The 60,948-nt window shown below is 48.5% G+C and overlaps 5 non-coding genes across 5 annotated transcripts; all 5 read right to left on the reverse strand.

The window, feature by feature from the left end:
- Nucleotides 1-35,480: 35,480 nt before the first annotated feature.
- Nucleotides 35,481-35,553, reverse strand: trnar-ccu (transfer RNA arginine (anticodon CCU)). The gene has a single exon. It is a non-coding gene; the product is annotated as a tRNA-Arg (tRNA).
- A 4,472-nt stretch (nucleotides 35,554-40,025) lies between these two features.
- Nucleotides 40,026-40,098, reverse strand: trnar-ccu (transfer RNA arginine (anticodon CCU)). The gene has a single exon. It is a non-coding gene; the product is annotated as a tRNA-Arg (tRNA).
- A 14,154-nt stretch (nucleotides 40,099-54,252) lies between these two features.
- trnar-ccu (transfer RNA arginine (anticodon CCU)) lies at nucleotides 54,253-54,325 on the reverse strand. The gene has a single exon. It is a non-coding gene; the product is annotated as a tRNA-Arg (tRNA).
- Nucleotides 54,326-59,319: 4,994 nt separating this feature from the next.
- On the reverse strand, nucleotides 59,320-59,392 carry trnar-ccu (transfer RNA arginine (anticodon CCU)). Its single transcript has one exon. It is a non-coding gene; the product is annotated as a tRNA-Arg (tRNA).
- A 361-nt stretch (nucleotides 59,393-59,753) lies between these two features.
- On the reverse strand, nucleotides 59,754-59,826 carry trnar-ccu (transfer RNA arginine (anticodon CCU)). Its single transcript has one exon. It is a non-coding gene; the product is annotated as a tRNA-Arg (tRNA).
- Nucleotides 59,827-60,948: the final 1,122 nt, after the last annotated feature.

Genomic DNA, 60,948 nt, shown 5'->3' on the forward strand with positions numbered 1-60,948 from the left:
GATCAAAAAATGGATGAGGTATTTAATAAGTACTTTGCAATGAGTCGCTTTCGCTAAAGAGGATATCGGAGAGGAGGTGAATCCTGATGTGGGTTGAGAGCGAGATGAGTGATATTATGATGGATAAAAGGAAAATTTTAGATAAGTTAGTTACATTTATGGGGTTCAAACCCCCTTTAACAAAAGACATTTGAAGGAAAGGGTTAACTGTACCCCTTTTAAACAAAGACATTTGAAAACCTGCAAAGTAATGTGGTAAACTGTGTTCTCGCAAATCCTGTTTTTTCCCTCAATGACGTTGATGGTATTGGAGAAGTATGAATTTCAGGATCGAAAACATTGTACAGCGAATAGATATCTAGATTATTAAATAAATAAGCTAGATAGATAATATTGAGCTTAAAGCGTTGTCAGGCTATCAAAATACACAGGCTTTTGGAAGCACAAGCTTTTCAACACAACACTGTAAGAAAAGGCAACGTGAGCATACATCAAAGGCTTTGGATCGGGAAAGCAATGATAGGTATGAGAGGCCCATGCTTTTTCAGCCCTATCTGGTAATCTGTTCAAAAGAACTGGGATTTGTAAAACATCAAATAGTATTGCACCCAGCATATGGTCAAATGGGAGAAGGAATGGATTTGAAGCCATTGAAGCAATCAAAATTGGTGACTTATGGACCATTAAGAATGTCTGGGCGTAAAAATATAAGGGGCTATCTCTACATGAAAGGCCATAAACAGAGACAGTAAAGGGGCCTTTTAGCACAAGGTCAAGCACATGGTCTTTTCTACATCAAAGGGTCTCCAGTCACATGATCAAAGCCTAAACTGTCAATCATTGAAGTATGTTAATGATTGAGGCACAGCAACAGGGAGCGATTGGTCAAAAAGAACGACCCGTCCTAATTCTACGTCCTACAGGTAGAAAAACAATATAAAAAGATGACTGCGAGAACAGTCTCTTCTTCACCACACTGCAGTTGAACATCATGCAAGAAGAGGACCTTGAGTTCTGAAGAGCTGATCAACCTTCAGGCCTGATGAGCAAAAGCCTTGGTTTAAAAGTTGTATATGTATTGATGATTTGCCTGATGTGTATGAATTGTTAAATCATTATATAATGTTGTGAATTATTAAATATATAATGGGATTTTATAGAGGAAAGTCATATGTATGGTTTGATTTTGCTTCATGAATGCTTGTATGAATAACATTAAATAATTACTTTTGATTATTGAACCTACTCTGAGGGTGACTTTCATTGCTTGACTATTTGTCCAGTGTCCAAGAATCAGAGGAAATAAGGAATTCCCTACAGGTTAAAGGGAGACAAAGCACCAGGGCCAAACAGGAACAGGAGTAGGCCATTCAGCCCTTCAAGCCTGTTCCACCATTCAATTAGATGATGACTGATCTATATCTTAACTCCATTAACCTTCCTTGCTTCCATATCCCTTAATACCCTTGCTTAATAAAAATTGATCTTTCAGTTTTGAAATTTTCAATTGACCTAGCTTCATCAGCTTTTTGGAGGAGTGTTCCAGATTTCTGTTACCCTTTGTGTGAAGAACTGCTTCTTCACATCACCTCTGAACAGCTGAACTCTAATTTTAAGGTTATGCCCCTTTGTTCTGGACTTCCCCACAAAAGGAAATAGTTTCTATCTACCCTATCAAATCCTTTAATCATCCTAAACACCTCCAATATATCATCCCTTAAACTTCTATATTCGAGAGACTACAAGAATAGACTATTCAATCTGTCCTCATAATTTAACCCTTTTAGCCCCAGTATTCATTCTGGTGAATCTGCGCTGCACCCCCTCCAAGGCCAATACATCCTTTCTGAGGTGTAGTGTCCAGAACTGAACACAGTATTTACATGAGGTCTAACCAGAGCTTTATATAACTGTAACATAACTTCTACCCCTTTGTAATCCAGCCCCCTTGAGATAAAGGCCAACATTCCATTAGCCTTTTTAATTATTTTTTATACCTATCCAGTAGCTTTGTGATTTCTCAACTTGGACCCCAAATCTCTCTGCTCCTCCAGTTCCTAATTTCTCACCATTTCGAAAATACTGTGATCTATCTTTCTACGGTTTGGATGTTGGATAAGCTGAGTGACAACAGAGGCAATGAAAGGGTTTGAGAGGAGTGAAGAGATAGAGCTGGGTATCATCAGTGTAAATGCGGAACATGAGCACATATCTTTGGATGATATTACCAAGGGGCAGCATGTAGATGAGGAAGAATGGGCCATGGGTAGATTCTTGGGGGACTGCAGAGGTAACGGGGCAGGAAGAGAAGTCATTGCTGGAAATGATCTGGCTATCAGATAGATAAGAGTGGAACCAAGTGAACTGGACAAGGGAGGCAGAGAAGATTGCATGGTTGACCATGTCAAAGGTTGCAGAGGTCGAGGAGGGATAGTGCACTATGGTCAATTAGAGGATGTCTTTTTGATTAGAGCCAGTTCAGTGCTGTAGCAGGGGTGGAACTTCATTGGAGAGTTTCAAATATGGAGTTGTGGGGAATATGGATACGGACGGGAACATGCTGAAGGATTTTGGACGGGAAAGGGCGATTTGAGATGGGGTGGTAGTTTGTAAGGACAGAGGGGTCAAGGGTGAATTTTTGAAGGGTGATGACAGCACTTTAGAACCGGAGGAGGACAGAGCCTGGAGAGGGGAAACTATTTACAATATCAGCTAGCCTAGGTGCCAAGAAGATAAGTTGGGTAGTAAACAGTTTAGTGCAAATGGGGAAATAAGAGCAGGATGTAGGACTCAGACTGGGAATGAGGGGAGATTGGAAAGAAATTAGAAAAACTAATTTCAGGGCTAGGTGGGCAAGTGGAAAGGGGGCAAACAGCAGAGGCAGTGGAATGGATGGTCTTGATCTAAGTGACAAAAGTTCATAAGCTCCCTGCAATGTTTGTTGGAGGTTGAGGGTGCAGGGGGTGGGGAGGGCTTTAAGGCGAGTTGGTAGTGGAGAACAGAAGCTGGGTGATCCTAGAGTAGTGGGCAGTTTTTGCAGAGTAGAGTGAGGCCTGAGTTTTTTGTGGTTTAGCCAGATCTGGTGATGGATGGCTAAACCAGTTGTGTGCCCCTTGGACGTGAGGGAGCAAAGATGGGGGCAATACCAGGGAAATCATAGAAGAAACTATGTTTTGGATTGTAAGGAATTGCACGTGACTGAGTGTTTTTTCCTGGGGCAAACACAGGAGGAAGTGGAGTTGAAAGGAGTAGGAGAATATGGGTGTTGAGGGATATAAGGAAGTGGTCAGAGATGACCTTGTCTGTAATTGAGTCCATGGGGGTATAGCGGTCATGTGAGGTGACGAGATCAAGTGGGTGGCCATGAATATTAGTAGGAGAGTTTGTATGATGGAGAACCTGGGCAGGAGCAAGGGTTGGGAGGGCGGGGTAGCAGATGTGAGGCAAGGGCCTGTAGGGAATCCTTTCCAGCTTATGGACTTCTTTGTCACTTAGATCGAGACCATCCATTCCACTGCCTCTGCTGTTTGCCCCCTTTCCACTTGCCCACCTAGCCCTGAAATTAGTTTTTCTAATTTCTTTCCAATCTCCCCTCATTCCCAGTCTGAGGCACTATTCCTCCTCGACCTCTGCAGCCTTTGACATGGTCAACCATGCCATCTTCCTCTGATGTCTGAGCACTCAGTAATGCCAGTACTTCATCCCTGCCGCCACTGATCTCCAGCAGCTCTGAACAGTGCTCAAGTCAGTGCGAGATACAAAAAGGTGAAAGCCAATCATATGTGCCACAAGTGCCTGGAGATCAATGCTTACATTTGACAGGCAGGGGCTGAGCTTACCACCATCTCCTAGACATGATGCTGGTTGGAGAAGGAGCTCAGAGGGAGTGGGGAGTATTAATTGTGATCAAATAGTGTTAATTGTATTCAGATGGTAGGTATCAACTGGGGACTCTCTCCTCCTCTCTTATAGGAGAGCTTAGCTAGGGTGTGGTTTGTGTGTAAGGGGAATCTCTGAATAAAGGCTTGGCAACAACTAAAGACCAAGCTCTAGTATTCTATCCTTCACCACATGACTATCCAATTTTAACAGGGAGGCTCAAGACTACAGCTTGAACCTGGGACCAATAGGGATTCTTATCAGCTTAATTTCATTCGTTATAGGGAAAAGCACTTTTTAGGGAGGAGAAATATATTCACTTTAGCAGTCAATCACTTCTTGTCGTATGAGTTTTTAAACATTTGCAGTGTGCAGTCAGCCTCCAATGCACAGAGAATCAAGTTGAGAGCACAGACAACACACTGTCAGTTTTTAATGATAGGTATGACCTATACTAATGCAAAACAACTTTATAGCAGCTTCTCTTAAGGCTTCCAAATGTTGCATGCTGCTTTCTTTCATGTTCACTATATCCTTGTAATCCCCCTGAAGAACTCTTTCAAGCCCATGGACAGCCTGGAACACTGATTTCTCACTCTCATTCAACTCCTTCTGGAAGATCTCAAATGCTGTGTACTTGGAAGATCATCTTCAACTGACAGGCTGGAATCCATTCCTACTACTTTAACTGCTTTCTTTAATTTGTTGTGCACTACATTCTTCTGGAGAAGCATGCCAGATAACTTCTTACAATTGACCATGATCCATAATTTTCCCTTGGTGATTGCTGCTCCTCTCCCTCTGTGTAATTTGATTGCATGTTTGGCCACATCCACATACTCTGCAGCTTGCACTGAGCAGCAGTAAGCCAGTATAAACATAATGTCACCAACTGTCAGTATGTAGATGATGAAGAGGAGGGGCAAGGATAGAATGTGAGGACTCTAGAGGTAATGATGCAGGGTGAAGAGAAGCCATTGCTGGAAATGCTCTGGTTACAATCAGCTAGATGAGAGTGGACCGAAGTGATGACAATCCTACAAAGCTGGTCAATGGAGAAAAGATGTCCGATGTGGTGTGGTTGACAATGCAAAAAGCTAAGAGGGCAAGGAGGGATAAAGCGTCACGGTCATAGTCGCATACAGGATGTCATTTGTGACTTTAGTTAGGGTTGTTTTGGTGCTTTGGTAGGGATGCCAATCTGATTTGGAGAGATTGATGCATGGGAAGAGATGGAACCGGGGGCAGATGAGAGTTTTTTTGTTATATTACGATGATCTGGAATGCACTGCCTGATAGGATGGTGGAAGCAGATTCAATAGTAACTTTCAAAAGGGAATTGGATAAATAGGAAAGATTTGCAGGGCTATGGGGAAAGAGATGAGGAATATGACTAATTGGATACCTATTTCAAAGAGCCGGCATGGACAGGATGGGTCGAATGGCCTCCTTCAGTGCTGTAAGATTCCATGATAAGGTCAGAAACAGGGCTGTTCACTGCTCAGAGCTCAGCTCCAATCATTCATAAATCCTCAGATAATGAAGCAAGACCTGGACAACATCCAGGCTTGGGCTGATAAGTGGCAAGAAACATCCACGCCACGCAAGGACCATCTCTAACGAGAGTGCCTAACCACCTCCCCTTGACATTCGATGGCATTTTCATCAAGTCCCCCATCAACATTAACCAGGAACAACTGAACCAGCCACATAAATGCCATGGCAACTAGAGCAGGCAAATGGCTTGACTCCTGACACCCTAAAGCCTCTCAAGTCAGGAGTGTGATGGAATACTCTCCACTTGCCTGGATGGGTGCAGTTGCAACAACATTCAGCACCATACTTTCAGTGTTGCTGGGTCAAAATCCTGGAACTCCCTTCCTTACAGCAATGTAGGAGTACCTTCACCACAAGGACTCCAGCAGTTTAAAGTGGTCCACCACCTCAGGGCAACCAGGGATGGGCAATAAATGCCAGCCAGGTCAGCGATGCCCACATCCCAAGAACTAAAAATAAAAAACGGCATTGAAGGTGGGAGCGAAGGAGTGGTTGAGCAGATCGATGCCTGCAGAAGTATCAGTGAATGGAGGGCAAAATCTACTGTCTGAAATTCCCTCCCTAAACCTCTTTGCCTCTCTTCTTTTCTTTAAAAAGCTCCTCAAAACTCAGCACTTCTCCAACCCATTCCTCCCTGGATCAGCATCAGGTTTTCTTCACACCTATCTGTGAAGCAAATGGTATGGTAGCCTTTATTGCAAGGGGGTTGGAATATAAGAGTAAAGAGGTCTTGCTGCAATTATATAGGGCTGTGGTGAGACCATACCTGGAGTACTGTGGAACGAAGGTTCACTAGATTGATTCCTGGGATGAGAAGGTTGCCCTATGAGGAGACATTGAGTAGAATGGGCCTATATTCTCTGCAGTTTAGAAGAATGAGAGGTAATCTCACTGAAACATATAAAAATCTTAGAAGGTTTGGCAGGGTAGATGCTGAGAGGCTGTTTCTCCTGGCTGGAGAGTCTAAAACTAGAAGGCATAGCATCAATATAAGGAGTCAGCCATTTAGGAACAAGATGAGGGAAAATTTCTTCACTCAAAGGGTTGTGAATCTTTGCAATTCTCTACCCGTGGGCTATGTATGCTCAGTCGTTGAGTATATTCAAGGCTGAGATCGATAGATTTATGGACAACAAGGGAATCAGGGAATAGGGTGGGAAAGTGGAGTTGAGGTAGAAGATCATCCATGATCTTATTGAATGGCGGAGCAGGCTCGAGGGGCCTTATGCCCCACTCCTGCTATTTCTTATGTTCTTATCTAGAAGTAAGCACTTTGGGACATTTTTTACATTAAAAGGTGCCATATAAATGGGAGTTGTTGTTGCTGAGACGATAACGTAGTGGAACACCTGAGTCAACAGAAAGAGTCATAGGGTGAGCCAACTACAGCAATGCAATTACATAGGATTTTACAGCACAAAAGCAGGCCATTCAGTCCAACTGGTCTATGCCAGTGTTTATTTTCCACACAAGCCTCCACCCACTTTACTTCATCTCACACTAGCACCATAACCTTCTATTCATTTCTCCCTCATGTACTTATCTAGCTTCCTCTTGTTCTACTCACCTCAACTATTCCAGTTCTGACAAAGGGTCAACAACCTGAAACATTAACTGGTTCTTTCTCCACAGATACTGCCTGACTTGCTGAATATTTCCAGCATTTTCTGTTTTTATTCCATGTAGTGGTGAGTTGCACATCCTCACTTGACAGGTATTTGACTGGAACCTATATAACCAAGAACATAGCTTTGGTGGGAGACCATAGGACAGGGACTTGTTCAGAGGTACAATCTGCACCTCCTATGCCTCTCAGTGCTTTGGAAACCTGGACCATGTCCCCCTCAATGAGCTTCTCTCCAAATTAAAGCAAATTCTGCTCCCCCCAAAGCACTCCTCATAATTTAAATCCCTCGCCCACCCAACTCTCTGTGAGCCCTCTCCTAATGGACGGGGTAGGAGGGCGGGCCAGGCCTCGCTTTATTTCCCCATTCCCGCTCTTTTTTCACTCACGGTCGGAGGTGACTTCGACCCACAGCACCTGATGAACGTTACAACAGTTGAGCTCCGCCGCTTTAAAAAGCGCTTCATTCCCCCAAGGCTGAACGCTGTCAATGCCGGCGGCGACAGACACCGAGAATCCCTCCGTCTCAAGCCGGTACCTACAGCCAGCCCCCGGCCATCTCCCCACACACACACCCCCCCGACTCCTCCACCCTCACCAGCCCGCGTGCGAGGCCGTGCGCCGCCGCCAAAACGATCCAATCAGAACACAGCCTCGTGTCACGTGTTAAGCGGCCAATCACGCGACGCCTGTTGACTGCGCGAGACGGAAACCGCGTAACGCAGGCGCAGACCTTCTATTGCATAAAGCGGGAGCGGCGACAGGAGGAGGTTTCTAGAAACAGTGGGCGGCGACAGGAGGAGGTTTCTAGAAACAGTGAGTGGCGACAGGAGGAGGTTTCTAGAAACAGTGGGCGGCGACAGGAGGAGGTTTCTAGAAACAGTGGGCGGTGACAGGAGGAGGTTTCTAGAAACAGTGGGCGGCGACAGGAGGAGGTTTCTAGAAACAGTGGGCGGTGGCAGGAGGAGGTTTCTAGAAACAGTGAGTGGCGACAGGAGGAGGTTTCTAGAAACAGTGGGCGGCGGCAGGAGGAGGTTTCTAGAAACAGTGGGCGGCGGCAGGAGGAGGTTTCTAGAAACAGTGGGCGGCGGCAGGAGGAGGTTTCTAGAAACAGTGGGCGGCGACAGGCGGAGGTTTCTAGAAACAGTGGGCGGCGACAGGAGGAGGTTTCTAGAAACAGTGGGCGGCGACAGGAGGAGTTTTCTAGAAACAGTGGGCGGCGACAGGCGGAGGTTTCTAGAAACAGTGGGCGGCGGCGACGACAAGAGGAGGTTTCTAGAAACAGTGGGCGGCGACAAGTGGAGGTTTCTAGAAACAGTGGGCGGCGACAGGAGGAGGTTTCTAGAAACAGTGGGCGGCGACAGGAGGAGGTTTCTAGAAACAGTGGGCGGCGACAGGAGGAGGTTTCTAGAAACAGTGGGCGGCGACAAGAGGAGGTTTCTAGAAACAGTGGGCGGCGACAGGCGGAGGTTTCTAGAAACAGTGGGCGGCGGCGACAAGAGGAGGTTTCTAGAAACAGTGGGCGGCGACAAGTGGAGGTTTCTAGAAACAGTGGGCGGCGACAGGAGGAGGTTTCTAGAAACAGTGGGCGGCGACAAGTGGAAGTTTCTAGAAACAGTGGGCGGCGGCAGGAGGAGGTTTCTAGAAACAGTGAGTGGCGACAGGAGGAGGTTTCTAGAAACAGTGGGTGGCGACAGGAGGAGGTTTCTGGAAACAGTGGGCGGCGACAGGAGGAGGTTTCTAGAAACAGTGGGCGGCGACAAGTGGAGGTTTCTAGAAACAGTAGGCGGCGACAGGAGGAGGTTTCTAGAAACAGTGGGCGGCGGCAGGAGGAGGTTTCTAGAAACAGTGAGTGGCGACAGGAGGAGGTTTCTAGAAACAGTGGGCGGCGACAGGAGGAGGTTTCTGGAAACAGTGGGTGGCGACAGGAGGAGGTTTCTAGAAACAGTGGGCGGCGGCGACAGGAGGAGGTTTCTAGAAACAGTGGGTGGCGACAGGAGGAGGTTTCTAGAAACAGTGGGCGGCGGCGACAGGAGGAGGTTTCTAGAAACAGTGGGTGGCGGCGACAGGCGGAGGTTTCTAGAAACAGTGGGCAGTGACAAGAGGAGGTTTCTAGAAACAGTGGGCGGCGACAGGAGGAGGTTTCTAGAAACAGTGGGCGGCGACAGGAGGAGGTTTCTAGAAACAGTGGGCGGCGACAAGAGGAGGTTTCTAGAAACAGTGGGCGGCGACAAGAGGAGGTTTCTAGAAACAGTGGGCGGCGACAGGAGGAGGTTTCTAGAAACAGTGGGCGGCGACAGGAGGAGGTTTCTAGAAACAGTGGGCGGCGACAGGAGGAGGTTTCTAGAAACAGTGGGCGGCGACAGGAGGAGGTTTCTAGAAACAGTGGGCGGCGACAGGAGGAGGTTTCTAGAAACAGTGGGCGGCGACAAGAGGAGGTTTCTAGAAACAGTGGGCGGCGACAAGAGGAGGTTTCTAGAAACAGTGGGCGGCGACAAGAGGAGGTTTCTAGAAACAGTGGGCGGCGACAGGAGGAGGTTTCTAGAAACAGTGGGCGGCGACAGGAGGAGGTTTCTAGAAACAGTGGGCGGCGACAGGAGGAGGTTTCTAGAAACAGTGGGCGGCGACAAGAGGAGGTTTCTAGAAACAGTGGGCGGCGACAGGAGGAGGTTTCTAGAAACAGTGGGCGGCGACAGGAGGAGGTTTCTAGAAACAGTGGGCGGCGACAGGAGGAGGTTTCTAGAAACAGTGGGCGGCGACAAGAGGAGGTTTCTAGAAACAGTGGGCGGCGACAGGCGGAGGTTTCTAGAAACAGTGGGCGGCGACAGGAGGAGGTTTCTAGAAACAGTGGGCGGCGACAGGAGGAGGTTTCTAGAAACAGTGGGCGGCGACAGGAGGAGGTTTCTAGAAACAGTGGGCGGCGACAGGAGGAGGTTTCTAGAAACAGTGGGTGGTGACAAGAGGAGGTTTCTAGAAACAGTGGGTGGTGACAAGAGGAGGTTTCTAGAAACAGTGGGTGGTGACAAGAGGAGGTTTCTGGAAAGCGTGAGCAAATCCCGCCCGGGAGAGTGAAAGGGCCGAATATTGGTTCATCAGGCGGAGCCTGCCGTGAATGAGCGACGGACAGCGGGTTCTTCCTCAGTTGAGAGACAACAACTTGGGGACTGGATTGGGCCGCACAGCACGACTGGGAGAATGAAGAGAGGGGGGAGTCGTGCACTCAGCTGGAGGCCGTATCCACAGAGGGTCTTTGGGGAGCAATTCTCTTCCCTCAACTTCAGCGAGGACCAATGTATGAGGCGTCTTCGGCTCACAAAGGAGGTCGTGACTGAAATCTGTCAACAACTGCAGCCTCTTAGCAGGGCAAGGACAGCCTCTGACTCCTTTCAGGCTGCTGCTGGCGATATAAGCAACATCTCGCAGTTTGCAGCACACTGCAGAATATGGGAAATCACTGAGGCTCTCTATACAATGAGAAACACGTACATCTCATTCCCTCTTGCCAGAGACAAGCAAGAGGAGTGAGCAGGAAGTTTTGTACAGATTGTAGGCTTCCCCATGACGCAAGGTGTGATTGACTACATGCACAGTGCCTTGCGTGCGCCTCATCTGAACATAGCCATATTTATCAACAGAACAACAACTTGCATTTATATAGTGCCTTTAAAGTAGTTAAACGTCCCAAGATGTTTCACAGAAGCGTAATCGAACAAAATTTGACACCGAGCCACATAAGGAGGTATTAGGACAGGTGACCAAAAGCTTGGTCAAAGGGGTAGGTTTTAAAGAGCGTCTTATAGGAGGAGAGAGAGGGTCGGAGAGGTTTAAGGAGGACATTCAAGAGCTTAGGGCCTAGGCAGCTGAAGGCACATCCGGCAATGGAGCGATTAAAATCGGGGATGCACAAGAGGCAAGAATTGGAGGAGCGCGGAAATCTTGGAGGTTTGTCGGGCTGGAATAGGTTACAGAGATAGGGAGAGGCGAGGCCATGGAGGGATTTGAAAACAAGGATAAGAATTTTAAAATTGAGGTCTTCCAGGACCGGGAGCCAATGTAGGTCAGCGAGCACAGGGTAATGGGAGAACGGGACTTGGTGTGAGTTAGAATACGGCCAGCAGAATTTTTGATGAGCTCAAGTTTATGGAGGGTGGAAGATGGGAGGCCAGCCAGGAGAGCATTAGAATAGTCCAGTAACAAAGACATGGATGAGGGTTTCAGCAGCGGATGAGTTGAGGCAGGGGTGGAGACTGGCGATATTACGGAAGTGGAAGTAGGCGGTCTTGGTGATGGAGTGGATATGTGGTCGGAAGCTCATCTCGGTCAAACAGGAAGCCAAGGTTGTGAAATGTCTGGTTCAGCCTCAGATCGTGGCCAGGGAGAGGGTTGGAGTTGGTGGCTAGGGAACTGAGATTGCAGCAGGGACCGAAGACAAAGGCTCTGATCTTCCCAAAAGGAAGGGATCCACTCCCTCAATCTGCAGCTGGTGTGCGACCACAGGCAGCGTATCACGCAGGTGAACACCTGCTATCCCGCAGCAGCCGTGATCCTTGCATTCTGCGGCAGTCCTCTGTTCCACTTGTATTTGAACCAGCACGGCAAGTCAAAGGCTGACTACTGGGCGACAAGGGTTATCACTTCATGATATGGCTCATGATTCCGGTCAGAAACCAATGCACACATGCACAGCAGGCCTACAATGAGATCCATGCTGCCACAAAGAACATTATAGAACAGACCATCAGCATTCTCAAGCAATGCTTCCACTACCTGGACCGCTATGGAGGAGCCCTGCAGTACTCAGCTGAGTGGGTATCGAGATTTGCGGTAGTATGCTGCACAACTTGGCCATTATGAGGGGACAGCCCTTGCAACCACCTTTTGGACGAGAAGCTGAGGAGGAGGAGGTGGAGCAAGAGGAAGGGAGGCTACAAAAGCAGGCAGCCCCTTTCTGCCAGGGTTCTATGTGATCAGATTAGTCATGAGCGATGCCAGTTGAGTAACCTCAACTACGCTTCCTCATTCACCAACAGTCCCATACTCCACATCTTTCCCCTCTCACTGACCATCACATTGTCCTCTTTCTGATAACGCTTATTGGTTCCTCCCTCAGTTCACCGCGGAAACAAAAACCACCACCAAATGCAAAGTCAAATCCAAATTTATCAATTCAATCACTAAATAATACATACGAAATGAGACTATTCACCCATGTGCATTCCCTTAGTGCCTGTCTTCCATGTGCTTTCCACCTTTCCCCAGTGGCTGTAGCATGGGAGGTTGAAGGCTGCTGAGCTACAATTGACGACGACCTCGAGCAGCTCTGGGCCTAGAGGGCCTAGTTTCAGATGGCACCATCTCAGCCTGGGCTGCAGCAGTGTGAGTGGCTGGCTGACAGGCAACAGCAAGGGCACTGGTAGAGTGGCAGGAGTGGGAGCAGGAATGTCATCCTGAGAGAGGACAGCAGGTTTGTCTTCCATGGAGCCACTGCCACTCTCCCAGGGCAGCGCCTCAGCAATCCTGGTGATCAGTTGGAGGACAGATTGCCGGAGTGCTGCAATGGCCTGGGACCCCCGTTAAACAGCGGTACCCAGAGCCATGATGGCAGCAGTCAGAGCTTTGATGGAAACTGTCAGATTTGTCATCACCTGCTTTATCATGGTGGGTTCCACAGGTGTGCTGGTGAAGGTGATCACCTGTTCCATGTTGGAAAGGATGGGCTCCAAGATCTGTAAAGCCCTGCACAAAGTTGGAGGTTGACACCTCCCTGCTCCTTGACATTGTACACAGGCTTTCAGGTAGGCTTTTCAGTGCACCAAGTATTTGGTTGTGTACGCCTATCAGCGTTCTTCTGTAGCTTGGGCCATTGAAGTCTTCACCTGACTCCTCTGCAGCAAAACTAGTTGTGACTTTGTCCTTCAATGAGCTGGCACGTGTGGTGTCCTTTTCCTCCGCCCTGACTCCTGTGCACTTGTGCTCGGTGTCTCACCACGTGCAGATCCCTCCTCTATCCTATCCTCTAAAGTTCGCGCAGTGTCAGTCTCTGAGTAGGTGGCTGCAAGGATAAGATCAAGTGATGGTATGTCGCCATCATCACTATTTTCTTCCTCTGGCTGGAAAGGTTCCAGTTCTTGGGTATCTGAAAAAGGGACAAGGGTTGGCATTTGGTGAGGGGAGACGTCCGTTACACCATCTGCAGCTTGAGTCAGAAGAGATTGTGGGATGACGGAGAAGTTGGAACAGAGAAGCATGATTAGGTATGCAAAGACCCTCATCAGTGATCCCTCCAGCGCTGCCAGTGGCTACGACCTCAGCGATCAGCATTGTAGTCATCGTGGGCCTTAAAACATTCAGGTGCGCTTGTCCTCCTCCAGTTTCTTGCTGCTGCATAGAATCATAGAAATTTACAGCACAGAAGGAGGCCATTCAGCCCATCGTGTCCATGCCGGCCGAGAAAGAGCTATCCAGGATAATCCAACTTTCCAGCACTTTGTCCGTAGCCTTGTACGGTACGGCACTTCAAGTGCACATCCAAGTACTTTTTAAATGAGTTGAGTGTATCTGCCTCTACCACCCTTTCAGGCAGTGAGTTCCAGAACCCCACCACCCTCTGGGTGAAAAAAAATTCTCCTCAGCTCCCCTCTAATCCCTCTACCAATTACTTTAAATCTATGCCCCCTGTTTGTTTTTTTTATTCGTTCATGGGATGTGGGTGTCGCTGGCGAGGCCAGCATTTGTTACCAATTCCTAATTGCCCTTGAGAAGGTGGTGGTGAGCCGCCTTCTTAAACCACTGTAGACCGTGTGGTGAAGGTTCTCCCACGGTGCTGTTAGGAAGAGAGTTCCAGGATTTTGACCCAGTGACGGTGAAGGAACGGCGATATATTTCCAAGTCGGGATGGTGTGTGACTTGGAGGGGAACGTGCAGGTGGTGTTATTCCCATGTGCCTGCTGCCCTTGTCCTAGGTGGTAGAGGTTGCGGGTTTGGGAGGTGCTGTCGAAGAAGCCTTGCCGAGTTGTTGCAGTGCATCCTGTGGATGGTACACACTGCAGCCACGGTGTGTCGGTGGTGAAGGGAGTGAATGTTCAGGGTGGTGGATGGGATGCCAATCAAGCGGGCTGCTTTGTCCTGGATGGTGTCGAGATTCTTGAGTGTTGGTGGAGCTGCAGTCATCCAGGCAAATGGAGAGTATTCCATCACATTCCTGACTTGTGCTTTGTAGATGGTGGAAAGGCTTTGAGGAGTTAGGAGGTGAGTCACTCGCCAAAGAATACCCAGCCTCTGACCTGCTCTTGTAGCCACAGTATTTATGTGGTGACCCCCAAGATGTTGATGGTGGGGATTCGGCGATGGTAATGCCATTGAATGTCAAGTGGAGGCAGTTAGACTCTCTCTTGTTGGAGATAGTCATTGCCTGGCACTTGTCTGGCTCGAATGTTACTTGCCACTTATCAGCCCAAGCCTGGATGTTGTCCATGTCTTGCTGCATTCAGGCACGGACTACTTCATTATCTGAGGGGTTGCAAATGGAACTGAACACTGCAATCGTCAGCGAACATCCCCATTTCTGACCTTATGATGGAGGGAAGGTCATTAATTAAGCAGCTGAAGATGGTTGGGCCTAGCACACTGCCCTGAGGAACTCCTGCAGCAATGTCCTGGGGCTGAGATGATTGGCCTCCAACAACCACTACCATCTTCCTTTGTGCTAGGTATGACTCCAGCCACTGGAGAGTTTTCCCCTGATTCCCATTGACTTCAATTTTACTCGGGCTCCTTGATGCCACTCGGTCAAATGCTGCCTTGATGTCAAGGGCAGTCACTCTCATCTCCCCTCTGGAATTCAGCTCTTTTGTCCATGTTTGGACCAAGGCTGTAATGAGGTCTGGAGCCGAGTGGTCCTGTCGGAACCCAAACTGAGCATCGGTGAGCAAGTTATTGGTGAGTAAGTGCCGCTTGATAGCACTGTCGACAACACCTTCCATCACTTTGCTGATGATTGAGAGTAGGCTGATGGGGCGGTATTGGTCGGATTGGATTTGTCCTGCTTTTTGTGGACAGGACATACCTGGGCAATTTTCCACATTGTTGGGTAGATGCCAATGTTGTAGCTGTACTGGAACAGCTTGGCTAGAGGCGCAGCTAGTTCTGGAGCCCAAGTCTTCAGCACTACAGCCGGGATGTTGTCAGGGCCCATGGCCTTTGCTGTATCCAGTGCACTCAGCCGTTTCTTGATATCATGTGGAGTGAATCGAATTGGCTGAAGACTGGCTTCCGTGATGGTGGGGATATCAGGAGGAGGCCGAGATGGATCATCCACTCGGCACATCTGGCTGAAGATGGTTGCAAACACTTCAGCCTTTTCTTTTGCACTCACTCACTACTTGGTCTATAAACTCAGGTCAGTCAACTTCAACTACTCCAATTTAGTTCAGACCCAAAAACAGAGGGACTCAATATCTCAGAACAACACCTATATATATATATATATAAAATTAGGGCAGCACGTGCTTACAAATACCCAGTAGATTACAAGTCATCTTCCTCTCTTGTCCTTTGTTCGGCTTGCCTTTGTAGATAACTGTAATATCTACTGAATATAACTGAGGAAAAGTTAGTTTTTGCAGTTAAAGCAACCATTGAAATACTTGTATAGCCCTAATGTTAACTAAGATAAGGACTGTAAAAGGTTAATGCTGCCAACTGGAAAGGGGCGGAGCCAGTGCACTGAAAAGGAAAGGTAACGAGCTCCGAAGATGGGCACCAAGGGTGATTCTTATTTATTTCTGTTAACTGTTAGGTACAAATGGAATTGAGTTGTTTGGTAAATTTGTTTTTTGTTTTGGATTTGGTGTTTATATTTGTAGTGAAGTGAGGGCAAGACCCAATAGGCTGGACTGAAGAAGGATAATCGGATGGTGGTAATAAGGACCATGATGATGAGGGTTGTGGGACTGTTGGGGTATTGGGGATAGTTCACGTTAAGCGTTCTTCAATAGCTCCTCCTCTTCATGCTGCTCGACCTCCTGCTTCTGCTGCAATTCTTGCTGCCCAGCTGGTGGTAAGGCTGGTCCCTCAGGACGGCAAAGTTGTGGAGCTTGCAGCAGACGACCACAAGTCTGGATACTCGCTCAAGGCTGTACCGCAAAACTCCTCGCTGACGGTCCAATTGTGGAAGCGTTTCTTGAGCACGCTGACTGTCTCTGCTCGATTATGTTTCTGGTGGCAGCATGGCTCTCGTTGTAGGCCTGCTCTGTAGCCGTGCCCTTGTTCCTAACAGGAGTTATGAGCCAAGTCTGAAGGGGAGAGCCCTTATCGCCCAGTAGCCAATCTGTGACCAGATGGTTGGAAGAAAGGCAGCACGGAGGACTGGCGAAGGATAAATGAGTCCTGACTGCTTCCAGGAAACTGGACACAGACCTGCATGATATGCTGCCAATGGTCGCAAACCAGCTGGACATTCAGGGAGTGGAATCACTTACGATTGATGAAGATGCTTGGCTGATGATGGGGGGTACATGGTGGGTGCCGTCCATGACACCTTGCACCTTGAGGAAGCCTGCCATGCAGGTGAAGCCTAGTGCTCGCTCGTCCTGCTTCAGTTTGTCCATGGGGAACGTGATGTAGATGTTCCTCCTAGTGTAGAGAACCTCGGTGACCTCCCTGATACAGCAGTGGACTGCAAACTATGAGCTGTCGCTGATGTCATCTACTGCAGCCTGGAGAGACCCTGTGGCATAAAAGTTAAGGGCCACGGTGCCCTTGTCAGCCACAGGCAGTGCTGTCCATGCCCTGGTATGAGGCTCAAGTTCCGGCTACAGCAGGTGACGTAGCTCGGTGACAGCCTCCTTGGTGAAGCGAAGGGATCCCAGACATTGCTGCTTCGAGGAGTTCAGGTCGGAGAAGTGCTCCTGAAGACCCACTGTGGGCATGGCCTCCTGCGCAGTGCCCCCCTCCTCGATCTTGTCCCAGCCGCTCTTGCTCTTTCGTGTCTTCCTTGTTGCTCCCCCTTCTCATCCAGTCCCAAAGGCAGCCCTACCTGACCACCCATGACTGCAGTCAAACTGTTTATAAGGCAGCCCAAAGCAGTGTAGCACCAGCAAAATCATCACCACAGCAGTCAGTCAGAAAACAGGCCAAAAAACACTTCGAATTTGACCAGCCTTGAATGACAAGCCAGCAACTGACCTGTATGTAGTGGGTGACTCCTTTAAATAGCGTTGCTGAAGGGTCCTTCCTACCTCTTGCGTCACAAGTTGCTGGGCGAATTTATCACATGGCCAGTCAAGCGCTGGGCAGCCGACTATCAGAAACGGGCCTCTAACAAGCATAGGACCCTAATTTGAATATTTGATTAATTGCTTTAAATGGACGCCCAGGGAGCAGCCCGATCCAATTTGGCGGGCAGCGCACTTCTGGCTTGTAATGAGTGCACGCACCCTGCCTGCCATTTTGGATGCTTAGGTGCCCGTTTTGCTTCTGGTAAACAGATGTGACGTCATTGAATTTTAGGCCTTCCTGTTCTGGTTGGCTGAGCTACACACTGGCTTAACAGCTGCACCTGGCATAGTATCATAGTATGGTACAGCACAGAAGGAGGCCATTCAGCCCATCTTGCCTGTGCCATCTCTTTGAAAGAGCTAACCAATTAGTCCCACTCCACTATTCTTTCCCTGTAGCCTTGCAAATTTTTTCTCTACTATATTATACAATTTATTTCTACAGCTGCATTCCTATTTGTTCAAGGATAATTGCCTTGTGAAGCATATCTCTATTCTGTTAATTTTTAACGACATCGTCAAAAAAACTTGTCAGAACGGTTATGTTTTAGTTACAGCATAGCAACAGCTAGTTTTTGTATAGTGACTGAACTGTCTCCTGGGTTTCTCCCATTTGAAAAACAAGAGTGTTTCCGAATTAGTCCTCGAGAAATCAGTTGAGACAAAACAGGGTACGTTGCTTAGTCTTAATTTTATCTCATGGTAATTTAATGTTGAAATAAGTGGGTGGCTTTTTTGTCTGAATATTACATTGTATTTTGTGAATCTTACTCTTGGCTCAATTTTCAGTTCTCATCAGGCTCAAGATTCAGGAGGGTCCTAAGGGTGTAGAATATACAGCTGCTGATAACCATGGCTAACAGAACTCAGGAGGCAAGTACGCATGACTGCGATGGACATTGAGTGAAATTACATTGAATTTACAGCACAGAATCAGGCCATTCAGCCCAACTGGTCTAAGCCGGTGTTTATGCTTTACATGAGCCTCCTCCCACCTTACTTCATCTCATCCTATTAGCATATTCTTCTGTTCCTTCCTCCCTCATGTACTTATCTAGCTTCCTCTTAAATGCATTTATGCTATTTGCCTCAACCACTCCATATGGTAGCAAGTTCCACATTCTCACCGCTCTCTGAATAAAGAAGTTTCTCCTGAATTCCTTATTGCATTTATTAGTGACCGTCTTATATGTCTGACCCATAGTTTTGGACTCCCCACAAGTGGAAACATCTTCTCTACGCCTACCCTATCAAACCCTTTCATAATTTTAAAGACCTCTAATGGGTCACCCCTCAGTCTTCTCTTTTCTAGAGAAAAGAGCCCCAGCCTGTTCAATCTTCCCTGATAGTTGTACCCTCTCAGTTCTGATATCTTCCTTGTAAATGTTTTTGCACCTTCTCCAGTGCCTCTATATCCTTTTTGTAATATGGAGACCAGAACTGTGCACAGAAATATTAATATCTGGTTCTGTGTACAACATCTGTTATAATTTATTTGTTGAATTCTCCCATTTCAGTCCACAGAATCTTACAGTACAGAGATCGGCCCATTGTGCTTGTACCAGCTCTTTGAAAGAGCTACCTAATAATTAGTCCCACTCCCCTGCTCTTTCCCCATAGCCCTACAAATTTGTTGTTTTCAGGCATATATCCAATTCCCTTTTGAAAGTTACTATTGAATCTGCTTCCACCACCCTTTCAGGCAGTGCATTCCAGATCATAACAACTGGCTGCATACAAAAAATTCCCCATATCTCCGCCTCTGGTTCTTTTGCCAATTTTCTTAAAGCTGTGTCCTCTGGTTACTGACCCTCGTGCCAGCAGAAACACTTTCTCCCTGTCTAGTCTGTCAAAACTCCTCATATTTTGAACACCTCTATTAAATCTCCCTATATCATTCTCTGCTCCAAGGAGAAGAATCCCAATTTCTCCAGTCTCTCCACATAACTGAAGTCCCTTATCCCTGGTACCATTCTGGTAAATTTCTTCTGCACCCTCTCCAAGGCCTTGACTTCCTAAAGTGTGGTGCCCAGAAATGGACACAATACTCCAGCTGAAGCCTAACCAGTGATTTATAAGATTTAGCATAACTTCTTTGCTTTTGTACTCTATCCCTCTGTTAATAAAGCTCAGGATCCCATTTGCTTTTTTAACAGCCATCTCAACTTGTCCTGCCACCTTCAAAGATTTGTGTACATACACTCCCAGGTCTCTCAGTTCCTGTACCCCCTTTAAAATTGTACCATTTAGTTTATATTGCCTCTCCTCATTCTTCTTTCCAAAATGCATAATTTCACACGTCTCTGCGTTAAATTTCATCTGCCATGTGTCTGCCCATTTCATCGCTCTGTCTTTGTCCTTCTGAAGTCTGCTATTGTTCTCCTCACTATTTACTACATTTCTGAGTTTTGTGTCATCTGCAAACTTTGAAATTATGCCCTCCATACCCAAGTCCAGGTCATTACTATAAGCAAAAAGAGCAGTGGTCCTAATATTGACCCCTGAGGAACACCACTGTATACTTCCCTCCAGTCTGATAAACAATCGTTCATCACTACTCTCTGCTTTCCGTTAATCAGCAAATTTCATATCCAGGTGCCACTGTCCCTTTAATGGGCTTTGCTATTATGTGGCTCTTTATTAAACTCCTTCTGAAAGTCCATGTACACAACATCACCGGCATTACCTTCATCAACCCTCTCTGTTCAGATGTTAACTAGAGGGTAAATTCCGCATTCGCAATGTTGAACTGCACTCAAAGGGAATACAGGTTGGAGAATTTCAGTCCAATCTCTGACCCGCACTCCCCCCGAGCACCGTTCAATGCTGCGAGTCTGGTATCATGGAATTTATCTGCAGATATCGTTCTGGGAAAAGAGGAATATCAGGGATATGGCGATAAGGTGGGGAAAGGGGGTTGAGATCAACCAAGAACAAGGGCTTATTGGGGAAAATTCCCTCTTGTTTCTGTAACATTCTATGTTCATAGTATTGCAGTTTATCCATTCCCACTATTGTGACAGTAAGATGTGCCCTCTCTTAATATATAGTCTATGGGTTGACCTGTATTAGTCCAGTATTAACACTTGCCTCTGAGTCAGAAGATTGTGGTCTAGAAATAGTTTGCAGGCCGGCGGATTGGGCGCAGGAATTGATCCATGGCTGGAGCAGTGATTGGGAGAGAGGGAGGGGGCAGTGATCGGGGGGTGGGATGGGGGGCAGTGATCGGGAGAGGGAGAGGGAGGGGGCAGTGATCAGGGGGTGAGAGGGAGCAGTGATTGGGAGAGGGAGGGGGCAGTGATCAGGGGGTGGGATGGGGGGCAGTGATCGGGAGAGAGGGGGCAGTGATCAGGGGGTGAGAGGGAGCAGTGATCGGGAGATGAGAGGGGGCAGTGATCAGGGGGTGAGAGGGAGCAGTGATCGGGGGAGGGAGGGGGCAGTGATCAGGGGGTGAGAGGGAGCAGTGATCAGGGGGAGAGAGTGAGCAGTGATCGGGAGAGAGGGGGCAGTGATCAGGAGAGGGAGGGGGGACAGTAATCGGGAGCGGGAGAGGGAGAGGGAGGGGGGCAGTGATCAGGGTGTGAGAGGGAGCAGTGATCGGGGGAGGGAGGGGGCAGTGATCGGGAGAGGGAGAGGGAGAGGGAGGGGGGCAGTGATCAAGGGGTGAGAGGGAGGGGGGCAGTAATCGGGAGAGGGAGGGGGGCAGTGATCAGGGGGTGAGAGGGAACAGTGATCGGGAGAGGGGGAGGGGGCAACGATCGGGAGAGGGAGGGGGGCAGTGATCAGGGGGTGAGAGGGAGCAGTGATCGGGGGAGGGAGGGGGCAGTGATCGGGAGAGGGAGGGGGCAGTGATCAAGGGGGGAGAGGGAGGGGGGCAGTAATTGGGAGAGGGAGGGGGGCAGTGATCAGGGGGTGAGAGGGAACAGTGATCGGGAGAGGGGGAGGGGGCAACGATCGGGAGAGGGAAGGGGGCAGTGATCAGGGGGTGAGAGGGAGCAGTGATCGGGAGAGGAAGGGGGCAACGATCAGTAGAGAGAGGGGGCAGCGAGCGGGAGAGGGAGAGGGGCAGCGATCGGTAGACGGAGGTGGCAGTGATCGGTAGAGGGAGGGGGCAGTGATCAGGGGGTGAGAGGGAGCAGTGATCGGGAGAGGAAGGGGGCAACGATCAGTAGAGAGAGGGGGCAGCGAGCGGGAGAGGGAGAGGGGCAGCGATCGGTAGACGGAGGTGGCAGTGATCGGGAGGGAGAGGGAGGGGGCAGTGATCGGGAGAGGGAGGGGGCAACGATCTGGAGAGGGAGGGAGGGGGCAACGATCTGGAGAGGAAAGGGGCAGCGATCGAGAGTGGGAGGGGGCAGCGATCGGGAGAGGGAGGGGGAAACGATCTGGAGAGCGAGGAGGCAGTGATCGGGAGAGGGAGGGGGCAACGATCTGGAGAGGGAGGGGGCAGTGATCTGTAGAGGAAGGAGGCTGCGATCTGGAGAGGGAGGGGGGCAGCGATCGGGAGAGGGAGGGGGGCAGCGATCGGGAGAGGGAGGGGGGCAGCGATCGGGAGAGGGAGGGGGGCAGCGATCGGGAGAGGGAGGGGGGCAGCGATCGGGAGAGGGAGGGGGGCAGCGATCGGGAGAGGGAGGGGGGCAGCGATCGGGAGAGGGAGGGGGGCAGCGATCGGGAGAGGGAGGGGGGCAGCGATCGGGAGAGGGAGGGGGGCAGCGATCGGGAGAGGGAGGGGGGCAGCGATCGGGAGAGGGAGGGGGGCAGCGATCGGGAGAGGGAGGGGGGCAGCGATCGGGAGAGGGAGGGGGGCAGCGATCGGGAGAGGGAGGGGGGCAGCGATCGGGAGAGGGAGGGGGGCAGCGATCGGGAGAGGGAGGGGGGCAGCGATCGGGAGAGGGTGGGGGGCAGCGATCGGGAGAGGGAGGGGGGCAGCGATCGGGGGTGAGAGGGGGGCAGCGATCGGGGGTGAGAGGGGGGCAGCGATCGGGGGTGAGAGGGGGGCAGCGATCAGGGGGTGAGAGGGAGCAGTGTTCGGGAGAGGGAGGGGGGCAGCGATCAGGGGGTGAGAGGGAGCAGTGTTCGGGAGGGGGGCAGCGATCTGGAGAGGGAGGGGGGCAGCGATCTGGAGAGGGAGGGGGGCAGCGATCTGGAGAGGGAGGGGGGCAGCGATCTGGAGAGGGAGGGGGGCAGCGATCGGGGGTGAGAGGGGGGCAGCGATCGGGGGTGAGAGGGGGGCAGCGATCGGGGGTGAGAGGGGGGCAGCGATCGGGGGTGAGAGGGGGGCAGCGATCAGGGGGTGAGAGGGAGCAGTGTTCGGGAGAGGGAGGGGGGCAGCGATCAGGGGGTGAGAGGGAGCAGTGATCTGGAGAGGGAGAGGGAGGGGGGCAGCGATCGGGGTGAGAGGGAGCAGTGTTCGGGAGGGGGCAGCGATCGGGAGAGGGAGGGGGGCAGCGATCGGGAGAGGGAGGGGGGCAGCGATCGGGAGAGGGAGGGGGGCAGCGATCGGGAGAGGGAGGGGGGCAGCGATCGGGAGACGGAGGGGGGCAGCGATCGGGAGAGGGAGGGGGGCAGCGATCGGGAGAGGGAGGGGGGCAGCGATCGGGAGAGGGAGGGGGGCAGCGATCGGGAGAGGGAGGGGGGCAGCGATCGGGAGAGGGAGGGGGGCAGCGATCGGGAGAGGGAGGGGGGCAGCGATCGGGGGTGAGAGGGGGGCAGCGATCGGGGGTGAGAGGGGGGCAGCGATCGGGGGTGAGAGGGGGGCAGCGATCGGGGGTGAGAGGGGGGCAGCGATCAGGGGGTGAGAGGGAGCAGTGTTCGGGAGAGGGAGGGGGGCAGCGATCAGGGGGTGAGAGGGAGCAGTGATCTGGAGAGGGAGAGGGAGGGGGGCAGCGATCAGGGGGTGAGAGGGAGCAGTGTTCGGGAGGGGGGCAGCGATCTGGAGAGGGAGGGGAGCAGCGATCTGCAGAGGGAGGGGGGCAGCGATCTGGAGAGGGAGGGGGGCAGCGATCTGGAGAGGGAGGGGGGCAGCGATCTGGAGAGGGAGGGCGGCAGCGATCTGGAGAGGGAGGGGGGCAGCGATCTGGAGAGGGAGGGGGGCAGCGATCTGGAGAGGGAGGGGGGCAGCGATCTGGAGAGGGAGGGGGGCAGCGATCTGGAGAGGGAGGGGGGCAGCGATCTGGAGAGGGAGGGGGGCAGCGATCTGGAGAGGGAGGGGGGCAGCGATCTGGAGAGGGAGGGGGGCAGCGATCTGGAGAGGGAGGGGGGCAGCGATCTGGAGAGGGAGGGGGGCAGCGATCTGGAGAGGGAGGGGGGCAGCGATCTGGAGAGGGAGGGGGGCAGCGATCTGGAGAGGGAGGGGGGCAGCGATCTGGAGATGGAGGGGGGCAGCGATCTGGAGATGGAGGGGGGCAGCGATCTGGAGAGGGAGGGGGGCAGCGATCTGGAGAGGGAGGGGGGCAGCGATCTGGAGAGGGAGGGGGGCAGCGATCTGGAGAGGGAGGGGGGCAGCGATCGTGAGAGGGAGGGGGCAGCGATCTGGAGAGGGAGGGGGCAGCGATCTGGAGAGGGAGGGGGGCAGCGATCTGGAGAGGGAGGGGGGCAGCGATCTGGAGAGGGAGGGGGGCAGCGATCAGGGGGTGAGAGGCAGCAGTGTTCAGGAGAGGGAGGGGGCAGTGATCTGGACAGGGAGGGGGGCAGTGATCTGGAGAGGGAGAGGGAGGGGGGCAGTGATCAGGGGGTGAGAGGGAGCAGTGATCGGGAGAGGGAGGGGGCAGTGATCTGGAGAGGGAGAGGGAGGGGGGCAGTGATCAGGGGGTGAGAGGGAGCAGTGTTCGGGAGGGGGCAGTGATCGAGAGAGGGAGGGGTCAGCGATCTGGAGAGGGAGGGGGTCAGCGATCTGGAGAGGGAGGGGGTCAGCGATCTGGAGAGGGAGGTGGTCAGCGATCTGGAGAGGGAGGGGGGCAGCGATCTGGAGAGGGAGGGGGGCAGCGATCTGGAGAGGGAGGGGGGCAGCGATCTGGAGAGGGAGGGGGGCAGCGATCGTGAGAGGGAGGGGGGCAGCGATCGTGAGAGGGAGGGGGGCAGCGATCGTGAGAGGGAGGGGGGCAGCGATCGTGAGAGGGAGGGGGGCAGCGATCGTGAGAGGGAGGGGGGCAGCGATCGTGAGAGGGAGGGGGGCAGCGATCGTGAGAGGGAGGGGGGCAGCGATCGTGAGAGGGAGGGGGGCAGCGATCGTGAGAGGGAGGGGGGCAGCGATCGTGAGAGGGAGGGGGGCAGCGATCGTGAGAGGGAGGGGGCAGCGATCGTGAGAGGGAGGGGGCAGCGATCGTGGGAGGGAGGGGGGTAGTGATCAGGGGGTGAGAGGGAGCAGTGTTCGGGAGAGGGAGGGGGCAGTTATCTGGAGAGGGAGAGGGAGGGGGTCAGCGATCTGGAGAGGGAGGGGGTCAGCGATCTGGAGAGGGAGGGGGTCAGCGATCTGGAGAGGGAGGGGGTCAGCGATCTGGAGAGGGAGGGGGTCAGCGATCTGGAGAGGGAGGGGGTCAGCGATCTGGAGAGGGAGGGGGTCAGCGATCTGGAGAGGGAGGGGGTCAGCGATCTGGAGAGGGAGGGGGTCGGCAGCGATCGGGAGAGGGAGGGGGTCGGCAGCGATCGGGAGAGGGCGGTGGCAACGATCGGGAGAGGGCGGGGGCAACGATCGGGAGAGGGAGGTTTTGATCGAGCACACGAGCAGTATCCTAATCCCATGTGTCCGCCCTATCCCTTCGTTCCCCTTTCCATCAATCACCTGTCTAACCTGTTCTTAAATGTTGACATCATCCCTGCTGCAACCAGTTAGCCTAACATCTGTGGTGGGTAAAATTTTGGAGTCTATTATTAAGGAGACAGTAGCGGAACATTTGGATAAACATAATTTAATAGGACAAAGTCAGCATGGCTTTACGAAGGAGAAGTCATGTCTGACAAATTTGCTTGAGTTCTTTGAGGACATAACGTACAGGGTGGATAAAGGGGAACCAGTGGACGTAGTGTATTTAGACTTCCAGAAGGCATTCGACAAGGTGCCACATAAAAGATTATTGCTCAAGATAAAGAATCACTGGATTGGGGGTAATATTTTGGCATGGGTGGAGGATTGGTTATCTCACAGGAAGCAGAGAGTTGGGATAAATGGTTCATTCTCGGATTGGCAACCAGTTGCCAGTGATGTTCCCCTGGGGTCGGTGCTGGGTCCCCAACTCTTTACAATCTATATTAACGATTTGGAAGAGGGGACTGAGTGTAACATATCAAAGTTTGCAGATGATACAAAGATGGGAGGGAAAGTAGAGAGTGAGGAGGACATAAAAAACCTACAGGGGGATATAGACAGGCTGGGTGAGTGGGCGGAGATTTGGCAGATGCAGTACAATATTGGAAAATGTGAGGTTATGCACTTTGGTGGGAAAAATCAGAGAGCAAGTTATTATCTTAATGGCAAGAAACTGGAAAGTACTGCAGTACAAAGGGATCTGGGGGTCCTAGTGCAAGAAAATCAAAAAGTTAGTATGCCGATGCAGCAGGTGATCAAGAAGGCCAACGGAATGTTGGCTTTTATTGCTAGGGGAATAGAATATAAAAACAGGGAGGTATTGCTGCAGTTATATAAGGTATTGGTGAGACCGCACCTGGAATACTGCATACAGTTTTGGTCCCCATACTTAAGAAAAGACATACTTGCTCTCGAGGCAGTACAAAGAAGGTTCACTCGGTTAATCCCGGGGCTGAGGGGGCGGACATATGAGGAGAGGTTGAGTAGATTGGGACTCTACTCATTGGAGTTCAGAAGAATGAGAGGCGATCTTATTGAAACATATAAGATTGTGAAGGGGCTTGATTGGGTGGATGCGGTAAGGATGTTCCCAAGGATGGGTGAAACTAGAACTAGGGGGCATAATCTTAGAATAAGGGGCTGCTCTTTCAAAACTGAGATGAGGAGAAACTTCTTCACTCAGAGGGTCGTAGGTCTGTGGAATTTGCTGCCCCAGGAAGCTGTGGAAGCTACATCATTGAATAAATTTAAAACAGATATAGACTGTTTCCTAGAAGTAAAGGGAATTAGGGGTTACGGGGAGCGGGCAGGAAATTGGACATGAATTTAGATTTGAGGTTAGGATCAGGTCAGCCATGATCTTATTGAATGGCGGAGCAGGCTCGAAGGGCCGATTGGCCTACTCCTGCTCCTATTTCTTATGTTCTTATGTTCTTACTCACTGTCTCCAGTAGTGTATCCACCATAACCCACAGCCTCACAGCCCTCTGTGCAAAAACCTTTCTACTGCTCTCTGTCCTCAATCTCTTCCATTTGATCCTGTATCTAGATTCACCATTACCTCTTGCCTTAAACCCGCTATTCCATGAACTTTTTCTATAACCTTATCTACTTGAGGTGCTGCTTTTAATGTCTTGTGCAGTTGAAGCAGATATTGCTGGCATCTTTTGTATTTGGTTATTTTAAAAGCTGTTTTCCTGACCCAGGATGCAGTGATCAACTTGAAGTCTGTCCAAGAACTCGCCAAAGACCTGGGCTTTGAATGGACCATTGTGGCTTCCGAGCTGGGATTCACAAGGGCGGAGATCGGCCGTTTTCACACGGCCTCTGTTCAGAAAAAGGTGCAAGCAAAGAAAATGTTAGAGAGCTGGTATGTCGAAAGCTCCATCACTAAAAATGAATAGTCTTAAGGAGTGGGATCTCACTAATGTTTCTGAGCCAGCATTTAATGCAATGACCCTCTCACCGTTCTGATATTGTACGCAGCTCTCCAAACCGGCAGACAATGGGCCGTCTCCCAATGTACATGGTGACTGGGTGAGGTGCTGAGTGCGTAGTGACAGGCATGGAGGAGAAACACTTGCATTTATATAGCACCTTTCATGGCCTCGAGACATCCCACAGCACTTCAATGAAGTACGTTTCAAGTGTAGTCACTTCAAAGTGAAGTTGTAACGACACCAAATAAGGGGGTAGAGTTAATACTGAGGAGGACTGGGAGAAAATACAAGAAGGCATCAATAAACTTGCAGAATGGGCGTGTAATTGGCAAATGAATTTCCATTTACATTAAGTGTGAGGTTGTACATTTTGGTAGGAAGAATAAAGAGGGCACCTACTCCTTGGAAAATCAGAGTCTAAATGGGGTCGAGGAGCAGAGGGATCTGGGGGTCCAGATACACAAATGACTAAAAGTAGCAACACAGGTTACTAAGGCCATGAAATAGGCAAATCAAGCACTCGGGTTCATTTCTGGAGGGATTGAATTGAAAAGCAGAAAATTTATGTTCAACTTGTATTGAACCTTGGTTAGACCACACTTGGAGTATTGTGAACAGTCCTGGTCTCCATATTATAAAAAGGCACTGGAGAAGGTGCAAAAAAGATTTCCTAGGATAATACCAGAACTGAGAGGCTTCAGCTATCTGGAAAGATTGAATAAGCTGGGGCTCTTTTCTCTGGAAAAGAGAAGACTGAGGAGTGACCTGATCGAGGTCTTTAAGATAATGGGAGGGTCGACGTCGAGAAAATGTTCCCACAAGTGAGAACCGGGGATCACAAATATAAGATATTCACTAATAAATCCAAGAGGGAATTCAGGAGAAACTTCTTTACTCAGAAAGTGATTAGAATGTGGAACTCGCTACCATAAGGAGTAGTTGAGGTGAATAACATAGATGCATTTAAGTGGAAACTAGATAAACACATGAGGGAGAAAGGAATAGAAGGATATATTGACAGGGTTAGATGAAGAAGGGTGGGAGGAGGCTCGTGTGGAGCATAAACACCGGCATGGACCTGTTGGGCCGAATGGCCTGTTTCTGTGCTGTACTTTCTATGCAATTTTATGTAATGTAGGAAATGTGGTAGCTAATTTACACACAAGATCCCACACACAGCAATGAGATAAATAAATAGATGTGGTATTGGTCGAGGGATAAATATTGTCCCGGACACCGGGGAAACTCCCCTGCTCTTCTTAGAAATAGTGCCATGGGACCTTTTACATCCACCTGAGAGGGCAAACGGGGCCTCGGTTTAATGTCTCATCCAAAAGACGGCACCTCTGACAATGCAGCACTCCCTCAGCACTGCACTGGAGTGTCAGCCTGAAGTGGGACTTGAACCCACAACCTTCTGACTCAACCTTTGAACCAAGGCTGATACATAAAAGTGATCCAGGTTTGTCTGATAGGAAACCCAACCTGTTGATTCCACCACTCTCCCTGGAATATCTAATGCTGTGTATGTGTTAACTATTTTAATATTGACAATAAGCTCGAGCTGGGTCAATCCCAACTTGACTTCAGCACTTTAAAGACAGCTTGGATTCAAACCACAGAGGCCTGGGAACAAGTCACTGACCCACTCTGCCAGTCACATGGGGAGACCGAAACCGTGGAGGCAAAACTAATCGCTTGGTAAAAATGTCATGTTTTAAAACTTTAACAAAGGATTTAGTGGAATTCAAATCAATTACAAGGCATGTCAAACTGGTTACCAGGGCAATATGGGTCAGAGGTAAGAGGGCAGCCAGCACGAAATGATAGAATCCAAATGTCACAGATTGCTGTATAAATCGCTGATCAGAAATAAAAGTCAGTCACTGAACATGTTCTTTCCAATGAAAGCTTGTTATTCTCCAAACCAGACCAATAATTTTACGACACACCAGACCCAAGTGTTCACACTAAATTCACTCATTTTGAGATCACACCTTCATGACGATGAACGGGAGCTTGTCTCCTACACCTGAGCCCAGATTTTCTGATCACGTGATTTGAAACACTGGTGGTAACCAGGGTTATTCCCGCTGTTAACCTCGGTTCTGCCTCTCTGTACAGAGCTTGCTCTATGGGTGCTTACACACACATGGACAGCTACTCTCCCAATTTCAAATGAATTGATAGTCCATGAGGGGTAGGACTGCCTCCTCTCTGACATGGACTCCCGTTCCTGTGACCATTAAAGAATGTGAAAGTGACATTCTTTTTGGCTTATTTTAAACATTGGTGCCCCTTAATCAGCTTGAGTGATGATTTAATCATTCAGTGCTGATCAAGTATTGCTGGGTTTAATTCGATGGGGACTGAAGGTGTGGAGCTTGTGTTGTACAGCTCCCGGACACAGACATATGCCAATTTCAGTGTCCTCCCATTTTCCAATATCTTTGTTAAAGATGGGAGCAGTGAAAAGAAGGAACTTCCATTGATATGATGCCTTTTACAACCTCAGGACGTCCCAAAGCGATTCACAACTAATGAAGTACTTTTGAGGTGTTGACTGCGGGAGCCTCAAAAAGAAAGAACTTGCATTTATATCGTGCCTTTCGTGGCCTCAAGACATCTCAAAGTGCTTCAAATGAAATACTTTTGAAGTGTAGTCCATAAACAGCAATGAGGGAGATGAATGCATGGCTCAAAGATTGGTGTGGGAGAAGTGGGTTTTGATTCGTGGGGCACTGGCACCAGTACTGGGGAAAGAGAGAGCTGTTCCGTTGGGACAGACGACACCTGAACCATGCTGGGACGACAGTTCTGGCAAATTGAATAACTACGGAGGTAGATAGGGCTTTAAACTAAATAAGATGGGGGGAGGGTCTCGGTGGAGAGAAATCTAGAATGCTGAAGAGAAAAGACAAGGAAGCAGTGCAGGAATGTGATTGGTGTAAGGATAACCAGATTGTGTCAGGAAGGGACAGAGCGTACAAACAAAAGACAACAAATAGGGTCCGGGTAATAAAAAATGGCAATAAGACAAAAAGGGCCATCGTACAAAAAAATGTTAAGATATCTAAAAATGATAAAAAGACAAATCTAAAGGCACGATATCTGAATGCACGAAGCATTCGTAATAAGGTAGACAAATTAACAGCGCAAATAGATGTAAACGGATATGATATAATAGCAATTACAGAGACATGGCTGCAGGGTGACCAAGGCTGGGAGCTGAATATCCAGGGGTATTCGATATTTAGGAAGGACAGGCAAAAAGGAAAAGGAGGTGGGGTGGCATTGTTAGTAAAGGATGAAATCAGAGCAATAGTGAGAAAGGATATTGGCTCAGAAAATCAAGATGTAGAATCAGTCTGGGTGGAGTTAAGAAGTTCCAAGGGGCAGAAAACACTGGTGGGAGTTGTCTATCGGCCTCCAAACAGTAGTGGTAATGTAGGGGATGGGGTCAAACAGGAAATTAGAGATGCAAGTAACAAGGGTACTACAGTAATCATGGGTGACTTTAATCTACATATAGACTGGCCAAATCAAATTAGCAATAATACTGTGGAGGATGAATTCCTGGAGTGTGTACGAGATGGTTTTTTAGATCAGTGCGTTGAGGAGCCAACCAGGGAACAGGCTATCCTAGATCCTTGGGTATTGTGCAATGAGAAGGGGTTAATTAATAATCTTGTTGTGCGGGGTCCTTTAGGGAAGAGTGACCACAACATAATAGAATTTTTCATTAAGATGGAAAACGAAGTAGTCCAATCCGAAACTAGGGTCCTAAATCTAAACAAAGGAAACTACGAAGGTATGAGGAGTGAGTTGGCTATGATAGATTGGAAAGCTTCATTAAAAGGCATGATGGTGGATAGGCAATGGCTAACATTTAAGGAACGAATGCATGAATTGCAACAATTATACATTCCTTTCTGGCGCAAAAACACAAAAGGAAAAGCGGCCCAACCATGGCTAACAAATGAAATTAAGGATAGTATTAGATCCAAAGAGGAGTCATATAAAGTCACCAGAAAAAGTAGCAAGCCTGAGGATTCAGCAAAAAAAGACCAAGAGATTGATTAAGAGGGGAAAAATAGAGTATGAGAGTAAACTTGCAAGGAACATAAAAGTGGATTGTTAAAGCTTCTACAAGTATGTAAAAAGAAAAAGATTAGTGAAGACAAATGTAGGTCCCTTACAGTCAGAAATGGGAGAATTTATAATAGGGAACAAGGAAATGGCAGAGCAATTAAACAAATACTTTGGTTCTGTCTTCACGGAAGAGGACACAAATAACTTCCCAGAAATGCTAGGGAACCAAGGGATGAGTAAGAAGGAGGAATTAAAAGAAATTAGTATTCGTAAAAAAATAGTGCTGGAGAAATTAAAGGGACTGAAAGCCGATAAATCCCCAGGGCCTGATAATCTGCATCCCAGAGTACTAAAAGAGGTAGCCATGGAAATAGTGGATGCATTAGTTGTCATCTTCCAAAATTCTATAGATTATGGAACAGTTCCTGCAGATTGGAGGGTGGCAGATGTAACCCCACTATTTAAAAAAGGAGGGAGAGAGAAAACATGGAACTACAGACCGGTTAGCCTAACATCAGTAATAGGGAAAATGCGAGACTCTATTGTAAAGGATGTGATAAAAGACACTGAGAAAATATCAATGGGATTAGACAAAGTCAACGTGGATTTATGAAAGGGAAATCATGTTTGACAAACCTACTGGAGTTTTTTGAGGATGTAACTGGTAGAATAGATAAGGAAGAACCAGTGGATGTGGTTTATTTGGATTTTCAGAAGGTCTTTGATAAAGTCCCACATGAGAGGTTAGTGTGCAAAATTAAAGCACATGGGATTGGGGGTAATATACTGGCATGGATTGAAAATTGGTTAACAGATAGGAAACAGAGAGTAGGAATAAATGGGTCTTTTTCGGGGTGGCAGGCAGTGACTAGTGGGGTACTGCAGTGATCAGTGCTTGGGTCCCAGCTATTCACAATATATATCAATGATTTGGATGAGGGAACCAAATGTAATATTTCCAAGTTTGCTGATAATACAAAACTAGGTGGGATCGTGAGTTGTGAGGAGGATGCAAAGAGGCTTCAAGGCGATTTAGACAAGTTGAATGAGTGGGCAAATACATGGCAGATGCAGTATAATGTGGATAAATGTGAAGTTACCAATTCGGAAGGAAAAACAGAAGGGCAGAGTATTTTTTAAATGGTGATAGATTGGGAAATGTTGATGTACAAAGGGACCTGGGTGTCCTTGTACACCAGTTACTGAAAGCAAACATGCAGGTGCAGCAAGCAGTTAGAAAGGCAAATGGTATGGTGGCCTTCATTACAAGAGGATTTGAGTACAGCAGCAAGGATGTCTTACTGCAGTTATCCAAGGCCTGGTGAGACCACACCTGGAGTATTGGGTGCAGTTTTGGTCTCCTTACCTAAGAAAGGATATACTTGCCATAGAGGGAGTGCAGGAAGAGTAGAGGAAGGTTCACCAGATGATTCCTGGAATGGCAGGACTGTTGTATGAGGAGAGATTGGGTCGTCTCGGCCTGTATTCACTCGAGTTTAGAAGAATGAGAGGGGATCTCATTGAAACATATAAAATCCTGACAGGGCTAGACAGAATAGACGCAGGGAGGATGTCTCCCCTGGCTGGGGGGTCCAGAACAAGAGGTCACAGTGTCAGGATATGGGGTAGGACATTTAGGACTGAGATGAGGAGAAATTTCTTCACTCAGAGGGTGGTGAACCTGTGGAATTCTCTACCACAGAAGGCTGTGGAGGCCAAGTCAGTGAATATATTGAAGAAGATAGATAGATTTCCAGACAAATAAGGCATCAAGGATTATGGGGAGAGAGTGGGAATATGGTATTGAGAGAGAGGATCAGCCATGATCATATTGAATGGCAGATAAGGCTCAAAGGGCCGATTGGCCTATTTTCTATGATTCTACGTTTCTATGAGATAAATGACCAGATAATCTGTTTTTGGTGGTGTTGTATGAGGGATAAATGTTGACCAGGACACTGGGAGAACTCCCCTGCTCTTCACCTGAGAGGGCAGACTGGGTCTCGGTTTAGCATCTCATTCTCAAGGATGAAAGTGTTAGACCAGCTTCTGTGCTCAAGTCTCTGGGGCTGGAAACCCCAATCTTCTGACTCAGAGGTGAGAGTGCAACCGCTGAGACATGGATTCATTGTCCTGGTCACAGAAGGAATGGGAAAATGAGAAGGCAGAGGATTGGTGCAGATACTTTATATTGAAACTAGAATAACAGCAAAAGTGCACACTTGTTTTTGTTAGTTGATAAAATTATGAAATGATGAAGAATAACCTGTTTATAAGAAAAAGACTCTGATCTGTTTCAAAACTTTGTTTCTTGCAAATTTGTTTAGGTATGAAAAATCATGGAGCAAAATGAAGAAAACAAAGATGCTGCAGGATGCTTTGGAGAGGGCTGGGCGGAAGGACTTGGCAGATAAACTGCGATGTCTGCACTGGGGGCACCAGAAACTCAGTAGCCGTGTGGAGCTGCCCTCAGCCTTCCCATTCCTCATCACAGTTCACAAGACCATCAATAACAGGGAGGGCCTGCAGAAGATCAATCAGCTCAGCCAGAAATAGTAAGGAAAGGCAATTGCTCTTGTGTCTTCTGACCACCGTGCTTTCTAAAATACAGAGTGACGTTCGTAAACTGAAAGTGTTACTTCTATCGTATAAATCTGTGGAGATGTGAGAGGCATAATAAAAATGGCAAACATTTCAGTGGTTCTGCATTTTTCCTCCACAACTTCAGAACGTATCTGATTCTTTTTCCTTCTGAAGGTCCAAATACCATTCCTCAGGGCACCATACACTTACTGTCTGGCTCCTACTAACAGCCAACCAGAGCGGGTACCTGAGATTGTGTGAGAGGATCCTGCAGTGGGTTAGTGTCCAACTCCCCCAATCTTCTCTCTCTGGGCAAGTCTCAAGCCTCTTCTTGGTGCATTCCCCAGCTGGAATCAGGAACTCTGCTGTTGAGGTATGTGTCCTGCCAGCCCATAGCACAGAACATTGAGGCCCGAAACATATCGGAGCAATACTGTGCCTTTAGACCTTGGTCAGGCCTCAGTTCGGATACTGTGTCCAGTTTTGGTGGTCTCACATGGTGGGGGATATTGAGGCTTTGGAAAGGATGCAGAAGAGGGCTTCAAGATTAATTCCCATTTTAGAACAGTTCTCCCACCCAGATAGGCTCAACAAGCTGGGTCTCTATATTTAGTGAAGTGTAGACTCAGGGGTGATTTGATCGAGGTTTATAAAATAATGAAGGGATTAGACTGTGTTTAGTGTGGACCAATTATTTCAACTGAATAGTTCAGGGAGGACCAAGGGTTCCGTTTACCAGTTATTTAAGGGCAGATCGAGATTTGATGTTGGTCGTTTCTTCCTTTCCCAGAGGATAGTGGACCAGCAGGACAGGTTACCGGCTGGTCTGGAGAACACTGATTGGCTGTATTTATGATGTCAGCTGTGGCTCAGCCAGTAGCACTCTTATCACTCAGTTAGAAGGTCATGTGTTCAAGTCCCACTCCAGAGACTTGAGGACAGAGTCCAGGCTGACACTTCAGTGCAGTACTGAGGGAGAGCTGTGCTGTATTTCAGGTCAGGTGTTTGTGAAAGATCACATGATATTATTTTGGAGTTCTCCCCGGTGTCCTGGCCAATATTCATCCCTCAACCAACATCACGAAAACAGATTATCTGGTTATTATCTCATTGCTGTTTTTGGGATCTTGCTGTGCGCAAATTGGCTGCTGTGTTTCCTACATTAGAACAATGACTACACTTTAAAACTACTACATTAGCTGTAAAGCGCTTTGGGACGTACTGAGGTTGTGAAAGTATTGACATCTGGTGGGATACTCGTGTCTGATGGGAGCAGTGCAATGACCCCCTAATCATATCTATCTGGTGGTCCTGGTACGGTCAGGGTAAGAACTGTAGAAGGGACTCTGACATGGAAAAAACCCAGAGCATGACCTGCTGGATGGAAAGTGGTGCAAGAAATAGGTTTCCTCTTGTACTGTTAGGCATGGAAGAGGAGGAGAAGAAGAAGACAGTGTTCGGTAAAATGAGGAAAGGAGGTAAAGGGACATTATTTGCCTGGAAAATGCTGCTGACATTGTTCCCTGAGTATTGGGATGGCGCACAGCTTGGTAGAAGCATCGCATTGGTTTGTGCCACTGGAAAGCAAGCGACAGAGTGAGAAGGGTGCTGGACAGGAACTCCCTGGATTGGTTGGTAAGTTAAAAGGAAAGCTCCCTGACTGTCACGGAATGGAGCAATGTTCAGAGAAGGTGTTTTGGCTTTTGCTTCAGAGCCAAAAACTGCTTCACCCCAGATGGGACTTGAACCCACAATCCCTGGCTTAGGAGGCCAGTGCCTTATCCATTAGGCCACTGGGGCTGTATATAATATAGGCTTGTTGCTTGCAATCTATTCACTGCTAAATTTGATGCCTTTTTATGGGCCGGCCCTTTCTTTTCACACACAATCACATTGTATCAGTTCCAAAGATCCCAGCAATGACGTGACAGGATCTGACTTGCTTTTGTGTGTCAGCAATTGGTACAGTTGAGTGTTGGGCAAAAAGCTGATTTTATGTGAAAAGCAAGTCGTTTTGTCGATGTTTCCTTGCCCCTCCTGGGGAAAAGTTTCATCAATTCACAGGACACATCCTGTGATTTAGCTCTTGATTTCTCTGTAATTCAGCAATGAGGACAAAGCTGGTTTTCTCAGAATGCACTTTGTTTAAAACTGAGCTCACCCCAGATGGGACTTGAACCCACAATCCCTGGTTTAGGAGGCCAGTGCTTTATCCATTAGGCCACTGGGGCTGCACACTGTTTGCATTTGGGGCTTGTGACCTGCCCCTTTGTCTCTATGGATTCACTTCCAAACTTGAGGCCTTTTTATTCACAATCACATTGTGTCAATTCCAAAGATCCCAGCAATGATGTGACAGGATCTGATTTGCTCTTGTGTGTTGGACATTGGAGTATTTTGAATTGGAGCAATGTGATTTGCCCCATGGCTCTCGGACTAAATATGACGATTAGTGAAGAGGAGGGCCCCACTATTACAAATCGTCCAATCAAATTAAAATGTCTGCAACTAAAAATAAAATTAACCAATGATCTGGTTCCTTTCGTTAGTGACACAGTTGCTGTCCTGCGTCGCCCACGAAGGCTTCAAGTGTATTGGTGGAGCCCACGCGATCCCTCTCCAAGGTCACCCGGGTGTGTTGAAGGCCGTGGAACAGCGGCCAGCAGTCAGAACAATCCTCCATGTGGATGCTTCCAGTGGATGGTGGTTTTAGCCTGGCCCAGGAACATCCCCACCAGGGGTTCATCTGATCCGCTCACCCCCCGCCTCTCTCCCCCACCCTGTGCACTGGGTGCCCGAAGACAAGGACTTCAAGGTAACTAAAACTTGAGGCACGGCCCCTTTAAATAGTGAAACAGGGGTTGCAGCCTCCGGTACTGTAAATAAAGATAATGTATATCTTCATCCAACCCACAAAATGGACAAGTGGCCGGGTATCTGTGAAATGGCCGAGGAGAATGTTCATGCAACCCTCTCCACCCCAGGTCTCCAATCGTGGAGGGCTTTCCTGAGGGGACACTCGCCTCTGCCGGCCAGCAGGATGTTACCCGAGGGCATGTCGGGACAGAAGGCGAGGGAGAGTATGCAGCAGTGACCTATTCAGGAAATCCCTCCACTCAGAGCAGAATGGGCACCAAGGGAATCTGCGAGAGCCGCCTCAATTTGGGTGGCCGAGCTTTCCGAGGGAGACTTCTGAGCCTCGCGCCGATGAGCCGCTCCGTCCAAATATGGGTGAGATTCACCGGAATCGCTCCATATGGCTGAGCCTCCTCGACACACTCAACTGAGTCAGGGTCAATTGTGGATTTTAGACCCTCGATGGCTTTGGCTATCGGCCAGATATAATTGTCAGCTCATCGGCTGCTGGAATCCTCATCGAACAGCTTGTCACCTCAAATTTTGACCATTCCAAAGCTCTCCTGGCCGGCCACCCATCTTCCACCCTCCGTAAACTTAAGCTCATCCAAAACCCTGCTGACCGGATCCTAACTCACATCAAGTCCCGTTCTCCCATCACCCCCGTGCGCACTGACCGACATTGGCTCCCGGTCTGGTATCAACTCAATTTTAAAATTCTCATCCTTGTGTACAAATCCCTCTATGGCCTCGCCCCTCCCTGTCTCTGTAACCTGTAACCTCCTACCACCCTCTGAGATCTCTGAGCTCCTCCAATCCTTGCCTCTTTCACATCCCCGATTTTAATCGCTCCACCGTTGGTGGCTGTGCCTTCAGCTGCCTCGGCCCTAAGCTCTGGAATTCCCTCCCTAAACCTCTCTGCCTCTCCACCTCTCTCTCCTCCTTTCAGATGCTCCTTAAAACCTACCACTTTGATCAAGCTTTTGATCACCTGTTCTAATATCTCCTTTTGTGGCTCGGTGACAATTTTTGTCTAATTACTCTCCTGTGACGACTTTGGGACATTTTACTACAGTAAAGGTGTGATATAAATACAAGGTGTTTTTGTTGTTGATGTTGGAGCAGGTAATAACTCTGGCGGCATCCAGCCTGCTGACCCACTGCCCAGTACATCCCAGACTCTGTTTACCTTCGCAGCAAGGGCTCTCCTCTCCACCAACTTTGTGTCACTGAAACTGATCACGTGCAGATGGGTTTATGGAAGAGTAGCACAGACAGAATGGCCAATACCTTAGACTGGGCAGAAATCCTGCTGCATCTCAGCAACTCCCTGGATAAGACAGGCAGCTCCTGGAAGGACGGACGTCTTCCTTTCAGTTTTCTAAGAACATAAGAAATAGGAGCAGGAGTGGGCCAATTGGCCCCTCGAGCCTGCTCCGCCATTCAATAAGATCATGGCTGACCTGATCCTAACCTCAAATCTAAATTCATGTCCAATTTCCTGCCCGCTCCCCGTAACCCCTAATTCCCTTTACTTCTAGGAAACTGTCTATTTCTGTTTTAAATTTATTTAATGATATAGCTTCCACAGCTTCCTGGGGCAGCAAATTCCACATACCTACTACCCTCTGAGTGAAGAAGTTTCTCCTCATCTCAGTTTTGAAAGAGCAGCCCCTTATTCTAAGATTATGCCCCCTAGTTCTAGTTTCACCCATCCTTGGGAACATCCTTACCGCATCCACCTGATCAAGCCCCTTCACAATCTTATATGTTTCAATAAGATCGCCTCTCATTCTTCTGAACTCCAATGAGTAGAGTCCCAATCTACTCAACCTCTCCTCATGTGTCCGCCCCCTCATCCCCGGGATTAACCAAGTGAACCTTCTTTGTACTGCCTCGAGAGCAAGTATGTCTTTTCTTAAGTATGGAGACCAAAACTGTATGCAGTATTCCAGGTGCGGTCTCACCAATACCTTACATAACTGCAGCAATACCTCCCTGTTTTTATATTCTATTCCCTAGCAATAAAAGCCAACATTCCATTGGCCTTCTTGATCACCTGCTGCACCTGCATACTAACTTTTTGATTTACTTGCATTAGGACCTCCAGATCCATTTGGACTGCAGTAATTTCCAGTTTCTCGCCATTATGATGATAACTTGCTCTCTGACTTTTCCTGCCAAAGTGCATAACCTCACATTTTCCAATATTGTATTGCATCTGCCAAATAGGCTGCCACGTTTCCTACATTGGAACAGTGACTACACTTCACAATTACTTCTTTGGCTATTCAGCATTTTGGGACGTTCTGAGGTCACGAAGGTGCGATATAAATGCAAGTTCTTTTCAAAAAGACTTTCCTCCAAGTCCTGTTTCTCGGAAGAGTTAGTTATCCTATAATATAAATCAGGATCTATGTGATCTCCTGGACTAGTTTTGATCACCTAAAGTGGTCAGAAAGGAATTTTTGGATTTTATTTCCCAAATTGTCCTACATTTTTAATCTATGTTTTTTCACCTCTCCCAGGGGATTACACGGCTCTAGGTGGGTGGGGAGTGTCTGTATCGAGATGCATAGGGCAGCACAACTTTATGGGACAGACAAGATAGACCAGTTGGTCTTTTCCTGTCTGTCACTTTCATTTGCTGGAGTGACTCCCAAACTCATTGCCTTCCCCATTAGGCCACTGGGGTCACAGCTACTACCACAGCCTTTGTGCAATTGGTCATTGCTCTACGCTCTCATAACATTCTACCTGTTCTTGTTGCCACTCATGTTGTTCTTATCAATAAATATATCTGCCAATTCCACACACTTCAGCAATGATTGGTAGCAGTTGTAAACACTTTTGATTTCCCAGAACAACCTTGGCAAGTGTAGAAGAGAGTTTCGGTCCCTGAATGGTGGGTTGACATCCGGTGGGGTACTCGTGTCTGATGGGAGCAGAGTAACGACCCCCCCCATCATATCTATCTGGTGGTCCTGGTGAGGAGTTGCGAGTCAGGGTATCAACTGTTCATGTTAGAATGGACTCTGACACTGAAAAAACCCAGAGCATGACCGGCTGGATGGAAAGCAGTGCAAGAAATGGGTTTCCTCTTGTACTGTTAGGCATGGAAGAGGAGGAGAAGAAGAAGACAGTGTTCGGTAAAATGAGGAACGGAGGTAAAGGGACTTTATTTGCCTGGAAAATGCAGGTGACATTGTTCCCTGAGTATTGGGATGGCGCACAGCTTGGTAGAAGCATCGCATTGGTTTGTGCCATTGGAAAGCAAATGACTGAGTGAGAAGGGTGCTAGACAGGAACTACCTGGATTGGTTGGTAAGTTAAAAGGAAAGCTCCCTGACTGTCACGGAATGCAGCAATGTTCAGAGAAAGTGTTTTGGCTTTTGTTTCAGAGCAAAAAACGACTTCACCCCAGATGGGACTTGAACCCACAATCCCTGGCTTAGGAGGCCAGTGCCTTATCCATTAGGCCACTGGGGCTGTATGTAATTGGAGCTTGGTGCTTGCAACTTGTCCCTTTGTCTCTATCTATTCACTTCAAATTTGATGCCTTTTTATCGGCCAGCCCTTTCTTTTCACACACAATCACATTGTATCAGTTCCAAAGATCCCAGCAATGACGTGACAGGATCTGACTTGCTTTTGTGTGTCAGCAATTGGTACAGTTGAGTGTTGGGCAAAAAGTTGATTTTATGTGAAGAGCAAGTGGTTTTGTCGATGTTGCCTTGACCCTCCTGGGTATAAGTTTCATCAATTCACAGGACACATCCTGTGATTCAGCTCTTTGATCGCTCTGCACAACAGCAATGAGGACAAAGAGCTGGTTTTAAACCAAACTCACCCCAGATGGGACTGTGAACCCCACAATCCCTAGCTGAGGAGGCCAGTGCCTTATCCATTAGGCCACTGGGGCTGTACACTATGGGTGTTTGGTGCTTGTGACCTGTCCCTTTGTCTCCATGGATTCACTTCCAAACTTGAGGCCTTTTTATTCACAATCACATTGTGTCAATTCCAAAGATCCCAGCAATGATGTGACAGGATCTGATTTGCTCTTGTGTGTTGGACATTGGAGTATTTTGAATTGGAGCAATGTGATTTGCCCCATGGCTCTCGGACTAAATATGACGATTAGTGAAGAGGAGGGCCCCACGATTACAAATCGTCCAATCAAATTAAAATGTCTACAATTAAAAATAAAATTAACCAATGATCTGGTTCCTTTCGTTAGTGACACAGTTGCTGTCCTGCGTCGCCCACGAAGGCTTCAAGTGTATTGGTGGAGCCCACGCGATCCCTCTCCAAGGTCACCCGGGTGTGTTGAAGGCCGTGGAACAGCGGCCAGCAGTCAGAACAATCCTCCATGTGGATGCTTCCAGTGGATGGTGGTTTTAGCCTGGCCCAGGAACATCCCCACCAGGGGTTCATCTGATCTGCTCACCCCCCGCCTCTCTCCCCCACCCTGTGCACTGGGTGCCCGAAGACAAGGACTTCAAGGTAACTAAAACTTGAGGCACGGCCCCTTTAAATAGTGAAACAGGGGTTGCAACCTCCGGTACTGTAAATAAAGATAATGTATATCTTCATCCAACCCACAAAATGGACAAGTGGCCGGGTATCTGTGAAATGGCCGAGGAGAATGTTCATGCAACCCGCTCCACCCCAGGTCTCCAATGGTGCAGAGGCGGAACCCCAAATACAGGGCTTTCCTGAGGGGACACTCGCCTCTGCTGGCCAGCAGGATATTACCCGAGGGCATGTCGGGACGGAAGGCAAGGGAGAGTATGCAGCAGTGACCTATTCAGGAAATCCATCCACTCAGAGCAGAATGGGCCCAAGGGAATCTCTGATAGAAGCCTCAATGTGGGAGACCGAGTTTCCCGAGGGAGGTTGGGTGCCTCGCGCCAATGAGCAGCTCCGTCCGAATATGGGTGAGATTCACCGGAATCGCTCCATATGACTGAGCCTCCTCGACACACTCAACTGAGTCAGGGTCAATTGTGGATTTTATCTACTGGATGGCTTTGGCTACAGGCCAGATGTAATTGTCAGCTCATCGGCTGCTGGAATCTTCATCCTTGGCCTCGTCACCTCCAATCTTGCCTACTAAAATCCTCTCCTGTCCGGCCTCCCATCTTCCACCCGCCGTAAACTGAAGCTCCTCCTAAACCCTGTTGCCCGTATCCTAACTCACACCAAGTCCTGTTCTCCCATCACCCCTGTGCACACTGACCTACATTGGCTCCCGGTCTGGCAACACCTCGATTTTAAAATTCTCATCCATGTTTTCAAATCCCTCCATGTCCTCGCCCCTCCCTATCTCTGTTACCTGTAACCTCCGACAACCCTCTGAGATCTCTGTGCTCCTCCAATCCCTGCCTCTTTCACATCCCCGATTTCAATCACTCCACCGTTGGTGGCTGTGCCTTCAGCTGCCTCGGCCCCAAGCTCTGGAATTCCCACCCTAAACCTCTCTGCCTCTCCACCTCTCTCTCCTCCTTTAAGACGCTCCTTAAAACCTACCACTCTGATCAAGCTTTTGATCACCTGTTCTAATATCTCCTTTTGTGGCTCGGTGTCTATTTTTGTCTAATTCCACTCCTGTGAAGCGCTTTGGGACATTTTACTACAGTAAGGATGCGATATAAATACAAGGTGTTTTTGTTGTTGACGTTGGAGCAGGTAATAACTCTGACGGTATCCAGCCTGCTGACCCACTGCCCAGTACATCCCAGACTCTGTTTACCTTCGCAGCAAGGGCTCTCCTCTCCACCACCTTTGTGTCACTGAAACTGATCACGTGTAGATGGGTTTATGGAAGAGTAGCTCAGACATAATGGCCAATACTTCAGACTGGGCAGAAATCCTGCTGCATCTCAGCAACTCCCTGGATAAGACAGGCAGCTCCTGGAAGGACGTACGTATTCCTTGCAGTTTTATGAAAAAGAGCTGCCTGTCATAATTTAGGCTGTGCGTCTGGCAGAAAAAGATTGTCACCAGCGCACAGCACTTTGGATGAACTTCCATGTGCAGCACCTGAAGGTGGAAAGTTCCAAGCTGGGTGTGGCTGCACGTGAGTCTCAGAACCAGAGCAGAGACCCAGTGTCTCCGACTGAGTTTCCACTGAATCTTGGTGACAAATTCAGGGGAGAGGGATCAAAGTGAGAAACTGGAATCAAAAGATAGTGGCCACCTCTTGGTTTATGACCAATGCACTTCTCCCAATTGATTGTTGTGAAGGATGCAAATACAAATATACAACATCTTTGAAGGTGGCAGGACAAGTGGATAAGGCTGTTAAAAAAAGCACAGGGGATCCTTGGCTTTATAAATAGAGGCACAGAGTACAAAAGCCAGGAATTTATGGTAAATCTTTATAAATTACTGGTTAGGTCTCAGCTGTAATATTGTGTTCAATTCTGGGCACCACACTTTAGGAAGGATGTCAAGGCCTTCGAGAGGGTGCAGAGGAGATTTATTGGAATGGTACCAGGGATGAGGGACTAATTGGAGAGCTCTTTCAAAGAGCCGGCACAGGCACGACGGGCTGAATGGCCTCCTCCTGTGCTGTATGATTCTATGACACGGCAGAGTTCACCCGCTGGCACTCGCACACCCTCCGCAAGGCAATGGGATCCCTCACCGTGAGGAGTACATCATCGGAGGTAGAGGAATCTCTCACTGGCTCCTCTCTGGGTTCTGGGCCAGACAGGGAGCAGCAGCCTGGGCCCCCCCAAATCACCCCGTCCTTTGGGCAGTGTGACTCAAGCATCAGTCATGTGGGGATAAATCTATGCCTGACGCAAAGCCCGGAGGCAGGGAAAGGGATCGTCTCCTTCACCACCACCACTGCCCAACCCAGCCAAGGGGGGAAATCTATTTACATCTACGACCAGGTCAAGCACATCCTGGGAGAGGTCAACCAGGGCCAAGGTAGGAACATCTTGACTTCAACACTTTTAAGTCTATAGACTCAACCACTCTGGGTTCATAGACTCAAAACCCTAAGTGCAGAGATGTCAACACTTTAAGAGCACGAAGGACGATTTACCAAGGAAACAGACAAATCCTTAATTTCTCACTGAGGAACTCCCTGGGGTTTACCACTCAGTATACGAGTGAATATTTTTATATTCATTCATGGGATGTGGGTGTCGCTGGCAAGGCCAGCATTTATTGCCCATCCCTAATTGCCCTTGAGAAGGTGGTGGTGAACTGCCTTCGTGAACCGCTGCAGTCCATGTGGTGAAGGTTCTCCCACAGTGCTGTCAGGTAGAGAGTTCCAGGATTTTGACCCAGCAACAATGGAGGAATGGTAATATATTTCCAAGTCAGGATGGTGTGTGACTTGGAGGGGAACATGCAGGAGGTGTTGTTCCCATGTGCCTGCTGAACTGGCCCTTCTAAATGGTGGAGGTCGCGGGCTTAGGAGGTGCTGTCGAAGAAGGGTTGGCGAGTTGCTGCAGTGCATCCTGTAGATGGTACACACTGCGGCCACGGTGCGCCAGCGGTAGAGGGAGTGAATGTTTAGGGTGGTGGATGGGGTGCCAATCAAGCGGGCTGCCTTGTCCTGGATGGGTGTTGAGCTTCTTGAGTGTTGTTGGAGCTGTACTCATCCAGGCAAGTGGTGAGTATTCCATGACAATCCCGACTTGTGCCTTGTAGATGGTGGAAAGGTTTTGGGGAGTCAGGAGGTGAGTCACTCGCAGCAGAATACCCAGCCTCTGACCTGCTCTTGTAGCCACAGTATTTATGTGGCTGGTCCAGTTAAGTTTCTGGTCAATGGTGACCCCCAGGATGTTGATGGTGGGGAACTTGGCAATGGTAATGCCGTTGAATGTCAAGGGGAGGTGGTTGGACACTCTCTTGTTGGAGATGGTCATTGCCTGGCACTTGTCTGGCATGAATTTCCTATTTTATTTGTTACTTATCAGCCCAAGACAGGATGTTGGTCAGGTTTTGCTGCGTGCAGACATGGACTACTTCATTATCTGAGGGGTTGCAAATGGAACTGAATACTGTGCAATCATCAGCAAACATCCTCGTTTCTGACCTTATGATGGAGGGAAGGTCATTGATGAAGCAGCTGAAGATGGTTGGGCCTCGGACACTGCCCTGAGGAACTCCTGCAGCAATGTCCTGTGACTGAGATGATTGGCCTCCAACAACCACTACCATCTTCCTTTGTGCTAGGTATGACTCCAGCCTCTGGAGAGTTTTCCCCCTGATTCCCATTGACTTCAATTTTATTCGGGCTCCTTGGTGCCACACTCGGCAAATGCTGCCCTGATGTCAAAGGCAGTCACTCTCACCACACCTCTGGAATTCAGCTCTTTTGTCCGTGTTTGGACCAAGGCTGTAATGAGGTCTAGAGCCGAGTGGTCCTGGCGGAACCCAAACTGAGCATCGGTGAGCATGTTATTGGTGAATAAGTGCCGCTTGATAGCACTGTCGACGACACCTTCCATCACTTTGCTGATGATTGAGAGTAGATTGATTGGGCAGTAATTGGCCGGATTGGATTTGTCCTGCTTTTTGTGCACAGGACATACCTGGGCAATTTTCCACATTGTCGGGTAGATGCCAGTGTTGTAGCTGTACTGGAACAGTTTGGCTAGAGGCACAGCTAGTTCTGGTGCACAAGGCTTCAGCACTACAGCCGGGATGTTGTCGGGGCCCACAGCCTTATCCAGTGCACTCAGCCCTTTCTTGATATCACTTGGAGTGAATCGAATTGGCTGAAGACTGGCTTCTGTGATGGTGGGGATATCGGGAGGAGGCCGAGATGGATCATCCACTCAGCATTTCTGGCTGAAGATGGTTGCAAACGTTTCAGCCTTGTCTTTTGCATTCAAGTGCTGGACTCCGCCATCATTGAGGATGGGGATGTTTACAGAGCCTCCTCCTCCCATTGGTTGTTTAATTGTCCACCACCATTTATGACTAGATGTGACAGGACTGCAGACCTTTAGATCTGATCCATTGGTTGTGGGGGAAACGCTTAGCTCTGTCTATAGCATGTTGCTTCTGCTGTTTAACATGCATGTCGTCCTGAGTTGTAGCTTCACCAGGATGGCACCTCATTTTTTGGTGCACCTGGTGCTGCTCCTGGCATGCTCTTCTACACTCCTCATTGAGCCAGGGTTGATCCCCTGGCTTGTTAGTAATGGTAGAGTGAGGAATATGCCGGGCCATGAGGTTACAGATTGTGCTGGAATACAATTCTGCTGCTGCTGATGGCCCTCAGCGCCTCATGGATGCCCAGTTTTGAGCTGCTAGATCTGTTCTGAATCTATCCCATTTAGCACGGTGGTAGTGTCACACAACACATTGGATGGTGTCCTCAGTGCGAAGACGGGAATTCGTCTCCACGAGGACTGTGCGGTGGTCACTCCTACCACTACTGTCGTGGTCAGATAGATTGGTGAGGACGAGGTCAAGTCAGTTTATCCCCTCGTCTTGGTTCGCTCACCACCTGCTGCAGGCCCAGTGTGGCAGCTGTGTCCTTCAGGACCTGGCCAGCAGTGGTGCTACCGAGCCACCCTTGGTGATAGACATTAAAGTCCCTCCACCCAGAGTACATTCTGTGCCCTTGCTGCTTCTCAATATGGAGGAGGACTGATTCATCAGCTGAGGGAGGGCGATAGGTGGTAATCACCACAGCAGGAGGTTCCCTTGCCCCTGTTTGACCTGATGCCATTAGATTTCAGGGGAATTCGGAGTCAATCTTCTGGACTCCCAGGGCCACTCCCTCCTGACTGTATATCACTGCATCGCTACCTCTGGTCGATCTGTCCAGCCGGTGGAACAGGGCGTACCCAGGGATGGTGATGGAAGAGTCTGGGACGTTGCCTGAAAGGTATGATTCTGTGAGTGTGGCTATTGCTTGACCAGTTTGTGTGACAGCTCTCCCACTTTTGGCACAAGCCCCCTGCTGTTCAGTGAGGAGGAACTTTGCAGGGTCGACTGGGCTTGGTTTGCTTTTGTTGTGTCTCGTTTCCTAGCAGTCCATTCAGTTTTATTCTAATTTCAACTTTTTTTAAAGTGAAATTTTACAACTGAGTGGCTTGTTCGGCCATTTCAGAGGGCAATTAAGAATCAACCACGTTGCTGTGGATCTGGAGTCACATGTCGGCCAGACCCGGTAAGGACAGCAAGCTTCCTTGGGTTTTTATGACAATCCAGTAGTTTCATGGCCACCATTACTACTAGTAGTACTTTAATTCCAGATTTTATTTAATTAATTCAATTTAAATTCCCCAGCTGCCGTGGCGGGATTTAAACTCATTACTCCAGATTATTCGTCCAGGTTTCTGGATTACTAGTCCAGTAACATCACCAACATGTTACCGTACCCATTAGCGCACGAATGACGTCAACGTTTGCACCACCGAACTGCCTTCCATCACCCAGTTCCTATTGAACATGAGTTCACCTTCCCAACACCCAGTTAGGATCCCCGCAAGTTACTGAGTGAATGAATTAACCCTTTCTTGCCATATCGTCACAGGAGTCAGACAAGTCTTGCACTAACAATTGTTTATTAACTTCAAATCATGATTAGCAATACTCAAACATTGAGATGCAAATAATTAGTCGATAGGATTATTAACAAAATGAATAGCAGGCACTTCAGTGATATTACAATAATTCAGCATTAACTGGGTCGCTGCTTATCAAATAGTCGTTGAGATCAGTGCCTGAGATTGATATAAATTGGTGAAATTAATTTAGGAGTAAACTCCTTAGTTAGCTGGCAAGTTAACAGCATGAGATAGCTAGTCTATTGGATAGATGATAGTGTGTGTGCTGGTGGTTAGCAATGTTTACAGAACTTGTATGAATTGTATTGATCAGCTACTTGGTTAAACTGGTCGTCTTCACTTGGGACAATGGTATTGGCTTGTGGGATGTTGAGGTGATCAGCCTCCTTGTGTTGAGGTGTTCTCCGTTCCTCATGGATCCTCTGTCCTTTGGGCAAATCCACCTTACGCAGTGATAGCAGGATCCGGACTAGGTGGAGAAGAGAGAGGAGTGAGGGAGGTGAGAGAAGGTGAAAGTGGAGAACAGAAACTGAAGTTGATGAGAGAGAGAGAGAGATGAATGGAAGGGAGAGAGTGAAACGGACAGCAAGGAGGTGAAAGAGAGACACAGAAGCAGAAAGGAAGATACGCAAAGTGAGGGGGGAGAACGATGAAACTAGAGAAAAATGAGGCAAAGATGGAGGAGAGGGAGAGAGCAAGAAACAGAAATGGAGGAAGGTGAGGGGGCGATGGAAGTGAAGGTGAGTGTTGACCGGAAGTCACCGGTTAACGGTTTTGGCTTAGTACACAGAGGAAGAGTCAATTCTCTCTTAATTCTCAATTCACTTTATTAACGTTTTTAGATCATGTACATACCGCTTATACGTCTGATTAGATATAGGCATGCAGTTTACAGCAGGTTATACAGTTTTATACTCAAACTAGAATTTAAACGCACACCCACTAGGTTTCCCTGACTAACACACCCTGAGTATTAAGATTTAAACACACACCCACTCGGTTTCTCTGACGAACACTCCCTGAGTGGTCACAGAATAGAAAGGATATTGTATAATCCGGAAAGGAGAGATAACGCTGGCCAGGCGATTCGCTCTCTCTCTCTTGACGTCGTCTCTACGTCCCTGACGTAGGGTCCCTACTTCCACGATGGTTAGTCTCCGGAGTCTCCCTCACAAACACACTCTGGCACCAAGCCTGCAATTCTTCAGTTTTAACCCCAAGCCTGTCTTTTCGAATGATGCTGTCTTCTCCGGTTGGCTCAAAATTCCTTGAGTGGTCAGTGTCATCACCTGATTGGCTCTGTTCCAAGGGGCTAGGTAGCATCACCTCATTACCCCTTTTCTAAATAAGGCCTGGTGTCTCATCAAAGCTCCTTTGTCCCTCCAAGAAGCGGAACGAATTCAAACCGGTTCTGGCCAGTTCAGACCAGTGACTGAACTCCAGGTCACCTCAGTTCATAAGTCAGTCTCTTTGTTAGCAATTCGAATTAACCTCAGTAGTTTTCTGCAGCCCCTGGCCAACATGAGGCTCCAGCATTGAGGAGAGAGATCTGAAAGGGATGAGAGAGAAATAGAAGGAGATGAGAGAGCAATAATAAGTGGAGGAGGAGAAAGAGAAATAGAAGTGAAAAAGAAAGTGAGAAACAGAATTGGAGGAGGAGAGAGAAAAACAGAAGTGAAGGAGAAAATAAAAAAAAGAGAATGGTGGAGAGAGAAACATAAGTGACGGAGGAAAAAGTGAGAAACAGAATGGGGCAGGAAAGAGAGAAAGTGAGAAATAGAATGTTGGAGGAGAAGAAAGTGGGAAATAGAAGTGAAAGAGGAGAAAGAGAATGAGAAATGGGAGAGAAGAGAGAAACATAATGGTTGAGGAGAAGAAGGTGGGAACAGCTGTGGAGAAGATGGTGAGAAACAGAAGTGGAGAAGAGAGAGAAACAAAGCAGTGAAGCAGAGTGAGACTTTACTCCACCCAGTATCCTCAGCTCGAGGAGGGAGAAAGACTGAGGGTGGGTTGGTGGGATGACATCACTTGCCAGAAATATCGACAGTCCTGCCTGACATGCCCCCGTGCCTGGATCGTGCATTGTCAGGGTAACATCCTGGTGGAGAGAGGAACATAGGAACAGGGGGAGGCCATTCAGCCCCTCGAGCCTACTCCGCCATTCATTGAGATCTTGGCTGATCTGCATCTTAACTCCATCTACCCGCCTTAGTTCCCTAACCCTCAATACCCTTACCCAACAAAAATCGATCAATCTTAGTGTTGCAATTTTCAATTGACCCTCAGCCTGAACAGCTTTTTTGAGGGAGAGAGTTCCAGATTTCCACTACCCTTTTGTGAAGGCAGGATCAGCGATCGGGAGAGGGAGGAGGACAGCGATCGGGAGAGGGAGGGGGACAGCGATCGGGAGAGGGAGGGGAACAGCAATCGGGAGAGGGAGAGGGACAGCGATCGGGAGAGGGAGTGGAACAGCAATCGGGAGAGGGAGAGGGGCAGCGATCGGGAGACGGGAGAGGCAGCAATCGGGAATGAGGAGGCGCGATCTGGAGAAGGAGGGGGAATGAGATGGGGGGGTGGGGTTCGAGAGGGGTGCGGGCGGTAGTGGTTTTACTTTGGTGCCGAGACGACCCCTCCTGCATCTCCTGGTTCCACATTCAGGGAATTATATTTTAAAATTGACTTTTTTGATGGCGGCCCTTTAAGGACCCCTGGTTAGGCCGCACTTAGACCAGGTTTTCCTGAATACAACCGGCGGGAACAGTGCAAATGGGGTGAATGGTTAAGAAGGGGAAAGTTCAGACTGTGTTTCCGACATGTTCCCCCACATCTGAACTTGTCTGAATTCAGGCACGGGAGGTTTCCTGCCCCAGAGGAAAGAGAGGCGGGAGTGGGGGGGCTAATTTAAATGGGCATTTTAACTGTGGGCCCGACTAAGGCTCGCACACTTGAACCTGCGAATGAAAGCTGGTTTCATGAAAAATCCGGGCCATCGGAAGTCCAGGTAAGTCCAGTTTATTTTTACCTTTTATGGTTCCTTGTGAGGGCAGGGGAGGAGATGGGGAGATTGAGGGGGGGTGATGGGGAGAGGGAGAGGAGGTGATGAGGAGACGGGGGTGCGATGGGGAGAGTGATTGAGGGAGAGGGCGAGGGGGCTAGTGGCTGAGAGATGGAGAGGGCGAAGTGGGGGAGTGACGGAGTGTGGCAGGGGACAGGAGGGAGAGGGAGAGAGAGGGCTAGGGGAGTGATTGAGGGAAGGAGGGAGAGAGAGGCGTGCTCGTGCCGGGGATGCTGATGAGGCCTGGGGTCCAATTTCCATCGATCTTCGGGCCTCTCGGTTCGGGCCTGTCCTGGTCGGCCCAGACCAAAATCTAACCCACAGTTTTCATGCCACAGCCTGAAAGCTTTGAGAATGACATAGAAATTACAACACAGAAACTGGGCGTTGGCCCCAACCAGTCGGTGCTGGTCTTGATCCCCCACACGAGCAGTATCCTAATCCCATGTGTCCGCCCTATCCCTTCGTTCCCCTTTCCATCAATCACCTGTCTAACCTGTTCTTAAATGTTGACACCATCCCTGCTGCAATTACTGTCTCCAGTAGTGTATCCACCATAACCCACAGCCTCACAGCCCTCTGTGCAAAAACCTTTCCACTGCTCTCTGTCCTCAATCTCTTCCATTTAATCCTGTATCTAGATTCACCATTACCTCTTGCCTTAAACCCGCGATTCCATGAACTTTTTCTATAACCTTATCTACTTGAGGTGCTGCTTTTAATGTCTTGTGCAGTTGAAGCAGATATTGCTGGCACCTTTTGTATTGGGTTATTTTAAAAGCTGTTTTCCTGACCCAGGATGAAGTGATCAATCTGAAGTCTGTCCAAGAACTCGCCAAAGACCTGGGCTTTGAATGGACCATTGTGGCTTCCGAGCTGGGATTCACAAGGGCGGAGATCGGCTGTTTTCACACGGCCTCTGTTCAGAAAAAGGTGCAAGCAAAGAAAATGTTCGAGAGCTGCTATGTCGAAAGCTCCATCACTAAAAATGAATAGTCTTAAGGAGTGGGATCTCACTAATGTTTCTGAGCCAGCATTTAATGCAATGACCCTCTCACCGTTCTGATATTGTACGCAGCTCTCCAAACCGGCAGACAATGGGCCGTCTCCCAATGTACATGGTGACTGGGTGAGGTGCTGAGTGCGTAGTGGCAGGCATGGAGGAGAAACACTTGCAATTATATAGCACCTTTCATGGCCTCGAGACATCCCACAGCACTTCAATGAAGTACGTTTTAAGTGTAGTCATTTCAAAGTGAAGTTGTAACGACACCAAATAAGGGGGTAGAGTTAATACTGAGGAGGACTGGGAGAAAATACAAGAAGACATCAATAAACTTGCAGAATGGGCGTGTAATTGGCAAATGAATTTCCATATACATTAAGTGTGAGGTGGTACATTTTGGGAGGAAGAATAAGGAGGCCACATACTCCTTGGAAAATAAGAGTCTCAATGGGGTCGAGGAGCAGAGGGATCTGGGGGTACAGATACACAAATCACTAAAAGTAGCAACGCAGGTTAATAAGGCCATAAAAAGGCAAATCCAGCACTTGGGTTCATTTCGAGAGGGACAGTATTGAAAAGCAGAGAAATTATGTTGAACTTGTATCGAACCTTAGTTAGACCACACTTGGAGTACTGAGAACAGTCCTGGTCTCCATATTATATCAAGGATATATTGAGAATAGACTGATGGGGCAGTAATTGGCCGGATTGGATTTGTCCTGCTTTTTGTGGACAGGGACGTACCTGGGCAATTTTCCACATTGTCAGGTAGATGCCAGTGATGTAGCTAATTACATTCGATGTAATTCTATGTAATGTAGGAAATGTGGCAGCTAATTTACACACAGCAAGATCCCACAAACAGCAATGAGAGAAATAAACAGGTGATCTGTTTTTTGGGGGATTTTGGTTGAGGGATAAATATTGTCCCGGACACTGGGGAGAACTCCCCTGCTCTTCTTAGAAATAGTTCCATGGGTTCTTTTACATCCACCTGAGAGGGCAGACGGGCCATCAGTTTAACGTCTCATGGAAAAGATGGCACCTCCGACAATGCAGCACTCCCCCAGCATTGCACTGGAGTGTCAGCCTGAAGTGGGACTTGAACCCACAACCTTCTGACTGAAACTTTAAGCCAAGGCTGATACATAAAAGTTTACCTGATCGGTGTTCCCAGAGACTTGAGCATATAATCTCGGCTGATACTTTAGTGCAGTACTGAGGGAGAGCTGTGCTGTATTTCAGGTCAGGTGTTCTTGAAAAATGACATGATATTATTTTGGAGTTCTCCCCGGTGTCCTGGCCAATATTCAACCTTCAATCAACATCACTAAAATAGATTATCGGGTCATTATCTAATTGTTGCTTGTCGGAACTTGCTGTGCAAATTGGATGCTGCATTTCCGACATGACAACAGTGACTACACTTCAAAATTACTTCATTGGCTGTAAAGCGTTTTGGGACGTCCTGAGGTCATGAAAGGTGCTATATAAATGCAAGTTCTTTTAAAAGACGTTTACTCAAAGTCCTGTTTCTCGGACCAAGGTGGAGATTAATTTGTAGAAGAGTTAGTTGTCCTATAATATAAATCAGGGTCTATGTGATCTCCTGGACTAGTTTTGATCACCGAAAGGGGTCAGAGAGGAATTTTCCAGATTTTATTTCCCTAATTGTCCTACATTTATAATCTGTTTTTTCACCTCTCCCAGGGGATTACACGGCTCTGGGTGGGTGGGGAGTATCTGTATCGAGATGCATCGGGCAGCACAACTTTATGGGACAGGCAAGATAGACCAGTTGGTCTTTTCCTGTCTGTCACTTTCATTTGCTCGAGTGACTCCCAAACTCATTGCCTTCCCCATTAGGCCACTGGGGTCACAGCTACTACCACAGCCTTTGTGCAATTGGTCATTGCTCTACGCTCTCATAACATTCTACCTGTTCTTGTCGCCACTCACTTGGTTTTTATCAATAAATATATCTGCCAATTCCACAAACTTCAGCAACGATTGGTAGCAGTTGAGAAAACTTTTGTTTTCCTAAAACAGTCCTGGCAAGTGTAGACGAGAGTTCTGGTCCCTGAATGGTGGGTTGACATCCGGTGGGGTACTCGTGTCTGATGGGAGCAGAGTAACGACCCCCCCATCATATCTATCTGGTGGTCCTGGTAAGGAGTTGCGAGTCAGGGTAACAACTGTTCATGTTAGAAGGGACTGACACTGAAAAAACCCAGAGCATGACCTGCTGGAGGGAAAGCAGTGCAAGAAATGGGTTTCCTCTTGTACTGTTAGGCATGGAAGAGGAGGAGAAGAAGAAGACAGTGTTTGGTAAAATGAGGAAAGGAGGTAAAGGGACATTATTTGCCTGGAAAGTGCAGGTGACACTGTTCCCTGAGTATTGGGATGGCGCACAGCTTGGTAGAAGCATCGCATTGGTTTGTGCCACTGGAAAGCAAGCGACAGAGTGAGAAGGGTGCTGGACAGGAACTCCCTGGATTGGTTGGTAAGTTAAAAGGAAATCTCCCTGACTGTCATGGAATGCAGCAGTGTTCAGAGAAGGTGTTTTGGCTTTTGCTTCATAGCCAAAAACTACTTCACCCCAGATGAGACTTGAACCCACAATCCCTGGCTTAGGAGGCCAGTGCTTTATCCATTAGGCCACTGGGGCTGTCTGTAATAATAGGCGCTTGGTACTGGCAACTTGCTCCTTTGTCTCTATCAATTCACTTCAAATTTGATGCCTTTTTATGGGCCATCCCTTTCTTTTCATCCACAATCACATTGTATCAGTTCCAAAGGTCCCAGCAATGACGTGACAGGATCTGACTTGCTTTTGTGTGTCAGCAATTGGTACAGTTGAGTGTTGGGCAAAATGTTGATTTTAAGTGACTTTGTCGATGTTTCCTTGCCCCTCCTGGGTATAAGTTTCATCAATTTACAGGACACCTCCTGTGATGGAGCTCTTGAAATTTCATTCATGAGGACAAAAAGCTGTTTTTCACAGAATGCAGTTAGTTTAAAATGAACTGCACCCCAGATGGGACTTGAACCCACAATCCCTAGCTTAGGAGGCCAGTGCCTTATCCATTAGGCCACTGGGGCTGCACACTATTGCTGTTTGGTTCTTATGACCTGCCTCTTTGTCTCTATGGATTCACTTCCAAACTTGAGGCCTTTTTCATCACAATCACATTGGGCCCAATGTCACCAGGGCTGCGGGTTTGCGGCAGGGGGGCTATCGGGCGCGTGGGTAACGCGCCGGTGAAATCAGTCAGGTCCCCGCACGATCGTAGCCCAATTGGATCCACTGACCTGGTCTTCTGGGTTTCCCACTGCTGATCTGCGCGTCGGGCGGGCTGCGCATGCGCAGTCAGATCTGTCAGCTTGAGGAGCTCTATTTAAAGGGGCAGTCCTCCACTGACAGATGCTGCAACAAACAGAAAATATTACAGCATGGAGCAGCCCAGGGGGAAGGCTGCTCCCAGTTTAATGATGCCTCACTCCAGGTATCAATACATGGGGTGAGGAGGAGGGGGAGGACAGAGATCTTCCCCCAGGCGGGCAGGAGGAAGCGGCCTGCCTCTGCCACCAGGAAGGCCTGGCTCGAGGTGGCAGAGGAGGTCACCAGCACCACCAACATATCGCCCACCTGCATACAGTGCAGGAGGCGCTCCAATGACCTCAGTAGGTCAGCCAAAGTGAGTACACTTACTCTTTCCCCTACACTCCGTCTACCACATCACTGCCCCCACCCCACATCTCCTTCTGCACTGCCAAGAGCTGAGATCTCTGCGCTCCTCCAATCCCTGCCTCTTTCACATCCCCGATTTTAATCACTCCACCGTTGGCGGCTGTGCCTTCAGCTGCCTAGGCCCTAAGCTCTGGAATTCCCACCCTAAACCTCTCTGCCTCTCCACCTCTCTCTCCTCCTTTAAGACGCTCCTTAAAACCTACCACTTTGATCAAGCTTTTGATCACCTGTTCTAATATCTCCTTTTGTGGCTCGGTGTCAATTTTTGTCTAATTGCACTCCTGTGAAGCGCTTTGGGACATTTTACTGCAGTAAAGATTCAATATAAATACAAGGTGTTTTTGTTGTTGATGTTGGAGCAGGTAATAACTCTGACGGTATCCAGCCTGCTGACCCACTGCCCAGTACATCCCAGACTCTGTTTACCTTCGCAGCAAGGGCTCTCCTCTCCACCACCTTTGTGTCACTGAAACTGATCATGTGTAGATGGGTTTATGGAAGAGTAGCTCAGACAGAATGGCCAATACCTCAGACTGGGCAGAAATCCTGCTGGATCTCAGCAACTCCCTGGATAAAACAGGCAGCTCCTGGAAGGACGTACGTATTCCTTGCAGTTTTATGAAAAAGAGCTGCCTGTCATAATTTAGGCTGTGCGTCTGGCAGAACAAGATTGTCACCAGTGCACAGCACTTTGGATGAACTTCCATGTGCAGCACCTGAAGGTGGAAAGTTCCAAGCTGGGTGTGGCTGCACGTGAGTCTCAGAACCAGAGCAGAGACCCAGTGTCTCCTACTGAGTTTCCACTGAATCTTGGTGACAAATTCAGGGGGGAGGGATCAAAGTGAGAAACTGGAATCAAAAGATAGTGGTCACCTGTTGGTGGGAACAAGTCACTGACCCACTCTGCCCGTCACACGGGGAGACCGAAACCATGGAGGCAAAACTAATCGCTTGGTAAAAATCTCATTTTTTACAACTTTAATAAATGATTTAGTGGAATTCAATACAATTACAAGGCATGCCAAACTGGTTACCAGGGCAATATGGGTCAGAGGTAAGAGGGCAGACAGCACTAAATGATCGAGTCCAAATGTCACAGATTGCTGTGTAAATCGCTGATCAGAAATCGAAGTCAGTCCCTGAACGTGTCCTTTCCGATGAAAGCTCATTATTCTCTAAACCAGATCAATAATTTTACTACACACCAGACCCAAGTGTTCACACTAAATTCACTCATTTTGAGATCACACCTCATGATGATGAATGGGAGCTTGTCTCCTCCACCTGAGCCCAGATTTTCTGATCACGTGATTTGAAACACTGGTGGTAACCAGGGTTATTCCCGCTGTTAACCTCGGTTCTGCCTCTCAGTACAGAGCTTGCTCTATGGGTGCTTACACACACATGGACAGCTGCTCTCCCAATTTCAAATGAATTGATAGTCCATGAGGGGTAGGACTGCCTCCTCTCCGACATGGACTCCCGTTCCTGTGAGCACTAAAGTATGAGAAAGTGACATTCTTTTTGGCTTATTTTAAACATTGGTGCCCCTTAATCAGCTTGAGTGATGATTTAATCATTCAGTGCTGATCAAGTATTGCTGGGTTTAATTCGATGGGGACTGAAGGTGTGGAGCTCGTGTTGTACAGCTCCCGGACACAGACATACGTCAATTTAAGTGTCCTCCCATTTTCCAATATCTTTGTTAAAGATGGGAGCAGTGAAAAGAAGGAACTTCCATTGATATGATGCCTTTTACAACCTCAGGACGTCCCAAAGCGATTCACAACTAATGAAGTACTTTTGAGGTGTCGACTGCGGGAGCCTCAAAAAGAACGAACTTCCATTTATATCGTGCCTTTCATGGCCTCAAAACATCTCAAAGTGCTTCAAATGATATACTTTTGAAGTGTAGTCCATAAACAGCAATGAGATAAATGGCCAGACAATCTGTTTTTGGTGGTGTTGTATGAGGGATAAATGTTGACCAGGACACTGGGAGAACTCCCCTGCTCTTCACCTGAGAGGCCAGACTGGGTCTCGGTTTAGTGTCTCATTCTGAAGGATGAAAGTGTTGGACCAGCTTCTGTGCTCAAGTCTCTGGGGCTGGAAACCTCAACCTTCTGACTCAGAGGTGAGAGTGCTACCACTGAGACATGGATTCATTGTCCTGGTCACAGAAGGAATGGGAAAATGAGAAGGCAGAGGAATGGTGCAGATACTTTATATTGAAACTAGAATAACAGCAAAAGTGCACACTTGTTTTTGTTAGTTGATAAAATTATGAAATGATGAAGAATAACCTGTTTATAAGAAAAAGACTCTGATCTGTTTCAAAACTTTGTTTCTTGCAAATTTGTTTAGGTATGAAAAATCATGGAGCAAAATGAAGAAAACAAAGATGCTGCAGGATGCTTTGGAGAGGGCCGGGCGGAAGGACTTGGCAGATAAACTGCGATGTCTGCACTGGGGGCACCAGAAACTCAGTAGCCGTGTGGAGCTGCCCTCAGCCTTCCCATTCCTCATCACAGTTCACAAGACCATCAATAACAGGGAGGACCTGCAGAAGATCAATCAGCTCAGCCAGAAATAGTAAGGAAAGGCAATTGCTCTCGTGTCTTCTGACCACCGTGCTTTCTAAAATACAGAGTGACGTTCGTAAACTGAAAGTGTTACTTCTATCGTATAAATCTGTGGTGATGTGAGAGGCATAATAAAAATGGCAAACATTTCAGTGGTTCTGCATTTTTCCTCCACAACTTCAGAATGTATCTGATTCTTTTTCCTTCTGAAGGTCCAAATACCATTCCTCAGGGCACCATACACTTACTGTCTGGCTCCTACTAACAGCCAACCAGAGCGGGTACCTGAGATTGTGTGAGAGGATCCTGCACTGGGTCAGTGTCCAACTCCCTCAATCTCTCTCTGGACAAGTCTCAAGCCTCTTCTTGGTGCATTCCCCAGCTGGAATCAGGAACTCTGCTGTCGAGGTATGTGTCCTGCCAGCCCATAGCACAGAACATTGAGGCCTAACACATATCGCAGCAATACTGTGCCTTGAGACCTTGGTCAGGCCTCAGTTCGGATACTGTGTCCAGTTTTGGTGGTCTCACAAGGTGGGGGATATTGAGGCTTTGGAAAGGATGCAGAAGAGGACTTCAAGATTAATTCCCATTTTAGAACAGTTTTCCCACCCAGATAGGGTCAACAAGCTGGGTCTCTATATTTAGTGAAGTGTAGACTCAGGGGTGATTTGATCGAGGTTTATAAAATAATGAAGGGATTAGACTGTCTTTAGTGTGGACCAATTATTTCAACTGAATAGTTTAGGGAGGACCAAGGGTCCCGTTTACCAGTTATTTAAGGGCAGATCTCGATTTGATGTTGGTCGTTTCTTCCTTTCCCAGAGGAGAGTGGACCAGTGGGACAGGTTACCGGCTGGTCTGGAGAACACTGATTGGCTGTATTTATGATGTCAGCTGTGGCTCAGCCAGTAGCACTCTTATCACTCAGTTAGAAGGTCATGTGTTCAAGTCCCACTCCAGAGACTTGAGGACAGAGTCCAGGCTGACACTTCAGTGCAGTACTGAGGGAGAGCTGTGCTGTATTTCACGTCAGGTGTTTGTGAAAGATCACATGATATTATTTTGGAGTTCTCCCCGGTGTCCTGGCCAATAGTCATCCCTCAACCAACATCACGAAAACAGATTATCTGGTTATTATCTCATTGCTGTTTTTGGGATCTTGCTGTGCGCAAATTGGCTGCTGTGTTTCCTACATTAGAACAATGACTACACTTTAAAACTACTCCATTGGCTGTAAAGCGTTTTGGGACGTACTGAGGTTGTGAAAGTAATGACATCTGGTGGGATACTCGTGTCTGATGGGAGCAGTGTAACGACCCCCTAATCATATCTATCTGGTGGTCCTGGCACGGTCAGGGTAAGAACTGTGGAAGGGACTCTGACATTGGAAAAAACCCAGAGCATGACCTGCTGGATGGAAAGCAGTGCAAGAAATGGGTTTCCTCTTGTTCTGTTCGGCATGGAAGAGGAGGAGAAGAAGAAGACAGTGTTCGGTAAAATGAGGAAAGGAGGTAAAGGGACATTATTTGCCTGGAAAGTGCAGGTGACACTGTTCCCTGAGTATTGGGATGGCGCACAGCTTGGTCGAAGCATCGCATTGGTTTGTGCCACTGGAAAGCAAGCGACAGAGTGAGAAGGGTGCTGGACAGGAACTCCCTGGATTGGTTGGTCAGTTGAAAGGAAATCTCCCTGACTGTCATGGAATGGAGCAATGTTCAGAGAAGGTGTTTTGACTTTTGCTTCAGAGCCAAAAACTGCTTCACCCCAGATGGGACTTGAACCCACAATCCCTGGCTTAGGAGGCCAGTGCCTTATCCATTAGGCCACTGGGGCTGTATATAATAAAGGCTTGTTGCTTGCAATCTATTCACTGCTAAATTTGATGCCTTTTTATGGGCCATCCCTTTCTTTTCACACACAATCACATTGTATCAGTTCCAAAGATCCCAGCAATGACGTGACAGGATCTGACTTGCTTTTGTGTGTCAGCAATTGGTCCAGTTGAGTGCTGGGCAAAATGTTGATTTTATGCGAAAAGCAAGTGGTTTTGTCGATGTTTCCTTGCCCCTCCTGGGGGAAAGTTTCATCAATTTACAGGACACCTCCTGTGATTTAGCTCTTTGATCTCTCTGTATTTCAGCAATGACGACAAAGAGCTGGTTTTCACAGAATGCAGTTCGTTTAAAACTGAGTTCACCCCAGATGGGACTTGAACCCACAATCCCTGGCTTAGGAGGCCAGTGCCTTATCCATTAGGCCACTGGGGCTATACACTATCAGTGTTTGGTGCTTGTGACCTGCTCCTTTGTCTCTATGGATTCACTTCCAAACTTGAGGCCTTTTTATTCACAATCACATTGTGTCAATTCCAAAGATCCCAGCAATGATGTGACAGGATCTGATTTGCTCTTGTGTGTTGGACATTGGAGTATTTTGAATTGGAGCAATGTGATTTGCCCCATGGCTCTCGGACTAAATATGACGATTAGTGAAGAGGAGGGCCCCACTATTACAAATCGTCCAATCAAATTAAAATGTCTGCAACTAAAAATAAAATTAACCAATGATCTGGTTCCTTTCGTTAGTGACACAGTTGCTGTCCTGCGTCGCCCACGAAGGCTTCAAGTGTATTGGTGGAGCCCACGCGATCCCTCTCCAAGGTCACCCGGGTGTGTTGAAGGCCGTGGAACAGCGGCCAGCAGTCAGAACAATCCTCCATGTGGATGCTTCCAGTGGATGATGGTTTTAGCCTGGCCCAGGAACATCCCCACCAGGGGTTCATCTGATCCGCTCACCCCCCGCCTCTCTCCCCCACCCTGTGCACTGGGTGCCCGAGGACAAGGACTTCAAGGTAACTAAAACATGAGTTGCGTCCCCTTTAAATAGTGAAACAGGGGTTGCAGCCTCCGGTACTGTAAATAAAGATAATGTATATCTTCATCCAACCCACAAAATGGACAAGTGGCCGGGTATCTGTGAAATGGCCGAGGAGAATGTTCATGCAACCCTCTCCACCCCAGGTCTCCAATGGAGCAGAGGAGGAACCCCAAATACAGGGCTTTCCTGAGGGGACACTCGCCTCTGCCGGCCAGCAGGATATTACCCGAGGGCATGTCGGGACGGAAGGCGAGGGAGAGTATGCAGCAGTGATCTGTTCAGGAAATCCCTCCACTCAGAGCAGAATGGGCACAAGGGAATCTCCGAGAGATGCCTCAATTTGGGAGGCCAAGTTTCCAGAGGAGGCTTCGGTGCCTCGCGCTGATGAGCAGTTCCGTCCAAATATGGGTGAGATTCACCGAAATCGCTCCATATGGCTGAGCCTCCTCGACACACTCAACTGAGTCAGGGTCAATTGTGGATTTTAGCCCCTGGATGACTTTGGCTGCAGG

The sequence above is a fragment of the Heptranchias perlo genome, chromosome 11 (genome assembly GCF_035084215.1).
Source record: "Heptranchias perlo isolate sHepPer1 chromosome 11, sHepPer1.hap1, whole genome shotgun sequence".
NCBI lineage: Eukaryota > Metazoa > Chordata > Chondrichthyes > Hexanchiformes > Hexanchidae > Heptranchias > Heptranchias perlo.